Consider the following 72089-nt stretch of genomic DNA (forward strand, 5'->3'; position numbering starts at 1 on the left):
CTAATGCAGAACTGGTCCTCAGCTCGAAAGGCCTGCACTAGGTCAAATATCTACGGGACTTAGCACGACAAATAGATGACAGCGGCTTTACATCTCGCCCACAGAGGTAGTCTTCCTTCTTGTCTTCAAAAGGACCTACCTCCCAGGCCTCTATTTCTTCCTCTACTGCTCCTGGTATGCAGTTTATCTGTCCCAAACCACTCCTGGGCGTTCCTCTAGGCATTCGGCTTCTGGACATTCGTCTCACCATGTCCTGGTCACACTTGCCAGCCTGCCTTCTCCCTAGACGACGCAACGGACTACTTCTTCGGAAGATTTCATGGACTTCTTCCAGGAGTTTAAGGACTTTGTGCACAGTGAAGCAGGATAGGAAAAGAAGAGATCCTCGTCGATCTCTTTTATCTGTTTCTTCGTAGACTGGCACTCGAGGATCTGGTATTTCCCCTCATTCGGAGTCTCTTCTTTGACCACCTCAGCCAATGGGGTTGGTTTTCCAGAATCAGCCCCCTCCTGCTTGTCCTCCTGTCAGTCCTTAGCTTGCTCAATGTGTAACAATTGGCTTGGTCTTCGACTGGGTTGATGTCCCTTCCTCATAGCCTGTCATATACTGCAAAGGCAAACCTCGTGATGCAGACGAAACCTGGGTCCAGCCACGATTAAGGCAAGATGAGGTTTTCAAGTACCGTTGGGTCCCCCTTACTAAGAGGGACTCGCTCCTCATTTTCAATCGTCTCTACTAATCTTGTATTGGATGATATGAACACGCTATCGGCGGCTCCTTTTTTTTACTTCTCGTCTACTCCTCGTCTTCTGCAGTTGTTGCTACGGTGCCCATCGACAAGAAGATGGTCACAATGCATGGTCAGAGATTTGTTAATTAAAAGAAACTTAATTTGGACCCCAAGATCTTGTGGTACAATGCCGTGGCACGAGTGGATTCTCGCTCTTCACCCTTTCTTCTCCAACACTGATTCTCTGGACCCAAGGATTCCTGCCTTTATTCTTGCATTTTTCTCCCTCCTCTTCTTATTCATTGGCATAGAATGTTAATGTAATTTACAATGTCGAAGGTGCGTGATGACACGCAAGGCAATGGCGTACTTACCCGGGGTCCTCAAGATGAAATGCTTGTCAGCTTGTTCCATTCTTGGAGATGAGTCTTCGACGACCGACTGGGTTGAGAAGTGATGGCGAAGTGACGCTTATCCGTCAGCATTTAACTCATATTGACCCCATTCCCCCATCCCCTCTTTTCCCATCTAGCTTATTACTGCTTTCAGATGTTATAACAACTCGCTCAGCTGCCAGCCGGATAAAAGGTAGGCATACAATGTGGCATTTTACGAAATATTACGTAAGCCATACGAGTAATTTTTTTTGTCATAATATAGATATTGATGCTTTTTGAAGGTGGCGTGAATAATACGCATTGCACTTTTTGATGTATACCAACTCAGTAGAAGGCAAAAGAACATGCAATAAATGCCACACACAGGGGAGTTCAACCCCTGAAGTCAATAATTTAATGTGCTAATTTTCATATGTGGATAAGTTTGCATAAAATGATGTAAGACTGCGGGATTGTATTTGGGATGAAAGTTATAGCTATCGTAATAGCCTATGGTCTGACTTTGAAAATTAAGATAAACAGTAATCCACTGACCCATGGTCTTCGACCCACTCAATGTATTTAGAATGAAAACGCATGGCTTCGCCTGTTTTCTGGCAAGATCTATTAGGTCTGTCACACGACGTTGGTCATGACAGCCTAAAAAATAAACTCGATCGCCCAAGATGCCTGCTAGACCGGCTTGTATTTCACATGCATTCATAACGGCTTATGCGCGTACAATGCAGCGAACGTGACGATAATGATCAATTTCTATGACGCCAGTAGTATCGGCGAAAAACATGATGACGCGGTTGTGATTACGTCAATTAGAAAAAGACAGATTAATTCTTAGATTTCCTGATTTATCCAGAGGGATGGCATTGTGCACGTCCTCCGTCACAAAGTTAAAGAAGCTTGTCCAATCCTAGTGATTCAAGATTCGTGTAAAATAATTTCGATGTGTGATGCGGGAAAGAGCTACGAACGAAAAGAGCTACGAAAATATATACCATTCTTATCAATTACGCCTTGTAAGCTGTCCATATCAACTATTGCCATGGTCAAATTTTGAAGTATGATTTGCGCGAAAGGTAATTCGGCAATCAAAAACGTTTGATTGGCGCCTAACACATACGTCTTATTGAGTGTCCTATTGAAAGAGTATTGCATTGGATTTAGAGTCAAGGAGATATTTAACGATTCTAAGGCGAGGTGACGTGACGAGGTCAACCCATAACTTAGCCATCTCGAGCTTAAATTTGAAACTGCTGGCGTCCTGGTGTGAATTAAGAATCCATGTTTTGTTAGCCAATTCTAATCGAATTCTCACATCGACAGAGTCAAGTAGGTAAGCGTCCAGACTTGATATATCCGAAAACAAAGGCGCAGTCATCGAAAGGCCGTGCGTTCGACAATCATTTATCATTTGTTTCTCGTCTTTATTCCCACCCGTGAAACAGTCTTCATCAAATTTATTGATTATGCCTTTTGATCCATCATAATCGCGGTGGTAGAAGGCGACGCGACCGATAGAATAGATTTTATCCTGAGGGATTGTTGTAATCATTTTAATGAAGGCGTGATAGCTAAACAAAGAGGATTACTCCACAAGCTGTTCGCGGAAGATTTGTATTATTCAAGCCATTACTACAGACGACATGATCGTCCTCATCTAGTGGCGAGTCATCCGCCTTCGCCACACTAACTCACAATTCTAGAGACAGCGTTGATAGATCCAAAAATTGTCCTGGATTGCCAGGCAATGTAAGGGTCGTTAATCCTCGCATGATTATTAGCATTAGCGTCTAAATTAACGGGTAATACGTCCAACTTTCGCCTTTCAATGTAAGGGTCGTTAATTCCCACATGATTATTAGCATTAGCGTCTAAATTAACGGGTAATACATCCAACTTTCGCCTCGCAGCGACTGACGATTCGATGGTATGCAGGCGATTCACCCGCAGGGAATTCTCAGTCACAGCCGTCAGCTCAAGAAGGTGGAGGTCGCTCCCCCCTGTACATCCGGTCTGTAATGAGTCATCTTCGCGACTTAGCTAAATATTGAAGATATCTGCTTTTTAGCAAGTCTTTCTTTTCAGTTGCCTGGTTGGCTGTTTTCTCTTTTTTTTGTTCTGACTCCAACTTTCCTCTTTTTCATTACTCGTCCACCTCAAACTATCCTTTCGCCCACACCATTCACGGCGCGACGCCTCTATTTCTTAATGATTCGCGAAGTCGTTTCTCTTCTAAAACATCTGATAATAAACCTTTTCCCATTTGGAGCGCTTCGGGTACCACAGTGCGCATGAGAAAGGGAATTGCTCTTTTAGCAAAGCCGCTCAACACGGAAAATAGACCGCCACCTCTTCTTGAATGAGGTGGAATAAAAACCCGGATGTCGTCTAACCCTTTGCCTTTGCTTTGCGTAAAAAGCAAGTCATATTCCTCTCGAGTGGGAGGTGTGAACGCTCTCGTCATGATGACCACCACGTCACGAATAAGACACCGAGCATAATCACCGGCTATTTATTTATGTCTGATATGCAGTAAGAATGTAATTGATTTACCCCTCTCAAAGTGAATGGCCCGGCCAACTTGATCCGCGAGTTGAATCGCAATCGAATCGATAATAGTTTTACTGAGCGGTTTATATGGTCTGATAAAAATCTTTACTGCCAGCGGATTCCGTGCTAATGACTTCTAATAAGTTGACATGCTGACCGCCATATATCGTCGGTGACACAGAGTCCACGTAAAATAGTGCGAAATATATTCCCCCATCAATTCGAGGCGGGAAAGGGGCGGGAATAAAGGTCGAGTCGTTTTCGGCGTATGAACTGTATAAATTATACTTGGCGTGATAATCAAACCCCAAGACTTGAGCCATCCTTAATCCAAATTTCGCAGTCAAATAGCAGAAATGGCCATTGTTGTCGCATTGCAGGGCATTCCGAAGGATGCGTTCCACCCTTCGCGTTTTTTCATTATAGTTAAAAAACTGATCACCCTCAAAATACCGATCATAGTCTTCATATTGCTTTTTAATTCTTCGGCCAATTCGATATTAATGATGTCAACCATATACTTAGTATCGCCCACCTCCATGCTCGTTCGAGGTGTGTATGTATGGAGTTTATACATGCGTGTTTCATCGACGTGAGCTATGGCCCAAATCTCAATCCTGCAAGCATAATCACCCGCCACTAGACCCAAGAACTGTTTTGGATAAAAGCAGCTTATCAGACCTACTTCATATTCCTTATTTGGATCAAGATGGATGGGGGTGAGTGATTCTATTTTCAAAGCGATGGGGCTGGTTATGGGGGTGGATGTTGGTGTTGCCCAGACTCGTCAAATACAGATAATGCTCCACTCCCGCCATGATCAAAATAAATAATAACGGCCATCCCAGTTAAGGAATACATTTATACTCGTTTCGTCATACACATCAAATTTACTTTAAAATATCACGTGATATAGTTTATTCAGGCTTCCTCACCAGAATAGTTTCAACTCCAAAAGTTGAAGTCACATCGCCAACCCTTCCACCATAGGCAGGTAATTATTCGCCCATTCATCCTGGCAGCGATATCTGCACCCCATTCCTTCCGGGATGATAATCTGCTCCACTTCATTGTTCGCCATGGCTAGCAGGGCAATTCTGTCGCAATTACCAGTTGTGCCTTCTCATTACCCTCGACAGCCTTGCCCCAACCACACCAACCAACCACCACCGCCAATCAGTTTACTTTGTTGAGCCGTATTTCTGATGGCGTCGGCGGGGAGTTGTGCCAAACGAAGTAGCAGTGATAATAATGGATGCTTATTGGCTGAAAGTCTTTTCGCGTCTCCTTTTCCGTCGCCGAGTACTCGTATGAGATCAAACACACTTACTTCGATCATCCCATGAAATCCCAGGTTTACCCTTCAATAATTTTTCAAGACGCGCGCGTGACGGCGGAGCCGAGGTGGAGGCGGCGGTGGTGAGGGTGGCCAGCGGCGGAAGTGATTTTTTTTTCTTGACTTGTTTTGACGCGAATCGGTGCGGAGTTGCGACGTCGGCCGGTTTAAACTTACACCTCTTGGCAACTGAGACGGGAACTAAACAATATTCTTTCATCTCCGTAGTAAACTTGTTATTGCCGACACGGCCATCGGGAGTAACGCGGCCAATATGCTACCACCTCGTTTGGAGATGAGAATGGCTTTTTTTTCTTGTACATGGGCGTCTTCTTCAAGGCTACGGTGCGAATATCACTCTTGAATTTTTTCTGGCGCTTAATGATGGTATCGTCGTCCGTCAGGCGTTTCTTCAAAAATTTGGCGAATATTTCCGAGATGGAATTGACTTTGCGCTTATTCAAAACTCTGCAAGACCTACTTCTGCAATTTAGGGGAGACGTGAGAGAGGAAAACCAAATCCTTGTACCTTGTATCAATGTTTTTTCCTCATCCATATCTTACTAATTCCTCCGCATCTATCCAGCTGTCAAATTTATCTGGATATCCACGCCAGTGGACGAAATACTTTTTCTTACCTCGTTCGACCTTCGATCTTAATATTTCGACCTGGTAATGTGCCAGAAGAGAGGACTTGATTAATTCTTCCTTGTAGAATGCACCAGTCACTTCCTCACCCGCCAAATTCCTTATGTAATAAATAGGGATTTTATGTGAGTAATTCACATGACTTATCATAAAAAGCTCCTCGGTATTGTTGACTGTATAACCCTTATTGAATTTAAATTACGTTCGGGAAGCACGTCTAATTTATGACTAACGACTTTCTTTCTTCTTGGGTGATCTAAATATATTAGTTTAAATTGCCTCCTGACTTGTGGCAGGTCGCGGAGGCGGTGAACCTGGGCCGGTGTTTGGTTATCACCCAAACTGCGGTGTGGGATGTGATTGTACGTGTTTATTAGGATGGACAAGACATTAATATACGTCAGTGTATTGTTGAGCATGAGATATTTATATATTTTCGCCTTTATGGTTCGGATGACCCTTTCTGCTAAACTCGCCTTTGTTTCGCGCGAGTAATTGCAATACAAGGTAATACCTTTCAAAGTTAGATATTTTTTCACTGCTTGATTATAAGATTCGGATCCCTGAGCGGTAAAATGACGCGACACGCCTGTAAAACTTCCCGACTCTAATGTTTTTTTTTTTTTTTTCAGCGCTTGCAGGCTACAGCGACTGGATTTACTTGTCAAGTACCTTCAGAAAACGTCCAGGCAAAACATGGTGTATCGAACGCCTCCATTGTGCCTGTGCAGCTTCGTAAAATCTGCCAAGTCGCAAGTTAAAATGACGAACGGTTTAGGAGCGAAAATTTTTCGCCGCGGGAAACGTTTCAGAGTTGGCTTGTGAAGCGTATAAGTGCGGACGCTCTGCAGAAATGCCCTCAAATCGCTGTGTGTTAGATTCTTATCCCTTTTCTTTCCCTCTCTGTAGAGTGCTTACACACCTCCTAAAGCTGCAGAATTCGTTACATCCCGGTAAAGTTCGTCCAAAACGGCGTTCATAGCAGATAGACTTTCTCACAGGGCGGCTCATTCACAATAATCGTGCGTAGTTGAATTTCTTTGGGTGTGTTCAGGGATAAAATGCACAACAAATAACCGTGATCTCGTCTAAGCACGACATTTTTATAGATTTCCACAAAGTGTTTGGCGCGCTCCTTTCCATAAAGTTACCTGCCTAGACATTCGACTCAATAAATATCTGTTTTTCATAAGAATGTAATGCGAGGCATTTAACGTTATCGTTCTAGCATACTTTCCGGGTAAATGGACATTTTGCGCTATCATTATAACTGGCAAATTTTTATGTCTCTCTTTGGTAAAGGCCTCTGCTATCGTTTGAGAATTGCCAGCCGTGAGGAAATTATCATCTAATATCAAGAGAGTGTGCGCTTGTGGATCAGGATATGGATTGTCATCCATCACGGAATCAACAAATTTCTCATGCACTTCGACTTTATCTTGAAATGCAGAATTTTCTGCTGCAGCGAATGCGATGAGACACCACAAATAATAATTATGTTAAATCCATGCTGATATTTCTCTATAATCTTATTGCAGAGGTGTGTTTTGCAAGAATTGGTATAACCTGCGATAATTATGCGAGCAGGATATCTGAAGAGTTTCAGCATCTCTTCGTTAAATGTCTTGTCCATGTTAAGTTCAGAGGGGCACTAAACACACTACGATATGTTTACAGTATTTATTGCTTAACCTTTATTTACATAGTCATGTAGGTAACAGCATAACTAGCCTACCAGCTGCATCCTCATCCCTGCTCTCTGATTATGACGTGGATCTCTCCCGACTCACGCCTCTTCCTCAACCTCCTCTTCCTTCTCCTTAGCCTAAGTACAAATGTTCTTACATTACCTCCTCCTCCTCTTCTTCTTCCTCCTCCTCCTCCTCCTCCTCCTCCTTAACCCACGTGGACAGTACAAATGTTCTTACATTACATGAACAATCCCTCTCATCCTCCTCCTTAACCCACGTGGTCAGTACAAATGTTCTTACATTACATGTACAACAACGCTAGCAGCTACAACCTCTCTATCCTCTAGTTATGATGTGAATAATGTCATGGAAAGTCCCGATCACGTCACAACCCACTCATTAACCCATCCTCCCTCTCCTCCTTCTTGTCCTCCCCTTCATTAGTCTACGTAGTCAGTACAAATGTTCTTATATTATATGAACAGCACCAAGGTACACCTCGGGCGTGAAGACCTGAATGAGGCCAAACACTGAATAATGCAGGATGAATGGGACTCAAAATTTCATTCCCACCTCGCACGCCTCTAGGATATGCAACATAATCTCCTATGCCACTGCACGCGGCATGCAAGCAATAGTTGATGAAAAAATTCTATACTCTTGAAGTGATAAAACCAGATCCTTCAGTCTCGCATGTAAGGCTTTCCAAACGACCGTTCAGCTGATGGATCCATAAATCAACAAGATCAGGCAGATCAGAACTCCCTGTATTCAGTAAGTAAACCGAGTGGATCTCTGCTTACATTTTCGGGTATGTCATATTGATGTCTGGTGAAGCTTCTCATAAAATTTTCCCTCGAATCAATTAAGCGCATGACCCTAAATGGATGACTGCTAGGTTGAAATATTATATAGGGCGTAAGAGAAGTATATATAAAAGATTAAGGGCAGGTGAAGAAGTTTTAAGGTCACAATATAATGAACTAGTTAGAACAGTCAGGAAAGCTAAGGGCAATTATGAATTAAAGGTAGCCAGCCAGGAGAAGACGGACCGCAAGGGATTTATTTTATCAGGTATACAGGACGAAGAATAAGGATACTATAGGTCCATTAAAGGCGGCAGATGGGGAGCTGGTTAGTTCTGGGGAGGAGATTAGTAAACTTCTGAATGAGTATTTTTTAACTGTCTTCACTCAGGAAAACATGCAGGATATGCCAGATAGTGAACAGGTGTTTAGAACAGATGAAAATGAGAAGCTGACAGATATTTCCATAATTAGGGAGATAGTGGAACAGGAGATAGATAGGCTAAAAAAGTTTAAAACACCAGGACCAGATGAAATAATATCCCAGAGTACTTAAGGAATGCAAAGAGATTATTAGTGAGCCGTTAGTTTCTGTCTTTAGGAAATCACTTGAGTCGGGTGAGGTACCAGTAATGTGGAGGCAGTCTAATGTAGTACCCATCTTTAAGAAAGGAGATAAAAGTTTAGCGTCTAACTATAGGCCTGTCAGCTTAACTTCAGTTGTAAGTAAAATATTGGAGTCAATAATAGTGAGGAACATTAGGGAACATTTAGACAAACATAACTTGATAAATCAGTCACAGCATGGCTTCACCTGACAAACTTGCTTCTTGCCTTGCCTTGCAAACAAAGTTTGCTTCAAACTTAACAAGTTTGTCAGGCTTCTTGCCTGACAAACTTGTTAAGTTTTTACAGTAAAGTGTACGAGGCAGTAGATAATGGTTATGATATCTTATATCTGGACTTTAGTAAAGCATTTGACAAGGTACCCCATCAAAGGATCCTGAGAAAGGTTAGGGCACACGGGATAGATGGGAAGGTGTTAGGCTGGATAGGGTCATGGCTTAGCGACAGGCGACAAAGAGTTGTCGAAAATCGAGTCGGGTTATGTAATTACTGAGATGCCACAGGGATCAGTATTAGGACCATTGTTATTTCTAAAATATATCAATGACTTGGATAGTGGAAGTAGTAGTGACGTTAGTAAATTTACGGGTAGATTAATTAGGTCAGAAGAGGATGCCATCGCCTTGCAGAAAGATTTAGATAGGGTGAATAAATGGACGAACAGATGGCAAATGCAATTTAATATCAATAAATGCAAAGTACTTAGCGTAGGTAGAGGAAACCCACACAGTAGGTACACATTAAACAACCAAACTCTGGTAAGTACTGGTTTTTTTTTTTTATGTAGGAAGGACACTGACCAAGGGCAACAAAAATCCAATAAAAAAAAAAAAAGGGTCCAAAGCGGTAGTCAAAAATTGAAGGATAAGTGTCTTGAAACCTCCCTCTTGAAGGAGTTCAAGTCATAGGGAGGTGGAAATACGGAAGCAGGCAGGGAGTTCCAGAGTTTACCAGAGAAAGGGATGAATGATTGAGAATACTGGTTAACTCTTGCGTTAGAGAGGTGGACAGAATAGGGGTGAGAGAAAGAAGAGTCTTGTGCAGCGAGGCCGCGGGAGGAGGGGAGACATGCAGTTAGCAAGATCAGAAGAGCAATTAGCATGAAAATAGCGGTAGAAGACAGCTACAGATGCAACATTGCGGCGATGAGAGAGAGGTTGAAGAAAGTCAGTTAGAGGAGAGGAGTTGATGAGACGAAAAGCTTTTGATTCCACCCTTTCTAGAAGAGCAGTATGAGTGGAACCCCCCCCAGACATGTGAAGCATACTCCATACATGGACGGATAAGGCCCTTGTACAGAGTTAGCAGCTGGGGGTTGAGAAAAACTGGCGGAGACGTCTCAGAACACCTAACTTCATAGAAGCTGTTTTAGCTAGAGATGAGATGTGAAGTTTCCAGTTCAGATTATAAGTAAAGGACAGACCGAGGATGTTCAATGTAGAAGAGGGGGACAGTTGAGTGTCATTGAAGAAGAGGGGATAGCTGTCTGGAAGGTTGTGTCGAGTTGATAGATGGAGGAATTGAGTTTTTGAGGCATTGAACAATACCAAGTTTGCTCTGCCCCAATCAGAAATTTTAGAAAGATCAGAAATCAAGCATTCTGTGGCTTCCCTGCTTGCTATGTTTACCTCCTGAAGGGTTGGACGTCTATGAAAAGACGTGGAAAAGTGCAGGGTGGTATCAACCCGGGTAGGAGTGGATAGGGCAAGATGTTTGGTTTAGATCATTAATGAATAATAAGAAGAGAGTGGGTGACAGGACAGAACCCTGAGGAACACCACTGTTAATAGATTTAGAAGAACAGTGACCGTCTACCACAGCATCAATAGAACGGTCAGAAAGGAAACTTTACATGAAGTTACAGAGGGAAAGATAGAAACCATACGAGGGTAGTTTGGAAATCAAAGCTTTGTGCCAAACTCTATCAAAAGCTTTTGATATGTCCAAGGAAACCGCAAAAATCCCTAAAAGAGGATGACCAAGACTCAGTAAGGAAAGCCAGAAGATCACCAGTAGAGCGGCCTTGACGGAACCCATACTGGCGATCTGATAGAAGGTTGTGAAGTGATAGATGTTTAAGAATCTTCCTGTTGAGGATAGATTCAAAAACTTTAAATAGGCAGGAAATTAAAGCAATAGGACAGTGTTTGAGGGATTAGAACGGTCACCCTTCTTAGGAACAGGTTGAATGTAGGCAAACTTCTAACAAGAAGCAAAGGTAGATGTTGACAGACAGAGCTGAAAGAGTTTGACTAGGCAAGGTGCAAGCACGAAGGCACAGTTTCGGAGAACAATAGGAGGGACCCCTTCAGGTCCATAAGCCTTCCGAGGGTTTAGGCCAGCAAGGGCATGACAAACATCATTGCGAAGAATTTTAATAGGTAGGGTAGCATGAAGTAGTCAGAGGGTGGAGGAGAGGGAGGAACGAGCCCAGAATCGTCCAAGGTAGATTTTGGGCAAAGGTTTGAGCGAAGAGTTCAGCTTTAGAAATAGATGTGATAGCAGTGGTGCCATCTGCTTGAAATAAAGGAGGGAAAGAAGAAGCAAAGTTATTGGAGATATTTTTGGCTAGATGCCAGAAGTCACGAGGGGAGTTAGATCTTGAAAGGCTTTGATACTTTCTGTTAATGAAAGAGTTTTTGGCTAGTTGGAGAACTGACTTGTCATGGTTCCTGGTAGAAATATAAAGTGCATGAGATTCTGGTGATGGAAGGGTTAAATACCTTTTGTGGGCCACCTCTCTATCATGTATAGCACGAGAACAAGCTGTGTTAAACCAAGGTTTGGAAGGTTTAGGTCGAGAAAAAGAGTGAGGAATGTACGTCTCCATGCCAGACATTATCACCTCTGTTATGCGCTCAGCACACAAAAGCATGGAAGCAGTATTCATTCCCAGGATAATCAGCAAAATACCTCTTCAGGTCCGTCCCCCCAACTAGCAGAGGCAAAACGCCAGAGGCACCTTCGCTTAGGGGGATCCTGAGGAGGGATTGGAGCGATAGGACAATATACAGACATGAGATTGTGATCGGAGGAGCCTAACGGAGAAGAAAGGGTGACAGCATAAACAGAAGGACTAGAGGTCAGGAAAAGGTCAAGAATGTTGGGTGTATCTTCAAGACGGTCAGGAATACGAGTAGGGTGTTGCACCAATTCCTCTAGGTCGTGGAGGATAGCAAAGTTGTAGGCTAGTTCACCAGGATGGTTAGTAAAGGGAGATGAAAGTCAAAGCTGGTGGTGAACATTGAAGTCTCCAAGAATGAAGATCTCTGCAAAAGGGAAGAGAGTCAGAATGTGCTCCACTTTGGAAGTTAAGTAGTCAAAGAATTTCTTATAGTCAGAGGAGTTAGGTGAGAGGTATACAGCACAGATAAATTTGCTTTAAGAGTGACTCTGTAGTCGTAGCCAGATGGTGGAAAACTCGGAAGATTCAGGATAGTGGGCACAAGAGCAGGTTAAGTCATTGCGCACATAAACGCAACATCCAGCTTTGGATTGAAAATGAGGATAGAGAAAGTAGGAGGAAACAGAAAAGGGGCTACTGTCAGTTGCCTCAGACACCTGAGTTTCAGTGAGGAAAAGAAGATGAAATTTAAAAGATGAGAGGTGATGTTCTACAGATTGAAAATTTGATTTTTGACCACGAATGTTGCAGAAGTTAATGAAGAAAAAGTTGAGGGGGGGTGTCAAGACACTTAGGGTCGTCGACAGAAAGGCAGTCTGACCTGGAGACATTTATGGTCCCCTCCCCAGATGGGGACTCCGAGGCTGGTGTAGGAGTCGCCATAATAATTTTGAATTTTTTGAGTGAAGGGTGTGTGTGTTATTAGGTGCTTGTAGTTTTGTGTGGAGGAAGAGAGTTGTCTTTAGAGGGCAGGCTGTGACTGCCCCCTTGTGTTGTGAGACACAAAGGGAAACGTTCAGTGAGGTCAGAGATGGGTTTAATGATAAGTTCACAGCACCTCCTGAACCGTGCTTTAGACCTCACTGGGAGTAATTATCGTTTCGGCAGGTGTCTACTGCCTCCTCCTGTACGAGAAAGGTACGAGAAAGATTAAGGAGTTATAGTTTAATACTAGTTAATATATTAGTTATAGTTAATATATTAGACGTCATACCACTCTCCGGTGACAGCATTAGTAAAGGTTTCGAATCCAATTACGTATAAACCACTGTCCATATCAACTATACAGAGTATGGCCATCAAAATTACCAATCAAAGAGGCAAACCTATTCAGTTTGAAGATGGGGAAAACAGTGTTACTTGTGTATTACATGTAAGACCACGTTAACTTTTCCGTCTCAGACGTAAAGTTTTGAAGAGAATCGATGAAGGCAGGATAAGGGTAGGGGCGGAGATAATGAAACAAGTTGGTGTTGCCTACTTCCGAGTCTAGCCACGTGCCTCGCGGACATTTAAGGATGGGGTACCCTGGTGGCATTTTCCCTATCAATTGTACTAGCTCCCTAAATAACAATTTTGAAGCATTCTGCAAAAAACCTATGTTTAGGGAGACTAGTGAAGCTAGTTTCATGAGTCCCACCGAGGTATGTGCCTTACCTCCTATCTCCTATCTCCTATCTCTGGCTCCTGCGCAAGTGTGCAAACACTTAATGCAAAGTGGTGAGAAGGCCAAAGCAGACATAACATACATAAAAGGAATAAGAAGAATGTCACCACGAGTGAGGGGAACTGGGCAGAGAGGAAGAGGTCAGCTGACGCAGTACCAAACAGAAACAAGCGCAGCATCGAAGGGATATTTGTGCGAAAGAGAGGATAAGCGAGGTGAGTCGTGGGAACTTGAACATCCCTACATCACACCCCTGTACATCTTACCTCACACTCTGCACTTATACTCCAAACTCTGCCTTGTTACCGTGATTGAGTAAAGTTAAATACACTGCCACGCCTGTGGGTGGGTTATTTCAATGAATTATATTAATGTGTGTGTGTTTGTGTGTGTGTGTGTGTGTGTGTGTGTGTGTGTGTGTGTGTGTGTGTGTGTGTGTGTGTGTGTGTGTGTGTGTGAATTTATGAGAATTTTGACCACAACATGGAGAATATATATATATATATATATATATATATATATATATATATATATATATATATATATATATATATATATATATATATATATATATATATATATATATATATATATATGTAAAAAAAATGTAACATGAACTAGGATTCATCGGGTCATGTAACTGGGGAATACATCAGTAGCAGCAGAGAGTAGAGAGAAACCAAAGATACTAGTGGATCGGTCTGAGGGATACCACAAACTTGATGGATGGCATCACATAAAGTAAGTGGAACTTGCAAGTTGTAGTGGTCTTAAAATTAATTAGCACATGATCAGGTAGGAGGTGGGACAATGATAGGATGGTTAGTGTTATTATTGTGATACATGCACATTTTGTTTATGTTTTGCACTGAATGGAGTTGTGTGTGCTTTTCCTACTGAATTTTGATTGAATAAATGTGACTGATATCACACGTGTTTTTCTGAGTGAATATTCATTGTGTAAAGTGCAGTGACACGACATTATGTACGAGTATGTTTACTAACTGGATTGGAACTTCGTAAATCGCCGGAGCGCAGACTTTATGCATGTTTTCGTGTAGGAATATAAAAAAAAAAGATAATTGATTACTGAAATTACGTTGTGTATTTTGTGTACGAAGATCACAGTAATTCTTGAATACTGACGATTGTTATTTTGCTGGCGATACATACCGGTCACGATAATGTAAATAGGAAGAAAATTCCAGAGTTCATCAAAGAAAAAAAAAATAGATAAATAAATAAATCTAGTTAACTTGTAGTTTGGTAAGATAATACATGGAAATGTAACTGTGGCAAGGCTGCGAGAAGGCGGAAGGCATGCAGTTATCAGTTTCATAGGAGCAGTAACCATGGAAATGACGTTAGAAGATTGTAAACGATGCAACATTGCGGCGGTGAGATTAAAGATAGTTTATCAAAGGAGAGTCGATAAGACTTTTGACTTCACTTTTGACTTTGGGAGCAGTACTCCATACATGAACGGATCTGGTTCTTGTGTCAAATTATAAGTTGGAAAGAAAAGAAGATGAAGAAAAAAAAGAAAACTTTTGGTGGTGGCTGTAAACACCCAACTTCATAGAAGTTGTTTTAGCAGGAGAAATTTCAGGCAGATTTTTTATATTTTTGTTTATTTATTTATCTATTTTTTTATTATTTTATCTATCTATTTATTTATTTATTTATTTTTTGTAGACTGTCGAAGCATGGCCAGATTTTTTGAACTATTTTGAAGATAAAATTGAAGATCCTTTGGCGATTCCCGACATCTTACCACACGCTACGATCTGTGAGTGTGTCTTCCACTGGGCATTGTGGAGGAAAGTTCAAGAATTAGGCCTTCAGATGTGATGTTGGGACTCACAAGATTTTAAGGCAGTTATTATTATTACCATGCATTTCACTTGAAGCTATTGAATTATATGAAAAAAAAAAAACACCTAGATTAATTCTATTATCTGACCTTCACACAGATGGTGCATTTTCTGAAGAAGCACTCAACAAAAAAATGATGTCATGAGATGGCACAGTAAAATCTATTAAAAGGCAAGGAGAGAAAAATTAAATTCTTATTTGGTTACTCAGCTACTAACCGATGAAGCGAAGATGGTGAATTTACAGATGTGTTTGATGTTTGATGGAAAGGTGTTAAGAAAATAATAGAAGAAATACACAAATCATCACGGAGCAATAGCTTTTTCAGAACAGTGGGATGAGTTTAATAGTGAAAAAAAAAAGATCACCAAAACAATTATGAAAGGTAGCTGTCCATTATACTGCTGTATATGCATGGTAATTACGTGTAAATATATATGATTTTTAGGATTTTGTAGCAATATATATATATATATATATATATATATATATATATATATATATATATATATATATATATATATATATATATATATATATATATATATATATATATATATATATATATATATATATATATATATATATATATATATATATATATATATATATATATATATATATATATATATATATATATATATATATATATATATATATTGTTATGACAACAAATACCTTCCCTTCCCACAGTTTCCTCAAATGGCCTAGCTTTCCCTTAGCCACCATCAACGTGACTGAATGTGGGGCTTAATAAGGGTTACAGGGTCCTCATTTGACTCTTGCACCCTTACTAGACTGTCATAACACCAGGTTATTCACACATGAGGTCACCAGTCGGTTTCTCTCACCAACAAACAAGGAAATAGTTCACCAACTATCAACTCCAAGAGCTGGGAAAGAATCTCCAGTCACGTTCTAGGGAGAGCCAGTTTCAGCAAGTGACAGACACCTGTAAGGATTATGGTGTTCTACAAATACTGCCCTCACAAACAATAAGACAAAGTCCTTCCACTTCTGTAGAACACTATCTCCTCTTCCTGCAATGCAATATTTTATCCAACTCTAATGCAAAGCAGCGTATACCCTCTACATGCCAGCTGTATAACAGAGCCAGGCATTGCAAAATACACACTGACAAATAGCCCCCAAAACATACAAGAGGGTAATTCACTTCTCACTGCAACGCCAAGTACTCGCCTCACACTGAGATGAGGAGTTACGTTGTAATTTATATCCAGTGCCTTGTAAAGTGCACTCACAGGCAGGCTGATGGAGACACCTAACTTCTGAATATACATGCAGAGGCGTACTGCAATTACCTGAGTCAAATACCCTCTTATAGCATCTAGTTCGGCTAACTGTGTCCGGCCCAGTCTCCTCAAAAGCGTTGCGTATCACAATACTTCTATCTCGTGGAAGCTACCAACGGTGACTGACTGGAAAGCGTGGGAACACAAGGCAAAACGCTCTACTCGTATGTGAATGGTGACACACATACACACATACGCCCGCCCAATCGCTGCCTCATCTCACTCAGCGCTGGGTTACAGGAATAAAACACTTGCCTTTAGAAAATAATTATGACTGAACTATAGGGCTGGATGAATACTGATTATGCCTCAGTCAAGGATAATTATTCTGCTACTGCTGAGTGAGACTCAATCTGAAAGGACAACTAAAAGTCGGATAAATAAAGTGGGGAATACAAACAACTTTGCACGGGTGAAAATTATACTAAGTTGCTGCGGACAGGCTATGCGTTGGGGACTTGTCAACTCTCGTCCCCCAGCCTGTCTTTCTTCTTATCTCTCTCTCCTCTCTTTCCTTCATTTGTTTTTATTTCTTGCCTTTGTTTTACATCGTTGCACGCAACAGAAGCTTATATACAGAAGCTTGAGAAATTTTTTCGAAAATACAAAATTCAAACTCGGCACAAATACTTGGAACAAATTACATCAAATTCAAAACAGGGCCGTGCAGAAATCACAAATTAAAGGCTAGTACAATACTAAAACAAAATTAGCATATCATCAGGAAACAACAGGACTACAATTGGGTCTTCCATATTCAAACTGCTCAAAATGCCGTGTTTTCCTTATCCTCCTCCTACTAGATCAATCTCTGGTTCTCTGCCACGTGGTCTCCACGGCTACATCGGTGTGCAAGTGTACTTCTGTAGGGTATCTCATTTAGATCTCTCTTCAAGCATTTACAGTTGTGCCAACTTTTACTGTGACTCTGGACACTTCTCCGTCTCTGTTGTCTTCCTTATCCTCTGCCTTCGCCAATTCACCTACTCTCATCTCTTCTCCGCTCTCTACTACACAGACTGCTCCAAATGTATTTTCTCCTCCACACTGTACACACATTAGAGTCACCATGCAGCAACATCCCTACATTTCTCCAACACTTAATGCACCCACCAGGAGCCCTAACCTCCTGGTGTATCTTCATGGCACTCCCAGGCATTACTCTTTTTCTATTAAGAGTCTAGCTAGCCGGGCCCCTCAAATCCCCTTACTGGAGAACACGCCGCTCTCACACCCGGACCTTCACTGCCCACGGCCTCACTCCTGCTTACCTGCTCCGGGCTCCATTGAGCTCCCGTGTTACACCCACAAAACTGACAAAACAAAAATGCCACTTCCTTGATAAAACTAAGAAGTGCTATCTGGCCGTTCTTAATAAAGCAAAATTCTACTTCTTGGGTGGTAAACGACCAATCTTGTGTCTCACAGTCAGGTACAGCAACACTATCATTCTGCATTCCTCCTGCCGACTACCAATGACACAGGTATAACAGTAACAAGCTAATGGATGCTCCTTTCCAGGACACAGCATACCTATTTCCGCACACGGACTCAAACTCCCGCTCTTGGTCATCACAAAACAACAAACCCCGGTTCAACATGAACCTCACCAACGTGCCCCTGGCCCAGCCCCACTTATCCCTATAACTACTTCCATATCCATTTATTTCTTAACATACCCGATACCTTGTTGCTTCAAAGATGACAGAATCCATCACCACACATTACCAATCTCAGGCCCAGCACTGGACAGTCAGCAACAGCAACTCGGCCAAAAGAATCCCCAAAAGCAACAATGAGGGTGCTTCCAGAGGGGTAAGCAACAAATCATCACAGGCAGCCTCACTCAGCGCTGCGTCCCAACGTTGCGCGCCAACTACATCATCATTACTACTCCCACAGGAAGGAGGAATTAGGCTGGCAACATCACAAATTATCCCCACACTAGGAGAAACAACCATAATACGATGGAAACAAGCCCCAGACAAGAGGTCATCAGGCTTGCCATCCTGACTAATGTGGTTACATCCAACAAACGTGGCTATTCCTGAGCACGAAAACCATGCCAACGGCTGCTGAGTCAACCCGACACCAAAACAACCAAACACCAGGCCACTACGTGTTATCTACACCCGTGCCTCCTTAATTGCGAATGGTATGACAAATTGGAGCATCAAACCTCCGTCCTCTTCTCTCCGCAGGCTAGACAAGTTCCGCCATCAGGGGGTAGCTAGAACTACTGCCTTAATCAACAGGAAGTTTGCTTGCCCAGGATTACATGAGGATGTAAAAAAGTATGTGGTTGGGTGTAAGACATGTGCCACGGCAAAAGAGGAGGACCCCATGGCAAAGACTCGCTTGGGAAGGATTGAGGCTAGTCGACCCTGAGAAATCTTGGCCATGGATTTTACAGCGCTTGAGCCTGCTAGAGACGGGAAGGAGAATATATATATACTGGTAATAACAGATGTGTTTAGCAAGTTTGCTTTAGCTTTTCCTACCAAGAATCAGAAGGCAACCACCGTAGGTAAAATCTTAGTAGACGAAAATTTTAACCGGTTTCGGTGCCCAGAGCAAATTCATAGTGATCAAGGCAGGAATTTTGAAGGGCAGCTAGTGCAAGAGCTGTGCAAGCACTATCAAGTGAAAAAGCTCCTGGCTTCCCCATACCATCCTCAGGGTAATGGGGTATGTGAGCGGTTCAATCGTACCATGCACGGCATGTTGGCTACTTTGTGTAAAGAGTAAAGGGAGCAGTGGCCTAGGTATTTATCTAGCCTGACTGCCATCTACAACAGCACACCACATGCTGTGACTGGGTTCTCACCACCACTATCTGGTGTTTGGGGTGGAGCCTTATCCACCTATGGAGCAGTTCACAGTGGTACGGACGAGGCTGCTATTAACCACCACCAGTGGGTTAGGAAGCTCAGGGAGACCCAACAGAAAGCCTGGAAGGCAGCTAAAAACATAAAAAAAAGTATAATGACGTTAATAGGAGGAGACGGCAAGAGCAGGCAGTAGGATAATCTTTGCAGGAGGGTCGACGGGTTTTGCTGAGAGATCATTTAGTGGTTGGGAGGAATGTGATACACCCTAAATTTGCAGAAGAGGTCTGGGTAATTGTGAAAGTGCTGGATAAGGTTAGTGGGGTATATTAGGTGAGACCAGAGGATGAACAATGTTATGAGAAAGTGCTACATAGGAGTAATCTGAGACCCTTGAGAGCAGGGTATTGTGAAGGTTCAACAGAACAGCAACAACAGGACAAGGGGCCTCATCATGTAGAGGACGGGCAGATTTCAAAGGAAGATGAAGAGGGAAAGCAAGTGGAAGAGGAAGAAGTAAAGATGCTTGATATGACCGAGGTGTTGCGACGGTTTGGGTTTGATGATGGGTCCCCATCCAGGGTGGAGGAAGACAGGAATGATTTGACCACAATAACAGTGCGAGGAGATAGAAGAAGAAGCAGGTCAGGAGAGGGAGGAGGATCAAGTGATTAGGCCGGAGTGTGAACAGGATAGAGAGGAAGCAAGTCAGAAAAATAGTGGGGTCAGAAAGAAGAGAGCCTGTGAAGTTGAGGCGGTCTCGTAGGCTTGCGGAGCATGAAAGAAAAGATGGAAATAGGTGTCTTGTGCGCAATGGATGTGCGCAAGGGCATGCACAAAGTATGAGGAGCCGAGTGTGAGAAGTCAGGTGGAGCTAGACGCATAGCGATGTTCAGCCGCATATCGTGGGGGTCTGATGGAAATTGTTTGTTTTGGAACGGAAGGGATTTTGGCGCGGAACACGAACACTTGAGGCGTTGGTTTAGAGGTCTGGATTGTGTGGCTTTGTCAGCATAGCAGGTATGTGATAGTGTATTTCAGTGTGAAGATATTGTTGGGGAAAGTGTTGGGGAAAGTGTTGAAATGTAGGAAGCGGGAGAGAGGGTGATTAGAGTGCACCATCGGTGTGTTGCAGGAGTTTCACGGTGATGCTTAATGACCGTAGCCGCAGCCGTCTTGACCAGTGTGTGCCTGTCTACTGGAGGAGTGGTGTAGTGTGTGGCCCCCCTGAGGCCTATCAGTTTGTGGTGACAAGAGAGAGACGCCTATCATCACTGTTAGCAAGGGACCAGAAGCGCTTGTATGAACGAGGGTTACCCGTCGTGTCCCTCAGCTGGAAGTTTTGAAGTGTTTTTTTTCTTTTTTTTTTCTTTTTATGTAGGAAGGATACTGGCCAAGGACAACAAAAATCTAATAAAAAAAATGCCCACTGAAATACCAGTCCCATAAAAGGGTCAAAGCAGTGATCAAAAATTGGTGGATAAGTGTCTTGAAACCTCCCTCTTGAAGGAAGCCCCCCCTGAGGCCTATCAGTTTGTGGTGACAAGAGAGAGATGCCTATCATCACTGTTAGCAAGGGACCAGAAGCGCTTGTATGAACGAGGGTTACCCGTCGTGTCCCTCAGCTGGAAGTTTTGAAGTGTTTTTTTTCTTTTTTTTTTTCTTTTTATGTAGGAAGGATACTGGCCAAGGACAACAAAAATCTAATAAAAAAAATGCCCACTGAAATACCAGTCCCATAAAAGGGTCAAAGCAGTGATCAAAAATTGGTGGATAAGTGTCTTGAAACCTCCCTCTTGAAGGAATTCAAGTCATAGGAAGGTGGAAATACAGAAGCAGGCAGGGAGTTCCAGAGTTTATCAGAGAAAGGGATGAATGATTGAGAATACTGGTTAACTCTTGCGTTAGAGAGGTGGACAGAATAGGGGTGAGAGAATAAGAAGAAAGTCTTGTGCAGCGAGGCCGCGGAAGGAGGGGAGGCATGCAGTTAGCAAGATCAAAAGAGCAGTTAGCATGAAAATAGTGGTAGAAGACAGCTAGATATGCAACATTGCGGCGGTGAGAGAGAGGCTGAAGACAGTCAGTTAGAGGAGAGGAGTTGATGAGACGAAAAGCTTTTCATTCCACCCTGTCTAGAGGAGCAGTATGAGTGGAATCCCCCCAGACATGTGAAGCATACTCCATACATGGACGGATAAGGCCCTTGTACAGAGTTAGCAGCTGGGGGGGTGAGAAAAACTGGCGGAGACGTCTCAGAACACCTAACTTCATAGAAGCTGTTTTAGCTAGAGATGAGATGTGAAGTTTCCAGTTCAGATTATAAGTAAAGGACAGATCGAGGATGTTCATTGTAAAAGAGGGTGACAGTTGAGTGTCATTGAAGAAGAGGGGATAGTTGTCTGGAAGGTTGTGTCGAGTTGATAGATGGAGGAATTGAGTTTTTGAGGCATTGAACAATACCAAGTTTGCTCTGCCCCAATCAGAAATTTTAGAAAGATCAGAAGTCAGGCGTTCTGTGGCTTCCCTGCGTGATATGTTTACCTCCTGAAGGGTTGGACGTCTATGAAAAGACGTGGAAAAGTGCAGGGTGGTATCATCAGCGTAGGAGTGGATAGGACAAGAAGTTTGGTTTAGAAGATCATTAATGAATAATAAGAAGAGAGTGGGTGACAGGACAGAACCCTGAGGAAGACCACTGTTAATAGATTTAGAAGAACATTGACCGTCTACCATAGCAGCAATAGACTCTATCAAAGGCTTTTGATATATCCAAGGCAACAGCAAAAGTTTCACCAAAATCTCTAAAAGAGGATGACCAAGACTCAGTAAGGAAAGCCAGAAGATCACCAGTAGAGCGGCCTTGACGGAACCCATACTGGCGATCAGATAGAAAGAAGGTTGTGAAGTGATAGATGTTTAAGAATCTTCCTGTTGAGGATAGATTCAAAGACTTTAGATAAGCAGGAAATTAAAGCAATAGGACGGTAGTTTGAGGGATTAGAGCGGTCACCCTTTTTAGGAACAGGTTGAATGTAGGCAAACTTCCAGCAAGAAGGAAAGGTAGATGTTGACAGACAGAGCTGAAAGAGTTTGACTAGGCAAGGTGCAAGCACGGAGGCACAGTTTCGGAGAACAATAGGAGGGACCCCATCAGGTCCATAAGCCTTCCGAGGGTTTAGGCCAGCAACGGCATGGAAAACATCATTGCGAAGAATTTTAATAGGTGGCATGAAGTAGTCAGAGGGTGGAGGAGAGGGTGAAACAAGCCCAGAATCGTCCAAGGTAGAGTTTTTAGCAAAGGTTTGAGCAAAGAGTTCAGCTTTAGAAATAGATGTGATAGCAGTGGTGCCATCTGGTTGAAGTAGAGGAGGGAAAGAAGAAGAAGCAAAGTTATTGGAGATATTTTTGGCTAGATGCCAGAAATCACGAGGGGAGTTAGATCTTGAAAGGTTTTGACATTTTCTGTTAATGAAAGAGTTTTTGGCTAGTTGGAGAACAGACTTGGCATGGTTCCGGGCAGAAATATAAAGTGCATGAGATTCTGGTGATGGAAGGCTTAAGTACCTTTTGTGGGCCACCTCTCTATCATGTATAGCACGAGAACAAGCTGTGTTAAACCAAGTTTTAGAAGGTTTAGGACGAGAGAAAGAGTGAGGAATGTACGCCTCCATGCCAAACACTATCACCTCTGTTATGCGCTCAGCACACAAAGACGGGTCTCTGACACGGAAGCAGTAGTCATTCCAAGGAAAATCAGCAAAATACATCCTCAGGTCCCCCCAACTAGCAGAGGCAAAACGCCAGAGGCACCTTCGCTTAGGGGGATCCTGAGGAGGGATTGGAGTGATAGGACAAGATAAAGATATGAGATTGTGATCGGGGGAGTCCAACGGAGAGGAAAGGGTGACAGCATAAGCAGAAGGATTAGAGGTCAGGAAAAGGTCAAGAATGTTGGGCGTATCTCCAAGACGGTCAGGAATACGAGTAGGGTGTTGCACCAATTGCTCTAGGTCATGGAGGATAGCAAAGTTGTAGGCTAGTTCACCAGGATGGTCAGTGAAGGGAGAGGAAAGCCAAAGCTGGTGGTGAACATTGAAGTCTCCAAGAATGGAGATCTCTGCAAAAGGGAAGAGGGTCAGAATGTGCTCCACTTTGGAAGTTAAGTAATCAAAGAATTTCTTATAGTCAGAGGAGTTAGGAGAGAGGTATACAGCACAGATAAATTTAGTATGAGAATGACTCTGTAGTCGTAGCCAGATAGTGGAAAACTCGGAAGATTCAAGAGCGTGGGCACGAGAGCAGGTTAAGTCATTGCGCACATAAACGCAGCATCCAGCTTTGGATCGAAAATGAGGATAAAGAAAGTAGGAGGGAACAGAAAAGGGGCTACTGTCAGTTGTCTCAGACATCTGAGTTTCAGTGAGGAAAAGAAGATGAGGTTTAGAAGAGGAGAGGTGGTGTTCTACAGATTAAAAATTAGATCTTAGACCGCGAATGTTGCAGAAGTTAATGAAGAAAAGGTTGAGGGGGGTGTCAAGACACTTAGGGTCGTCGACAGAAAGGCAGTCCGACCTGGGGACATTTATGGTCCCCTCCCCAGATGGGGACTCCGAGGCTGGTGTAGGAGTCGCCATGATTTTAAAATTTTTGAGTGAAGGGTGTGTGTGTTATTAGGTGCTTGTAGTTTTGTGTGGAGGAAGAGAGTTGTCTTTAGAGGGCAGGCTGTGACTGCCCCCTTGTGTTGTGAGACACAAAGGGAAACGTTCAGTGAGGTCACAGCTGGGTTTAATGATAAGTTCACAGCACCCCCGTGAACAGTGCTTTAGACCTCACTGGGAGTAATTATCGTTTCGGCAGGTGTCTACTGCCTCCTCCTCTGAAAGTTTTATTTAGTTATTTCTTCTTGTTGTGAGTTTACACGAGTTATCTATTGATTTATTTTGATATCCATTAAAGTGTTATTTGTATGTTTCATGTTTGTTTACCCTGGCAGGAGATTTGTTTTTAGTTTTCACTTCAGTGGTGAAGTTAAGGTGAGCGCAGTCTGGCGCTCAAGTTGGCAGCTGGTACTTCATTATATATATATATATATATATATATATATATATATATATATATATATATATATATATATATATATATATATATATATATATATATATATATATATATATATATATATATATATATATATATATATATATATATATATATATATATATATATATATATATATATATATATATATATATATATATATATATATATATATATATATATATATATATATATATATATATATATATATATATATATATATATATATATATATATATATATATATATATATATATATATATATATATATATATATATATATATATATATATATATATATATATTGAAATTTTATATAGAAGATATGGCAATCGTTGCACGCAGGGAGCTGGAAAAATACTATTATAAAGTAGACAATAAAATTAGATATAAATGTAAGATTTACAATATTATACCTAAATTTCTTCACTTTGAAGTACAAGTATACAACCCTAACATCAGAAACTCAAAAACCGATTGGTTTTGCCAATCTAAATTACTCAACTTCAAAATTAATAATGTAAACATTCTTCTAAAAGAAGAAACTACTGAACTTGATCAAGCTTACCTTAATTTTAAAAACACAGTCTCATATCTAGATTTCAATTCCCTTTATGCCCACTAAAACGTTGTAATGACTCAGAAAGGCATGATAAAATCAATCAGAATAAAAAAAATAAAAAAAAATAGAGGCTCTGGGCATCCTGGTCAATCAACAAAAATATAATAGAAATAGCACTTACTATCTCATATATATATATATATATATATATATATATATATATATATATATATATATATATATATATATATATATATATATATATAACTACCATAACTGCAATAGAACGGTCAGGAAGAAAACATGAGATGAAGTTACAAAGAGGACAGAAGCCATAGGAGGCTTCATATGTCTAAGGCAACAGCAAGTGTTTCACCAAAATCTCTAAGAGGATGACCAAGACTCAGTGAAGAAAGCCAAATCACCAGTACAGCGGCCTTGACGGAACCCATAACGGCTATCAGATAGAAGGTTGTCAAGCGATAAATGTTTAAGAATCTTCCTGTTGAGGATAAATTATAAAAACCTTAGATAGGCAGGAAATTAAAGCAATAGAACGGTAGTTTGAGGGGTTAGAACGGTCACCCTTCTTAGGAGTACCTGAATGTAGGCAAACTTCCAGTAAGAAGGAATGGTAGATGTTGATAGGCATAGGTTTGACTAGTCAAGGTGCATGCACGGAGGCACAGTTTCGGAAAACAATAGGACAGACACCATCAGATCCATAAGCATTCCGAGGGTTTAGGCCAGCGGGAATATAAAACAAGATCCCTGCGAAGGATTTTAATGTGTATCATGAAGTAGTCGGAGGGTGTAGGAGAAGGAGGAAGAAACCCTGAATCATCCAAGGTTGAATTTTTAGTAAAGGTTTGAGCAAAAATTCAGCTTTAGAAATAGATGAGAAGACAGTGGCGCCATCAAGTTGAAAATTACGAAGTTATTGGAGATGTTTTTTGGTTAGGTGCCAGAATTCACGAGGGGAGTTAGATCTTGAAAGATTTTGACACTTTCTATTAATGAAAGAGTTTTTTTGGTATTTGGACAGACTTGGCATGATTACGGGCAGAAATATAAAGCTTATAAGATTCAGGTGATGGAAGTTTTAAGTACCCTTTGTGGGGCACCTCTACGAGTATATCATGTATAGCACAAGAATGGGCTGTGTTAAACTAAGGTTTGGAAGGTTTAGGTCGAGAAAACTTGTAAGGAGTGGACGCCTCCATGCCAGACACTATCACTTCTGTTATGTGCTCAGCACACAGAGATGGGTCTCTGACATGGAAGCAGTAGTCATTTCAAGCTCCCTCCATTTAGCAGAAGGTCCATTTAGCAACGGAGAAGAGTGAGGAAGATCTATTGCTTTCTTCAAAAACAACTTTGGTGCCAGTGAGATCACCTACCAGTAAGCACAGACAAATTTTATTCTTATCTGTGGGGTTGGACCCATACGACCTCATATGTATGTTAGTAGCGCCCAACAATCCGGAGTCCAAGACGTTCGACGAGCTGGTAAAGGTGGTGCATGAGCACGTTAGACCACCCCTGAACAAAATTGTCACAAGATTAAAGTTTTATACTTTCTGAAGAACGGAGGGGTAATTTATTTCAAGTTCTGTGGCGAAACTATGCCAAGCTGCTCAAAACTGTAAATGAAGAGCCATAATGAACACTTGCGAGATAGGTTCATTGTTTCTGTCAACGAAAAGAAAATCCAAACAATGTTGCTGACCATGTCTGATAATGTGACCTGAGGCCCTGAAAATGGCCCCGGTAATGAAGTCGGTTGCAATGAATGCGTAGGACATCTTGGCTGCAGCAGTGTCTCTCCAATCCCATCCCAGTGCAGTTTCCTTTGTTTCTGATCACCCCAGTGCTCCTCCAGGTCCTTTGTTTATCTTAGGTGATGATCATTACCGCCACCATTCCAAACTCAAAAATGCTGTATGCCATGCTTGTGGAAGCAACTGGCACATTAGCAATGTGTCCCTCTATGGCCCGGGAAGGATTAGGCACGGGAGCTGCTGGAGTAGGAAAGACTGCTTCAGACAAGAGGGTGGGCGCTCGTTCTGCAACCAAAGTGTATAATCGAGAAAATACCGAGGAAAGAGATGGCAGTGACAGTAGTGAGGAGTGTTACATTATTACATTATAGGCAGTGTAGGGGAACTGGACAAGTTTGCCATTAAAGTGCCTTTACAAATTCGGTGTATTACTATGTAGTTGAATACACATGCGGCTGTACCTCTAATTTCAAAGTCTACTTACCGGAAGTATTTTCACGACCTACCTGTGAATCAGTTTAAGAAGAGTAAATATTGCTACTTACACAGGAAAGGCTACCAGGGTTCTGGGACGTGGAATACAGTGATCAGCGAACTAAACTCCCTTTAGTGGTAGTGGATTGTGATGGACCTTTTCTTCTGGGACGTAACTGGCTCAAACGCATTCGTCTGGACCGGCTCAGAAATTTAAGCACGTCTTGGCCAAATTTTCTGAAGTTTTCCGATGCGGCTTGAAAGAGTGCACCGGGCCTCCAGTGAAGCTTCACATTGACCCTACTGCTCGTCCTCCTTTCTTCAAGGCCAGAACTGTACCTTATGCTATTAATATTAAGCATAAATTGTAAGAAACCATCGATGACAATGTGCGTTAAGGCTTGTGGGAACCAACAGAGCATTCTGATTGGGCAACTTCTATAGTACCGATTGTGAAGCGTGATGGTTCGGGTAAACAAGGTGTCAAGTGGATCCATACTCGCTACCTAAGATTGAAAATATTTTCGTTGAACTACAAGGTGGCCAGAAGTTTACCAAGATAGATCTAAACAGCGTATTTTCAGGTTCTTATGCACAATGAGCCTAAATTATCTGGCAATTAACACAAATCTGAGCCTGTTTAAGGTGAAATGTCTGCCGTTCGGTGTGAATGCTGCTGTTGGCATTTTTCAGGGCATTATGAGCGATGTGCTGAATGTCTTGGATGGTGTGTGTGTGTGTGTGTGTGTGTGTGTGTGTGTGTGTGTGTGTGTGTGTGTGTGTGTGTGTGTGTGTGTGTGTGTGTGTGTGTATGTGTATCTGGATGACATTTTTATAACTGGACGGAATGTGGCGGAACATCTACATTATGTCCAGCTGGTTCTGGAACGTCTTAAATGAGCTGGATTAACCGTCAGCGACACGTGTTCCTTCCTCAAGTCAGCTGTCGAGTATTTGGGTCATCAAATTAATGCTGACAGATTGCATTCTATTACTGAAAAGGTGCAAGCTGTAATAAAAGCCCCCACACCAATCTGTAAATCGGAACTAAAGTCGTTTCTGGGTCTCCCTAACTATTATGGCAAGTTTCTGCCAAATCCATCATTTACCCTCTCGCCTCTTTATCGTCTGATAAAGAAAGACGACCTGGACGTGGGACAAGGAAGCCAGAACTGTCTTCAGTATGGCGAAAGATTTGTTCAGTAGGTCACAAGTGTTGGTTCACTACTACTCTGATAAGCCACTGTTCCTGGGGTGTGATGCGAGTTGTCGCGGTATAGGCGCTGTGCTCTCTCATCAGTAACCAGATGGCGCATATCGACCATCACGATTGGGAGAGAGTTGGGTTATGAAGATGTCTCCCTCCAGTCTTTCGTCTCTGAGGAACAAACATGCCAGCGAGGTGAACGAGAGCGAGAACGAAGAGAAAGGAGAGAAAGAAGAACGTGAACGAGCGAGAGCGACAAGAAAGGCTAGAGAAACAAGAACAAGAAGAAAGAAAAAAAGAAAGAGAACAAGCACGTGCTGTCGAGCAGCTTGAACTGCAAAATACAGGTAATGTTGTTACATATCCTGGTGTCGTCTCTGCAAGTCATCCTGGCGTCGACTCTGCAGCTCATCCTGGCGTCCACCCTGCAGCTCGTCCATCGCGCGAGAGAGAACATTGCTACCTACCTGCCTAAAGACACCCATTCTAAAGCACTTTCACAGAACAAGTGATGTCAACCGCAGTGGATTTTGCTCCGTCAAGATTAGTGGCAGGGAAACCTTACAGTTATGCTCTACACTTCTCGGCCGCCATTTTGACCACAGGCTCGATTCCAGCGAGCATATTTTCTCTGATTTAAAATCTTTTATGATCCTTGATCAACTCATGGCCTCTGTTTGGACAGAATTACATATGTTTCTAAAGGAGAACGATGTTTGAACCTTGGACGAAGCAGCCACAAACGCTGACATCTGGGCTTCAGCACACCATCGGACGACCGACCGCAGCAGCGCCGGCGTCTGGGTTTCAGCACACCACTTTTACCTCAACTATCATCCGATGACAGAGTTTCCTACGAAACCATTCTCCTCGAAGGGTTTTCCACTCACACCACGTAAGCCATCATCCACATATCCCCCATTGTCATAATTGGCCAAACTGTCCTCAGAATCCTTCCTTATTTAAACAAAAACATAACCAACACACGATGTAAACATACAAGATTCAAATTTCTTTCTAAACCGCCCCGTCAACAGTACAGCTGGCACCATCAAAAGCTACAGTGTCCATCATCGTCAGAATACCGGGTGTACCAGCGTGTTAGTCTCGGAGGAGGCAATGCCAGATGTGGACGTTTCGCAGTGCAAGGCAGTCCGCTGTGCTGACTATCTGGGCCAAGCAGACACCTTTCCTGCGGTAAAATATTTCCTTCGTTGTCCTTACTTTGGAGGTTGGGTTGATGCTGTGCCCCACTGAAGTTCTGCAGTGTTTCGGTGGGTAATGTCGAGGAAGTGCGACCACCTGATGACCCAGCCCATATAGATAGATAGATAGATATATAATTTATTGACCACAGCTTACAATGTTTTATCATACATAGATAGCGTATACCAAAATGCCCACAAAGTTATTTGTTTACAAATATTCTTTATCAAACAACTATAGTCCACACAATAATAATATATAAAAGAACACAGACGAAACATCAAACTAGAGGGCTGATTGCTTTATTGTTGAGGGCAACTCTTCTATTAAATACTAGGTAAGATTCAAATTAAATTGAAAAGGAGAAGTAAGGCAATTTATGTGGGGAACATGTGTAATTGAGCAGATAAATATGTTAGGAGTTTCAGGCTGAGTACGTATGCGACCAGGACACTTCTAAGTCTTATCTCCAACCTGTCTCTCTTCTTATCTCTCACTCTCTCTCGTTTATTATTCTTTTCTCATTCATTCATACTATTTTATTTTTTCATTCTATATTGTGTTATCTCGCTGCACATAACACGCTCTCATAAATCAAAATTTTCGGAGGTATACACAACATACGAAAATTTTAGGAACACTCAACAAATTCAAAATTAACACACTAGTCGGGAACATCATCAGACTCAAACAAGCGGCGTATACTCAGCACAAAACATCAAAGGCTACTATAGCTCTGACATGAATAATTAATACACAACATAATAGGGCCCCTACTATGTCTTCTATCTCAGACTGATGTTTATTCTTCCTCCTCCTCCTACTCCTCCCAGACCCATCTCTGGTACTACTCCAGGACGTGTGGTCTTCACGGTTCCATGTGTGTGCAAGCTTTCTGTAATATTATGAACTGTAAGGTATAGTATTTGTGAATAACTTTTGGGACAACTGATGTTAATGGGTAGTTAGTAGTGGTTATTAGGGTTGCCACGTAGGCAGGAGTGATACCAGGAACATGGGCGGCAGCGAGTGACTGACTGGAGGGAGGCGAGGTGGTCCGCCTGGAGATAAGGACACGTCAGACACCTCGCCACCACCACACCTGCTTCCTGTTCGCTGTCCGCTGCCAGTAGTCGTCCATACCTGTGTCGTGGCCCGTGTATTCCTTCTCTACGTATCTTGTTAAGTAATGAGAAAAAGCAAGATTTGTTTCCCTGCTGGTGTCGATGATGTAACGGGAGGTGCGTTCGCCGTGTACCTACAGCTAGCCGAGTCGGACAGGAAAAAGACTGAAAAGATGAAGGAGGCGCTGATGGCAGCATTTGCCGTGGACTCTTACGTGGTCTATGAAATTGCGCAGTGGGGAGTCACCAGATGTGTATTTGTCTGAACTTCGGCGCCTGGCGTCCCTGTTTGCCGGAATAAGTGATAAAGCCCTTGCCTGCGCCTTCGTGACCGGACTGCCGGAGGACGTTCGCCAGCTGCTCCGAGCTGGGTCACATATGGAGGCTCTCGATTTGAGCCCGGTTCTGGCGCGGGCAAGGGCGGTCATCAGGGACGACAGCCCCCTTGGATCATTGTCATCGGAGGCGTACCTTGGCGCCACAGCAGGCTATGGCACCGCGCCTCGTGTAGCTGCCGTAAGTCCATGGCTTTATATATGTGATGGCCATAATCATCTCGCCAAGGACTGTTTTAACTCGTCAATAAGCTCATGGCCGCACACGGAGTCGAGTGAGGTGCTATCAATGTCGTGGTTTAGACAACATTGCTTCCGGTTGTTCGGGAAACGGGCACGGTGAGGGAGCATCAGCGCCAGCCTCGTCATAGCGGGCAGTGAGTGAGCCGCTACCAAGTGCTATGGTGAGTGTGGAGGGTGTCCGTCGTCGTGTGTTGGTGGACACCGGGTGTACTCGAAGTATCGTCCATGTGTGGCTGGTAACACCGTGATGGGAGTGGACAAACCTGATTTTAGTGCTACTTATGACCCTTTGTCCAAATGTTGGACGGCAGCCTTTAAGTGGTCCGAGGGTAAGAACATAAGAACATAAGAACATAAGAAATAAGGGAAGCTGCAAGAAGCGACCAGGCTTACACGTGGCAGTCCCTGTATGAAACACTCCTACCTATTTCCACCTATCATCCCCATCCATAAACTTGTCTAATCTTCTCTTAAAGCTCTCTAGTGTCCTAGCACTAACTACATGATTACTGAGTCCGTTCCACTCATCTACCACTCTATTCGAGAACCAATTTTTTCCTATCTCCTTCCTAAACCTAAATTTTTCAAGCTTGAACCCGTTATTTCTTGTTCTACCCTGGTTGCTGATCCTAAGAATTTTGCTTACATCTCCCTTGTTATAACCCTTATACCACTTAAAGACCTCTATCAGGTCCCCTCTTAACCTACGTCTCTCTAGAGAATGTAAATTTAACCGCTTCAGCCTCGCTTCGTAAGGAATACTCCTCATCCCCTGTATCCTTTTAGTCATTCTCCTCTGTACTGATTCTAATAGACCTATATCTTTCCTGTAATGTGGGGACCAGAACTGCACAGCGTAGTCTAGATGAGGTCTGACCAGCGCCAAGTATAACTTTAATATTACCTCCGGCCTTCTACTTTTAACACTCCTAAAAATGAATCCTAGTACCCTATTTGCCTTGTTTCTGGCTTCTATGCATTGTTTCCCTAGACGGAGTTCAGAGCTAACTATAACTCCTAAATCTTTCTCGTACCCTGTACCTACCAGAGTTTGGGTGTTTAATGTGTACCTATTGTGTGGGTTTCCTCTACCTACGCTAAGCACTTTGCATTTATTGATATTAAATTGCATTTGCCATCTATCCGTCCATTCATTCATTCTATCTAAGTCTGTCTGCAAGGCGATGGCATCCGCTTCTGACCTAATTAATCTACCTATCTTTGTGTCATCCGCAAATTTACTAACATCGCTATTAATTCCACTATCCAAGTCATTGATATATATTAGAAATAATAATGGCCCTAATACTGATCCCTGTGGCACCCCACTAATGACATGACCCCACTCGGATTTCGAGCCGTTTATTAGCACTCTCTGTCGCCTGTTACCAAGCCATGACCCTATCCAACCTAACACCTTCCCATCTATCCCGTGCGCCCTAACCTTTCTCAGGAGCCTTTGATGGGGCACCTTGTCGAATGCTTTACTAAAGTCCAGATATAAGATATCATAACTATCTCCATTATCTACTGCCTCGTACACCTTACTGTAAAAACTTAACAAGTTTGTCAGGCAAGACTTCCCCTTCGTGAAGCCATGCTGTGACTGATTTATCAAGTTATGTTTGTCTAAATGTTCCCTAATGTTCCTGGCTATTATTGACTCTAACATTTTACCTACAACTGAAGTTAAGCTGACCGGTCTATAATTAGACGCTAAAGTTTTATCCCCTTTCTTAAAGATGGGTACTACATTAGCCTGCCTCCACATTTCTGGTACCTCACCCGACTCCAGTGATTTCCTAAAGACAGAAACTAACGGCTCACTAATAATTTTTTTTTTTTTTTTTTTTTTTTTTTTTTTTTTTTTTACATAAGGAGCCTGGTGTCCTGTGGAATACGATAGGGGCATACTCTGTGCCTCCTCCTGTATGAAGAGGAGCTCCAGAAGTGGATAAAGGATGGATGGTTACTTCCGTACGACTAACATAAATATGGACCGGCTAAGGGCCTGATTCCTCTGATGGCTGTTGTACAACGCAACAAGAAGAAAGCCTGTAATGGACTTCAGAGAGCTCAACGCACACATCGACGCGTTCACGCAGACTCTGACGTGTGCTCTGACAGACTGTGGGAATGGCGGAGGCAAGGGGAGAATGTTTGTGTGATTGACCTTGCTAAGGCTTATCTCCAGATTAGAATTCACTACTCCCTGTGACCGTATCAGACAGTGAGTTTTAAGGGCCAGAGGTATTGCTTAACGCGACTGGGATTCAGCCTAAACGTTGCCCCGTTAGTTATGAAAGCAGTGCTCAACAGTGTTCTCTCACAAGATCCAATTGTTAGAAAAAGGAACGTCAGCTTACATCGATGACATTCTTGTTAATGAAAACATTGTTGAGGCTAGTCGTGTAAAAGAAAATCCCGAGAAATTTGGGCCATGCGAACGGCTTACTGATGGAACACGAGTGTTGGGTCTGAGAATCTTGGGGAGAGCAGGGAGGCCTTGTGTAGAAGAGAGACGTCAAGGTGGACAACGTAACAAATGAACTGACGAAGCGGGCGGTGTTTTCATTCTGCGGCAAACTGGTGGGCCACTATCCTGTGTGTGGTTGGCTGCGAGTGTCAACAGCTTTCATCAAAAGGAAGGCCAATTGCCTCTCTGAGAGATGGGATGAATTAATCGCCGATGAGGAAATAAGGACGTTTCTGGATGAGGTCGTGGTCGAAGTTAGGAAGAATGATCCTGTGAGAGGACCTTGGAGCGCCAGAGGTGACGAGGTCAGAGTGTGGGTAGATGCCAGTTCCTTGGCGCTTGGTGTTGCAGTAGAGATCGACGGCAGCATCGTCGAAGACGCCAGCTGTCACATCAGCATGGCCGAGTTGGATGCAGTAATCAAAGGATTAAATCTCGTCTGGAAGGTCAGAACGGTGGAATTGATGACAGACTCTTCTACGGTGCATCGATGGATCTATGATGGCCTCTCCGGCAGAAGCAGGCTCAAGACCAAGGCTGTGAGCGAGATGCTCATTCGGAGGAAAGTTGGCATAATAATGTCGCTGGTCGAGGAGTGCGCCCTCAAGTTGTCATGTCTTCAATCAACAACAAGGATGACAGTTTGACACGCATGCCGCAGCGCTGGCTGAAAGTCTCCGATGCCTACACCATAGCCATGCAATCAGTGTGTTCTGCCGTCATCACTGTACCACATGACAAGATTGGAGAGATACATCATGCACCAGGTCATCCGGATGTGAAACGCACACTTTATTTTGTAAGAAGAGACCCAGCAGTCACCAGGCGGCAGGTACAAGCTGTCGTTGCGAATTGTAAGGCGTGCCAATCCATCGACCCAGCATTTGTAAAGTGACGGAAGGGGAGCCTGGACGTGGAGAGAGTCTGGCAGACAGTTGGTATGGCTATCACTCACTGAGGTGGGCGGCCGTACCAAACTCTTATCGACTGTGGGCCATCACGATTTTCTATTTGGCGTCAACTGAGACTTCAAACCAGCGACAACATCATCAGTCAGTTAGAGGCAAAGTTTTGTGAACGTGGAGCCCCGGAAGAGTTGTTAACGGACAATGACACCGCTTCCTGCAGTAGACTGTTTGCAGACTTCGCTAAGAGATGGGATACGCATCTACGTTTCAGATGTGCACATGTTCCATCAGGAAATGGCATAGTTGAACGATGTCATATAACTATGAAGATTATTACTGCGAGGAAAGGATGCTTTATAGCGGAGGCGATATATTTGTACGACTTAAGGCCCTGCGATGACCACGAACCTTCATCTGCTCCTGCTAACATGCTCTACCAGTATCCTGTCATATCCTGTCGGAGTCCGAGGACTGGATCCCTGTAAAGAAAGCAAGTTAGAAGCAGACGGCCCCTACCAAATTGATGATGAAGTGTGTATAAGATCATCTAATGTTCATTGTGATGGACAGCATAAGAGAGGTAGAGTCACAAAAGTGTTATCCCACCAGGATGTTGAAGTCGACGGAATCCCCCGCCACATTAAGGATTTTCGTCACTGCACTTCTCAGACACCTCAGGAGAATGTTGCAACCACGGACGGTGAGAACGATGCGCTTCTCATTCAGCTTTCTACCCAGGCTGATGAGGAGGAAGAAAACGACGATGCTACAGCTGAAGATGAGTTGGATCGAGAGGTTCCAAGGCGTTCATAGAAGATTAGAAGGCCCCGAGTGTGTAATCTGTGTGAATATAATATTCAGGGGAATGTAATATTATGAACTGTAAAGTATCGTATCTGTGAATAACTTTTGGGACAACTGATGTTAATTGGTGGTTGGTGCCTACTGCCTAAGAGGAGGCAATAGACACCTGCCGAAACGATAATTACTCCCAGTGAGGTCTAAAGCACTGTTCAGGGGGTGCTGTGAACTTATCATTAAACCCAGCTGTGACTTCACTGAACGTTTCCCTTTGTGTCTCAACACAAGGGGGCAGTCACAGCCTGCCCTCTAAAGACAACTCTCTTCCTCCTCACAAAACTACAAGCACCTAATAACACACACACCCTTCACCCCAAAATTTTAAAATCATCATGGCGACTCCTACACCAGCCTCGGAGTCCCCATCTGGGGAGGGGACCATAAATGTCCCCAGGTCGGACTGCCTTTCTGTTGATGACCCTAAGTGTCTTGACACCCCCCTTCAACTTTTTCTTCATTAACTTCTGCAACATTCGCGGTCTAAGATCTAATTTTCAATCTGTAGAACACCACCTCTCCTCTTCTAAACCTCATCTTCTTTTCCTCACTAAAACTTAGGTGTCTGAGGCAACTGACAGTAGCCCCTTTTCTATTCTCTCCTACTTTCTCTATCCTCATTTTCGATCCAAAGCTGGATGCTGCGTTTATGTACGCAATGACTTAACCTGCTCTCGTGCCAACGCTCTTGAATCTTCCGAGTTTTCCAACATCTGGCTACGACTACAGAGTCACTCTCATACTAAATTTATCTGTGCTGTATACCTCTCTCCTAACTCCTCTGACTATAAGAAATTCTTTGACTACTTAACTTCCAAAGTGGAGCACATTCTGACTCTCTTCCCTTTTGCAGAGATCTCCATTTTTGGAGACTTCAATGTTCACCACCAGCTTTGGCTTTCCTCTCCCTTCACTGACCATCCTGGTGAACTAGCTATCCTCCATGACCTAGAGCAACAACTTTGCTATCCTCCATGACCTAGAGCAACTGGTGCAACACCCTACTCGTATTCCTGACCGTCTTGGAGATACGCCCAACATTCTTGACCTTTTCCTGACCTCTAATCCTTCTGCTTATGCTGCCACCCTTTCTTCTCCGTTGGGCTCCTCCGATCACAATCCCATATCTTTATCTTGTCCTATCACTCCAATCCCTCCTCAGGATCCCCCTAAGCGAAGGTGCCTCTGGCGTTTTGCCTCTGCTAGTTGGGGGGACCTGAGGAGGTATTTTGCTGATTTTCCTTGGAATGACTACTGCTTCCGTGTCAGAGACCCGTCTTTGTGTGCTGAACGCATAACAGAGGTGATAGTGTCTGGCATGGAGGGGTACATTCTTCACTCTTTTTCTCGTCCTAAACCTTCTAAACCTTGGTTTAACACAGCTTGTTCTCGTGCTATACATGATAGAGAGGTGGCCCACTAAAGGTACTTAAGCCTTCCATCACCAGAATCTCATGCACTTTATATTTCTGCCCGGAACCATGCCAAGTCTGTTCTCCAACTAGCCAAAAACTCCTTCATTAACAGAAAATGTCAAAACCTTTCCAGATCTAACTCCCCTCGTGATTTCTGGCATCTAGCCAAAAATATCTCCAATAACTTTGCTTCTTCTTCTTTCCCTCCTCTACTTCAACCAGATGGCACCACTGCTATCACATCTATTTCTAAAGCTGAACTCTTTGCTCAAACCTTTGCTAAAAACTCTACCTTGGACGATTCTGGGCTTGTTCCTCCCTCTCCTCGACCCTCTGACTACTTCATGCCACCTATTAAAATTCTTCGCAATGATGTTTTCCATGCCGTTGCTGGCCTAAACCCTCGGAAGGCTTATGGACCTGATGGGGTCCCTCCTATTGTTCTCCGAAACTGTGCCTCCGTGCTTGCACCTTGCCTAGTCAAACTCTTTCAGCTCTGTCTGTCAACATCTACCTTTCCTTCTTGCTGGAAGTTTGCCTACATTCAACCTGTTCCTAAAAAGGGTGACCGCTCTAATCCCTCAAACTACCGTCCTATTGCTTTAATTTCCTGCTTATCTAAAGTTTTTGAATCTATCCTCAACAGGAAGATTCTTAAACATCTATCACTTCACAACCTTCTATCTGATCGCCAGTATGGGTTCCGTCAAGGCCGCTCTACTGGTGATCTTCTGGCTTTCCTTACTGAGTCTTGGTCATCCTTTTCTAGAGATATTGGTGAAACTTTTGCTGTTGCCTTGGACATATCAAAAGCCTTTGATAGAGTCTGGCACAAAGCTTTGATTTCCAAACTACCCTCGTACGGTTTCTATCCTTCTCTCTGTTACTTAATCTCAAGTTTCCTTTCTGACCGTTCTATTGCTACTGTGGTAGACGGTCAATGTTCTTCTCCTAAATCTATTAACAGTGGTGTTCCTCAGGGTTCTGTCCTGTCACCCACTCTCTTATTATTATTCATTAATGATCTTCTAAACCAAACTTCTTGTCCTATCCACTCCTACGCTGATGATACCACCCTGCACTTTTCCACGTCTTTTCATAGACGTCCAACCCTTCAGGAGGTAAACATATCACGCAGGGAAGCCACAGAACGCCTAACTTCTGATCTTTCTAAAATTTCTGATTGGGGCAGAGCAAACTTGGTATTGTTCAATGCCTCAAAAACTCAATTCTTCCATCTATCAACTCGACACAACCTTCCAGACAACTATCCCCTCTTCTTCAATGACACTCAACTGTCTCCCTCTTCTACATTGAACATCCTCGGTCTGTCCTTTACTTATAATCTGAACTGGAAACTTCACATCTCATCTCTAGCAAAAACAGCTTCTATGAAGTTAGGTGTTCTGAGACGTCTCCGCCAGTTTTTCTCACCCCCCAAGCTGCTAACTCTGTACAAGGGCCTTATCCGTCCATGTATGGAGTATGCTTCACATGTCTGGGGGGGTTCCACTCATACTGCTCTTCTAGACAGGATGGAATCAAAAGCTTTTCGTCTCATCAACTCCTCTTCTCTAACTGACTGTCTTCAGCCTCTCTCTCACCGCCGCAATGTTGCATATCTAGCTGTTTTCTACCGCTATTTTCATGCTAACTGCTCTTCTGATCTTGCTAACTGCATGCCTCCCCTCCTTCCGCGGCCTCGCTTCACAAGACATTCTTCTTTCTCTCACCCCTATTCTGTCTACCTCTCTAACGCAAGAGTTAACCAGTATTCTCAATCATTCATCCCTTTTTCTGATAAACTCAGGAACTCCCTGCCTGCTTCTGTATTTCCACCTTCCTACGACTTGAATTCCTTCAAGAGGGAGGTTTCAAGACATTTATCCACCAATTTTTGACTACTGCTTTGACCCTTTTATGGGACTGGCATTTCAGTGGGCATTTTTTTTATTAGATTTTTGTTGCCCTTGGCCAGTATCCTTCCTACATAAAAAAAGAAAAAAAAATTACGATTGCAACGTAGGCAGGAGTGACGTCAGCAACAGGGGCGAGTGACTGGAGCAAGGCAAGGTGGTCCGCCTAGAGACGAGAACACCTCAGATACCTAGCCACCACCGCACCTGCCACCTGCTCGCTGCCCCTCTGCCAGTACTCGTTCATAGCTGTGCTGTGACCCTTGTATTCCTTCTCTACGTATCTTGTTAAGTAAAGAGAAAAGCAAGATTTGTTTCCCTGCTGCCTCACTTTCTTCTGCAAGGCATCATATTGGAATCTCCTTTCCAGCAGCCATATATGAGCCAACTCTGTCTGTGATTCGGGTCTCTCTTCCTCCGTCTCCGTCGTCTCCGTCTCCGTCCTCTGCCTTTTCTGTTTCTTCATCTACTCTCACCTCTCCTCCTACGCTCTTCACTACACTCCTTGCCCCATTTGTATCTTCTCCATACGGTACAAGCATCAGTATCACCATGCAACAATGACATCCCTGCTTTCTTGCACCACGTATTAAGTCCATCAAAGACAGTAGCCTCCTGGTGCATCATCATCACGACTGGGCCGGGCAAAATACTTCACGGCCACACAAAACTCTACCTCAGGCCTTTACTACCCACGCCATTACTCCTGCTTGCCCGCTTCTGGTTCCGTGGAGCTCCATGCCACACCCATAAAATTGATAAAATAAAACTGTCACTTCCTTGACAAAACTAAGAGGCGCCCTTGGGCCACTCTCAATAAAATAAAATACTTTTTCCCGAGTGTGACACCACCAAGCCTGCGTCTCACTGTCAGGTACAACACTAAATGACTCAGCAATTCTCCCGCTGGCCCCTTGATGACACAAGTATCGCCACATCGAGCTAACAGCTACTCCTTTCCATGACGCAGCACACCCATCCTTGCACACGGAGTCAAACAAACATGTGGCTGTCACAAAACAACAGCCAATCTCTAACATGAACCCGGCCAACGTGCCACTGGGTCAGTCCCACTGGTCTCAGCAACTGCTCCCGTGTGCAAGCCTCTCCCATCAGACCCGATACCCTCTCGCCTCAAGGAAGCCGACATTCACCAACACAGACTAAACTTCTCGAGCCCAGCACCTGACAATCATCAACAACAACTCGGTCAAACAACACAGAGTGCTTCATAAGTGGCAAGGAACACACTATCACCAGCAGCCTTACACAGCGTTGCCTCTCGACGCGGCAGCGTAACACTTACGTCAAATACATCATAACAACTTGTCCAGGAAAGAGGAATTAGGCGAGTAACATTACTAACAATCCCCACACCAGGGGAAACAATACTAACTATAGCACAACGGAAAGAAGCCCCAGACAAGTGGTCATCAGGCTTGCCAGCCTGACTCGCACGGTTACGCCCAACAAACGTGGCCACACCTGACCAACAAAACCGCGCTAAACGCTCACGAGTCATCCCGACATCCCGACTCCAAAACGACCAAGCACCAAGCCGCTACGTGCTTCTAGCACCAGGGTCTCCTTAATCAAACCTCAGTTCTCCTCTCTCCGCTGGCTATTCACAATATCGTTGTTCTCAACACACATTGCCCGACCCTCTGCTTCCTTACCATTCACTCCTACCTTGACAAGTAGTGGGCCAGCACTGGAGGGGCAGAACCCTCCTGAACTACACTGACAGTTGTTGCAGCAGTTGCCAGCACGGGTGACTCACCACGTGAGTAAACACTCACCATGTCTGGTCCCGGTAGGAGAGTGGTCTGCTCCGCGTCTCTCGTGCACCCCGCAGGGGAGGAAACTTCCTCCTCCCCAGCAGTCAGGAGTCTTCCCGCCCTCGACAGCTATCCCTGATACTCCAGACACAACTAGCTGGGGCCCAGACTAAGTTCAGGCGCCCACAGCCTCAACACCAGGTAACAACTCCCCCTGAATGCCACCTCCGAGAGGCTGCACAGGGTGAGGCAAGCCATCAAACGCACAACCCAAACTCATCACTCCAGCGTCACCCTGGGCAACACTCTCCATAAAGTCAGGTACTTTCTGTGGTGGCTCTGCGCTTCCACGTTCAGCCCCAGCACACTGACTCAAAGACAAGTCTAACTCTGCCTCGTCAAAATCCTTACTAGCAGCGGGATAGGCATCTGGGCACTTTGCCAAAACTGCGGCAAACACTGCGCTCACTTTGTGGTAGCCCTGCCTTATTGCAGTCGACCCCCAGAGTCATAGATCCCGCGGGCACCCGACGCCGGGATACTCGCCTCCCCTTAGGATTCCAAACGCGCCTCCGCGGTCAGTAGCGAGCATGACAGTCTAATCTGCGCCGTAGCGAAGCTCTCCGCAGCGCCAGTCCCCCGGCACCACACAAGCTGATCAGAGGCAACTTGCCTCGCAGTCACCTTCCTGCACAGCGACTGCTGTGCTGCTGTCTCTCAAAAATGTAATGGGGTACGTAACCCCATCAATCTCAACAGTGCCTTTGCATAAATATGGACCCCACCAGTCTAATTCAGACCTCACAGTGTTCCTAAAAAGGGTGACCGCTCTAATCCCTCAAACTACCGTCCTATTGCTTTAATTTCCTACCTATCTAAAGTTTTTGAATCTATCCTTAACAGGAAGATTCTTAAACATCTATCACTTCACAACTGATCGCCAGTATGGGTTCCGTAAAGGCCGCTCTACTGGTGATCTGGCTTTCCTTACTGAGTCTTGGTCATCCTCTTTTAGAGATTTTAGTGAAACTTTTGCTGTTGCCTTGGACATATCAAAAGCTTTTGATAGAGTCTGGCACAGAGCTTTGATTTCCAAACTACCCTCCTACGGCTTCTCTCATTCTCTCTGTAACTTCATCTCAAGTTTCCATACTGACCGTTCTATTGCTGCTGTGCTAGATGGTCACTGTTCTTCTCCTGAATCCATTAACAGTGGTGTTCCTCAGGGTTCTGTCCTGTCACCCACCCTCTTCTTATTATTCATTAATGATTTCTAAACCAAACTTCTTGTCCTATCCACTCCTACGCTGATGATACCACCCTGCACTTTTCCACGTCTTTTCATAGACGTCCAACCCTTTAGGAAGTAAACATTTCACGCAGGGAAGCCACAGAACGCTTGACTTCTGATCTTTCTAAAACTTCTGATTGGGGCAGAGCAAACTTGGTATTGTTCAATGTCTCAAAAACTCAATTCCTCCATCTATCAACTCGACACACCCTTCCAGACAACTATCCCCTCTTCTTCAATGACACTCAACTGTTCCCCCTCTTCTACACTGAACATCCTCGGTCTGTCATTTACTTATAATCTGAACTGGAAACTTCACATCTTATCTCTAGCTAAAACAGCTTATATGAAGCTGAGACGTCTCCGCCAGTTTTTTTTCAACCCCCCAGCTGCTAACTCTGTACAAGGGCCTTATCCGTCCATGTATGGAGTATGCTTCACATGTCTGGGAGGGGGGAGGGGCAACTCATACTGCTCTTCTAGACAGGGTAGAATCAAAAGCTTTTCGTCTCATCAACTCCTCTTCTCTAACTGACTGTCTTCAGTCTCTCTCTCACCGCCGCAATGTTACATCTCTAGCTGTCTTCTACCGCTATTTTCATGCTAACTGCTCTTCTGATCTTGCTAACTGCATGCCTCCCCTCCTCCCGCGGCCTCGCTGCACAAGACTTTCTTCTTTCTCTCATCCCTATTTTGTCCACCTCTCTAACGCAACAGTTAACCAGTACTCTCAGTCATTCACCCCTTTCTCTGGTAAACTCTGGAACTCCCTGCCTGCTTCTGTATTTCCACCTTCCTATGACTTGAATTCCTTCAAGAGGGAGGTTTCAAGACACTTATTCATCAATTTTTGACCACTACTTTGACCTTTTTATGGGACTGGCATTTCAGTGTGCATTTTTTTATTGGATTTTTGTTGCCCTTGGCCAGTGTCCTTCCTACAAAAAAAAAAAAAAAAAAAAGAGATGAGGGGGCAGTCATATTGGCCTTTCCACCCTCACAATTAAACACACCCCGGACTTCACTCTCTTGGTCTTGACCCTGGGACAGAATTAAGGCTACCGGCTTCTGGGGCGTCTTGGAAGCATTGGCGGACACTAACTTAGGGCAAATGTACTTGAAATGCCCAGTGTTCTTGCAATAATGACATAAGCACACTCAAATGTGTGCTTATGGCGCTGTTCGACGGCTGCCCCGGCGCTGGAGCTTCCGACTTTTTACCTCTTTTTTTTCAACATTTTTGGCAAGTCTGCACTCTTGGGGCTGTTCTACGGTAACCATGAATGCCTCTAGAGCAACTCTGAAACTGCGTAACCGGAAAATACACGTGCTGTGTGGTGTAATTCTGTGTGTTATGATGGTGACTGCAGCCACGAACGTAAACATGCAGTACGACAGTGCTTCCCTGCTCGACTTGCGACCCAACCTGGACTCACCTCTACCTGCTGAGTTCATTAATGACGTAAGAAGACTACAAGAACTACAGGCAAGTCACAATGAGAAGAAATACTCTGAAAATGCAACGACAGGAAAGCACCGCAAGGGGAGAAGAGGGCGGCGCAGCGGTGTGCGAGTGAGAATGAGGAGACGTGGTATGAGAACCCCACTACCAGCTATCACCTTTGGTAATATACGCTAAATTAGAAATAAAATGGATGAGCTGTGCACCAACTGTAGGTTTATCCGAGAATATAAAGACAGTGCAGTAATCGCCCTCACGGAAACCTGGTTACAGGATTGGGATGCGGATAGCACAGTGACTATTGATGAGTTTGTGTTGGTGCGGTCTGACAGGAGAGGTGTTGATAAGAACCGAGGGGGTGGCGTTGCTGCTTATGTAAATGACAGATGGTGTTCACAAATTAAAATTAAGGAAAGCTACTGTGACAACAACATCGAGTATTTAGCGCTTACCTGTCGACCCTTTTACCTATCACGTGAACTTAGCAAGATAAATGTAGTACTTGTATATACCCCCGGATGCGGATGAATCTATAGCTGGTGATACACTAGAAAACTGTGTTACAAACCGTGAAAACGAAAGCCCGAACAGCGCAATTATTGTTTTAGGTGATTTTAATCATTGCGATTTTCAAGGAAAAGTTCCAAACAGTGCATTATTTCACAAGAGGCAACGTTACACCAGATAAGATGTATTGTAACATTAAGGATGGATACAAAGTTTTTAAACGACCTAACATTGGAAATGGAGACCATAACATGCTCTATTGTGTTCCTACATATAAACAGCTACTGAGAAGAGTTAAACCGAAAGAAACTGAAATTAGAAAATGAGATGATAATAACAGGCAACTACAAGCGTGTTTTGAGTGTACAAACTGGTCTGTCCTGATAGAAAACGGAATTGACATCAACACCAACTTAGATATTTTCGATGGTTATTTCCACTTCTTCTTTGATATGATCGTACCTACCAAGAAAATAACGATATACCCAAACAATAAACCATGGATTAATACAGAGCTAAAATCTATGCTAAATGAAAAACACAGACTCGAGCGTAATAGAAGTGATGCTGAAAGAAGAATATTGCAAAGAAACATAGATAAAAAAATATCTGATTCTAAAAGAATACACAAAGAAAAAGTTTAAGGCTTGTTTAAGACAAATAGAGTGAAAGACGCTTGGAAGGAACTTAAAACCCTGTGTGGGCACAAGAAGAAACAGAGTGTGCCTGAACTAGAAAATATCAACACATATGTAAACGAAATGAACGCGTTCTTTGCGAGATTTTGAAAGCCATGATTTCAGTGATGCGTGTAATGAAGTAATGACAGAAATTCAATCTCATAATGATGAAAGAATAATAATTAGGCGTGCAGAAGTCCCTGTAGAATATACGGGCAGGTAAAGCTACAGGGCCAGACGGAATGCCTGCTATGGTACTTAAACATTGTGCAAAACAACTGACACCCGTACTGACAACATTATTTCAAGATTCAGTAGATCAGGGAGTGGTACCTTATAAATGGAAAGAATCTGAAGTAAAACCTATTGCAAAAATTAACTGTCCAAAAGATCCCAAAGATTTTAGACCTGTAGTATTAACATCTAATATTATGAAATGTTTAGAAAGTGTATTGAAAAATTACATCTGTGAAAAAAAAAAATAATAATATAAAAGACCCTATGCAGTTTGCTTATTTTAATAATAGGAGTGTACAGGATGCGACAATTACATTATTGAATGTTGTTAACAAACATTTACATAAGCCCAAATCACAAATTAGAGCACTGTTTATTGATTTTAGTTCAGCATTTAATACAATGCAACCTCATATTCTGTTCAATAAAATGCTAGAAATGGGTGTAAATAGAAATATCTTAAAAAGGATCTTTAGCTTTTTTACCCCAGAGATCCCAGTATACCAATGTAAACAATGTTAAGTCTGATGTGATATTAACTAACACAGGAGCCCCACAAGGTTGTGTGTTGTCCCCTGTTCTTTTCACCTTGTACACATATGATTGTAGAGGTGGAATTGATGACTGTACTATTGTGAAATATGCTGATGATACAGTTATCTCAGGAAAATTTGTAAATGATAATTATGAAAGCTATTTAACTCAGGTTAAAAAAAATTGTTGATTGGAGTAAACAATTTTTTTTTGGAGCTCAATGTAAAGAAAACTAAGGAGATGATATTTGATTTCAGAACTAAAAATAAACATGTACCAGACCTATTAACAATTAGGGAAGAAAACGTAGAAAGAGTAAACCAGTATAAGTATCTTGGCTTTATGATCGATGACCAGTTGAAGGGCAGTGTCAATACAGGTATGGTGTCAAGGAAATGTAACCAAAGACTACACTTTGTACGTATTTTGCGTAACTTACATGTAGATAAAGTGATCATTAGCCTATTCTACAAATCACTGTTGGAACCAGTCCTAAACTTTTCGATCACTGCCTGGTATTAAAAGCTTACCTGTAAAGATAAAAATAAGCTGGGAAGGATTAAGAAGGCAGGAAAATTAGGACCATATCATTAGATAAGCTCTATCAGGCAGGTACAATGAAACAAGTGGACAGGATAATGAAAGATATCACTCATCCGCTACATAACTGTTACACAAATCTAAAATCTGGTAGAAGGTTAGCTCTGCCCATGCAGCGTACTGACAGATATAGGAAGTCATTTGTACCTAAAAGCATTCTCCTTTCCAATCATCTATCATCACTATAATTTTTAGATTCAAGTATTCATGGTTACTGTATGTGATGGTTCATGATGAGGGCAAAAATAGCTCGATATTGCATGTATACGATAGCCCATGTAATGACTCTTTTCTTAATGTTTTATTGTTTTATTGTTTTACTGATTTCATGTTTTATTGTTTTACTGATTTTATTTACTTTTTAATGTTATGTATAAGCAACTACTAGGGAGCTCTTAAGCCAAAATGAATTTCATTTGTATTACATTTTGTATTACAACTTGACGAATGAATTATCTTATCTTATCTTATCAAGATTTGAGTCACTGGGCCTTTTCTTCCCTCCGAAGAACTGCATCCGCTATACCTCCGGCCGCAGCTCATAAGCACTCAGGATGTCAGTCTTAAACTCCTCATAATCCTCTAAATCCTCAACCGACATCCTATCACAGATTCCCAAGTCCCTACCTTTCAACATATTAGCCACCAGGGCAACCCACCTCTCCTGTGGCCAATCAAATTCTGAAGCTTTCTTCTCAAGTCTCCTAAACCATTCGGTAACCTTTTTCTCATCAAACTCTGGTATCACTTTCAAACACCTCACCCTCTGACGTTCTACTGTATCCTCCTTAACTCCTCATCCTTCTCTCCTCAAGCCATGAAGTGAATTAACTTCAATCCTAGTCTTCACCAACTCAAATATTATATTCTTCTCAGCTTCTTCCTTTTCTCTTTTTAGCCTAAGGGATCTTCATTTCCTTTTCATACATACTCGCGTCTTTCTCCGCCTCAAGTAATCTCATTTCCTTCTTCTAGGCCTCAAGCCTCTTAGCTTCCCTCTCGGCTTCAAGCCTCCTGGCTTCTCTAGCCTTCTCAGTCTTCAGTCTCCTTTCCTCAGTTTCTGCTTCCAACTCCATTCTCCTCATCTCCAGTTTGAATCTCAATTCCCCAGACATGCCTTCGGTCTGGGAGAAGCCACCAACGCTGCGGGCAGGGCTACTACGTCCGTGGACACTATGTGTGGGATTAAGTCTCCTCACACCGAAATGGGCTAATTATACAGTGCCACTCCCATCAGAGGCAGAGGACTCAGGTCGTGAGTCACCCCTGCTAACAGTCCTGCCCTCCAACAGTCCTGCCCTACACTAAATGTGGGCACAAGACAATTAAACAAACAACAAACTTTTTTTCCACGTGGCGACGAAGCTCCCAGCTATCCTGGAGACGTCGCCAGTTTCTGTTACGACCACAAATCATTGCCCCTTCACAAAGGAGCCACACCTGGACTAACATCCTTGAGCCACCTTCTGCGTGGACTCAGTGCAGAGCTCAAATATGGATGTACAATGTCCATTGTGACTCCTGCACCCTTTTCACCACAGTCGTAACTCTGGGTCATACTAAGTTGAGGTCACCAAAAGGAAAATACTCAAAACACCCACAGCTGCGAAAGAATCGACAACCACGTACAAGAAAAAAAAACAAAAAAAAAGTTATAACATACAATAACACGTATATGGTCGAGATATAATATCTCATTGAACATTCACCCTCTGGGACGATTCTTCTCACTCCCCAACTGAGTGTTATAGCCTTAAGCCGAGTAATGTCGTTTACTGATCCCTGGATGGCAGGCCTTGTCGGAACCTGAGGAGAGAGTAAAGTTCACTAGGCAGGTAATTACTCAAGTCCTCTGCGGTTAAACTGCATCAGCCAGCAGTAGCATTTAAGACAAAACAAACTCACTATAAGAGACACGAGAAACTACTGCAAAAGAATGCCCATAAACACACAGGAGGGTCAGTCATCGCTCACTGTGTGAGCTCGGCTTTCACACATACGCAGCCAAGGAGTCACTTCCCTGTGTATAGTGTGTGACATAACTACCCTTTCTGGCAAACTACTATGGAGACTCCCATTCTATATAAGCAGGCCGGTAATAACTCACTTATCCCTTTGAAGCAACTGACCCGACTAACATAACTGTTATCCCATCCTACTCTCCGTCTAATATTAGAACACGTCACAGTGCATCTGGTCCGTCCAAATGCTGGGTAGTGACTGAATGAGAAAGTGCGCCACTCTCCCACCCCACTCTGTTGCTAAGGGGAGGGGGCACAAGAAGCAAAAAAAAAGCGTGGGGGCGGCACACACACACACACACACACACACACACACACACACACACACACACACACTGCTCCCCGCGCGTGAACAAAACACTTTACTTCTCAAAATTCTAATGATCAACTAGGGAGGCTAGGTGAATACTGATTACTTTATTGTTAAGAGCAGCTCTTCTAATAAATACTAGGTGAGATTCAAATTGAATGGAAAAGGGAAAGTAAGGAAATTTATGTGGGGAACATGACTAATTGCGAGGATAAATATCTTAGGAGTTTCAAGCTAAGTACGTACGTGAGCCAGCAGGACGGGTGTAAGTCTCGATAACAACCTGTCTCTCTTCTTATCATTGTATCTCTCTCATTTATTATTCTTTTCTCATTCATTCTTACTACTTTCATTTTATATTGCGTTATATCGCAATATAAAATGGGATAATGGTTCCTGTTTTTTGACAGCCATCTAAAGAAAAGCAGCCTTTACAAAAATTAATCATAGAATCATAGTAATCAGCACAATTTGATTTGCTATAATTACTCCACTGTTATATAAATCATCTTCCTATTACTTTTTCTCTTGACAGTATGCATTAGTTATAATGTTTTATTTGTTAACTAAGTGAACAGATACCTTACCTGCAGCACGTATAACTACATCACAGACTAGCCGCCTCTTGGCATCACAATGGGCCCTGCAGCGTGTGAGTTTCTCTTAAGGTATACTGAGAGCATGGAGCCATTGACGCCATCACTGAGCAGTCGCCCCTTCGCATAACAGTGGTCCCTGCAGCGTGTAAGTTCCTCTCAAGGGATACTGAGAGCATGAAGCCATGACTGTATCACTCAGCAGCAGTCCTTGGCATCACAGTGGACCTGCATTTATACTGAGACCATGGAGCCATGTCACACACCTGCAACAAAATGGTAATTTAGACACATGACTCATAAATGATAAGAAAGGCAAGCTGAAGAGGCTTAAAATTTCCAGGAAACTAATATAATAGTTTGCTGTTTCTTTTTTATCAATATGGAGTTACATCATCTAACAAATACAAATTGCTACATCGGTTTTGCAAAAAAAAACGAATGTAACAAATGAGTTTGTATGTTTTTTTAAATTCTTTTTTATTCTACTAATTATTGGAAATTTATTATTTTTTGTTTGTTTTCATTCCATATAGTAATTAATTTTGCACTCAACCAAGAGGTAATCAGGAAAACTACACAAGACAAGATGATAGAATAGAATAATAATCTTCAAGACATTACACTCGCACGATAGTATGCCTGACAGCAGTGCCACGCATGCCAGAAGGAACTGTGGCCTCTTCTCACACCAAGAGATGGTTACTGTCAATATTAACTTGTTTAATATTTTCAAAGACCCAAACAAAGTCTATCTAGCACATCCGACCTCCTTAATGGCCTGCAAATGTGCCAACAAACTACTCAAGCCAGACCAGCATAACGTTCAGTATTAAATTTTACAGTCTCCACAGCTATCTGCATAACCTCTATCTATCGCTTACGACCAATGAATAAAACCTACAGCATTTGGTAACAATCACAATTTACTAAAAATAGAAAGAAGTCATCGGATGTGACAGGATTCCCTTTATTTACACTGTTTGTTATTTGAATTTGGCCAATATTACTTCGGTCTACGTCATCAAACTTTCACACATACCTTTAGACATCAGTGGGCAATACATGGAATCTCATCACCTGTAGATTCATTTATTTATTTTATTTATTTATTTATTTATTTTAAGCAGCGACTTTTGCCTGCACAAGAAGCTATTTTTGAATCCGGATATTATGGGTAACGCTCGTTCCTCTTCCGCCCAGGCAACATTCAGCTGATGGTGACCAGCGCCCAAATTGTTACTATCGAAACTCACTAGCCGATTTCTCCGGCCCTCCCATTGAGGCCGTATCCTCTGATGTAGAATCCTTGATCCAGCGTGAGAGTATTTCCCTTTCTCAGCTTTCAAGCCAGTAGGCCAGATTGAGTTGTATTGGTCTGATGTGAGCCCAGAGAGCTGGTGACGGACATATATATCAAGGTACATATGGGATGGGATTTACTTTTTTGTAAGTCAACACAAGTAAATAATTTGTTGGCTAATTAACTGCCTGGTGTCACCGCACTCTAACCTCCTGAGTCTGCAGAGTGTCTGCCTACTCGGTCCGTGCATTTTCGTGGGTATTTGTCCTTAGTCTGTGTTTTAGCGTTTTGAGTCGAGTTGACTAGTTTTGTCTTGTGTTCCTTTTATTTAAATGCTGCTGGTCCTCTGTTTTATACGTTATCGTGACCAAAGGATATTCTTTCTTTCCTTATTCATTTATTATTATTATTATTATTATCATTATTATTATTATTATTATTTACTTATTATTTATTTATTTTTTTTTTGTGTGTGTGTGTTTCGTGTTCAGTTGTCTGTTTTCTCTTGAGACTCATCAGTTTTAAAGTGATAGAGTCTATCTTCCGAGAGATCAGAGGCAACCTGAACCCAGACATGAATGCTGTAATATTCTGGAGGGCGTAGGTGGTTGCTCTCAGAATATTAAAGCCTCATTGTGTTGCGTCAGTCTTACCTGTTCTCCCCTTAGTACGTGGATGATTGTGTATTTCCAGCTGTAGATAAATTTAGAGTTAATATTTTCTCTTACATTGTGAGACGAGTAGAGTTAATATATATATATATATATATATATATATATATATATATATATATATATATATATATATATATATATATATATATATATATATATATATATATATATTGTTATGTGAGGCATAAGTAGCGAAGAGAGGAATTGAGAAGGAAGAAAGAAAAGTAGGAGGAAATGGAGGAACGTAAGAAGGTAGCAGGAATGAAGCATGGAGACGCCAGATGCACGATGAATGTTTAACCAGTCGCCCGCACATAGTCACCCTCTTCATTTAAATTTCATATTTCCAGTTATCTTTTCATTTTGAGTTCCACATATTATTTAGTTGAAGAGTTCTCCTTGCATATAGACTAATCAGTATGCATTCAACCATTGTAGTTTGATCATGATTATTTTCGAAAGACAGCCGCTTTACTTGTGTCATTTAGCAGTGCGACATGAGCGGGCGAAAGGGGGTGGTTGCACCCTCGTTCCTATTCCTCGCCTCGTGCATGAGTCACCTCCTGCGACAAGTGTGGGATTCATGTTCCCACGTCTCAATCCGTGCCCATACCTCAAGGGTGACAGATAATGCAGAAAGACACAGTGCTAGCTGGTGGAGACTATTGGGTAATACAACTAGAGGGCTTTGTTACGACCACAATTCCCAGCCCCTTCACCAAGCTGCCGCACCAGGACTAGCCACCTCCTACGTAGACTCAGTGAAGGGCTGACTTGTGACTCCTGCACCCTTTTCATGACAGTTGTAACTTCAGATCACACTAAGTTGAGGTCGCCAGACTGTTTTACCGACCCACAGACAAGGAGGATACTCCAAACAGCATTTAACACCCCCAGCTGCAGAAGAATTGACAACCACTTTAGGAAAAACAGTTAACACACAATAACACACATTGATAGACCTGTGCCAGCAGTACTTGCCCCCCAAGCCGCTGCCTCTCATGGGACGGAGCACCCATCTCTCTATACTGTCGACACCCACACACACCACTTCGACCCCCCAGTCAGCTGTCACCAGGACCCACCGCTCCAGCCATGAGGAAGTTTGGGCAGTGGGTGACACAACACCCGTGGATCGAGGTGCTGGATGTGGAGGACGTCCACTCAAAATGGCACAATTACGTGGCCACCACCACAGAAGCCTTCCACCGCTACTTCACAGCCATGAGCGTCACAGTGCACCCGACTGATGCCCCCTGGATGACGCCCCGCATTAAAAGACTCATGCGTCAGCAGACCAGGGCGTTCCACTCCTGCCCGGTCCTATACAGGAAACTAAGAAACAGTGATCAGGGAGATTAAGGCTGCTAAGGCAAGCTATTACCCGGACAAGATACACCACCTCAAGCCTACAAACAACAGACAGTGTTACGCTAAGATCAAAGGTTTGTGTGGCCTACAAAAGTACCCTTCATCTCTTCCTTGCACCTCACACCTTCCTGCTTATCTCGCGGCTCAAGAGATTAACGATCACTTTGCCGCTATCTGTCAGACCTTTCCTCCCCTCCACACCCACTGACCTTTCTATAAAAATTTACAAGGAGTTTGCTGCAGAGTTAGCAACACCGCTATGCTCCATAATAAACGCCTCTCTCTCCCAACACTCTTGTCCGGCGGACTGGAAGACATCTTACGTCACCCCCATCCCCAAAACTTCCAGTCCATAGTCACTCGGTGACCTCAGGCCAGTCTTTATCACCCCCATCCCTACAGTTTGGAAATATTAAAGTCACCTCCACTTCCCATTACCTGACCAGCTTCCTTGAATTCATCCACAGCCACCTGGACAAGCGAAACACCTCTCTAGCTGTTGCTTTTGTGGACTTCAAAAAAAACTTTGATCTTGTTGATCACACTGTTGTCATCAGCAAGGCAATAAGTCTGGGTCTCCCTCCTAACCTGGTAGCGTGGCTAGCCGACTTCCTCAAAGGGAGGTGTCGGGCCATTCGCTATCAGGGCTCTGTCTCTAATTTCCAACAGCTGACACGTGGGGTCCACTATGCTTCCTCCTCCTGAGTAACGACGCCCTCCCTGACACTCCCCATCACTGGAAGTATGTGGACGACTGCACCGTGGGCATCCCAGTCTCCAACAGGAACCCGGACTACTCGCCAATGCAAGTCATTTTGGAGCGACTACAGACGTGGACGGAGGAGAGCAGGATGACCATTAACCACAGCAAAACTGTGGTGATGCATTTTTGTACTCCCTCTGTACCAGTGCCCCCTTCCCAGCTCAGAGTGGGCCCTTACCCCTTCCAGGTGGTCCGATGTGCCAAGCTTCTCGGAGTCATGGTGGACGACCAGCTGACCTGGAAGCAGCATGTCGCCAGAACCATAAGATCCCCTACCTACAGGCTGTACATGCTGCGCAGACTCAGGTCGCTGGGGACGCCGACAGACAAGTTAAGGGGGGTGTACCTCACCTTCATCCTCCCCAAACTCATGTATGCCTCCCCAGCATGGTCCTCCTGCCTCACACACACTCAACAGCTCCAGCTGGAGACTGTGCAGAAAAGGGCGTGCAGGGTCATCCTTGCCCCTGCTTACACTACCTATGATGAGGCCCTGACCACTGTCCAGGCACCGAGAGGCTCTGGAGAAGTCTGGCTTCTGCATCATCTACGTCTCAGACACATGCTGCCGCCTGACGCGCCCGGTCCATGCCACAAGACACCACAACAAGATAACGCCCCTAAAGTCACCGCGCACGGACTGGTACAGACTCAGCGCGATTCCCACCATGGTGCGAGCCATCAATCAATAGTATTTCGCTTCTAGATTAGACTTAGCTTTAGGATTAATGTTAAGTATTTCCCCACCCCCTTTATACATTTTTAGTTTGTAAACTGCCTGAATAGTAAACCGTTTATTATTATTATTATTATTATTATTATTATTATTATTATTATTATTATTATTATTATTACTATTGTTATTATTATTATTATTATTATTATTATTATTATTATTATTATTATTATTATATGAACAAAGTATAATACCCCGTTGGACTTCCAGCCACCGTGACAGTCCTCGCACTGGCTAACAGAGGTATAACTTCAAGCCAAGTAGTATCGTTTACTGCCTCCTGGGCGACAGGCCTTGTCAGGACCTGGGGAGGGACTAAAGTTTACTACATGGTTAATTAAGTCCTCTGCGGTTGAACTACCGCAGCTCTCAGTAGCATTTAAAGCAAACACTAACAAAAGACACCAGAAACAATCACAAAACAGAAGAGTGCCCAGGAACACACAGGAGGGTCAGTCACCGCTTACTGTGCACAAAACTCAACTTGTACACTTATACAGCCAAGGAGTCGTTTCCCTGGGTGTAGTGTGTAATTCACTACTACACTTACTGGCAGACTACTATGGAGACTCCTCTATATATATAAATGAGCTAGGGTATATAGACGATAATGACTCACTCATTCCCCTTAAGACAACTGACCCGGCTACCTAGAATCCCGCCTTAGTCTCCGGTAAATACTAGAGGACGTCTCTGTACGTCTGCTTGTTCCAGCAACAGGATAGAGTCTGAGCGTGAGAAAGTACTCCAACCGTCTTCCCGCGCTGTTGCAAAGGGGGAGAGGGTGGATGTGACACACACACGCACATACAGACACGCGCCCACACCTGCTCCTCGCAGGCGCCTTGAATAAAGCACTTTAACTTTTAAAAATTCTCATTAGCAAATTCATGGTCAAGGGCAGCTCTCCTCGTGTGAACTGTGTGAGACTCAAACTGACAGATCAAAGGGAAATAAGGTAAATTAATCAGGGAAGGAGAGTGTCTGGACGTAGAAATTCTTATAGTAAGTTACTGTCAGCGAGCGACCACTCAGCATCGTAGATCTGGTTTCTGTGCCCCTAGCTTTCTCTCTCTCACTCTCTTCTTCTTTTATCATTCTTACTTTGAAGTCTTCATTGCGCCATCTCGATGTACATTACAGCTTGCTGATATTAACTATTAATTAAGTAAATTACTACAGTACACCCTTGCTGATACTTGATAGGAGTCTCCAGCCTGCCTTTGAGTGTGGTTCTTTATGACGTACTCAATCTATCAAGCAGTGACTCCTTGACTGTGTGAGTTGAGTATGTGATATGTCGGAGAGCGGCCAATGGATCCTCCCTTCGATGTGTAGGCTGTTTGTTCTTGTCCTTGTCGCATTTGTTGTATTGTTAAATCTTACTGGATTCCAGTGTCCTTTTACTGATTCTGGGCCCAGAGAATTACTGTTTCGCTACTGTTTAGCAAAGTATACCTCTTGCCCAGACCAAGTCGTTCCTGGTGGAGGGAGCAGGGCCTGTCTTCTGGGAAGCTGAATATAATATTGCACAGCAGAGGGAAATCTTCTATGGATGTGGGTGAACTTTTGTCATGTTGTTTGTGTGGGCAGTATTTCCTAGATTGTTATAGTCCTTATACGTGTTTGTCGGTTGTCATAGCTGTAACTCTTAGTACATGGCTTGCGATTCTTTCTCAGCAGTTGGAGTGGTTTGGCAATTGTGGTACGTCCCAGAGGACGTACAAATACCACCTGGTAAAACTCGGGGAGAGAGCAGATACCTGTCACCCAGTAGAGTGCCACGATATCCTCTGGTTTCAAAACTTTCAAAAGCATCTCTGAAACCAGTAGCATTTAACAAAACAAAACACTGACAAGACAGGTACACAGCATCAACAACCCTGCGATGGCAAAAAAAAAAAAAAAAAAAAAACTTGATATCGCCAAGTTCCTGTGGAAGTCTCTCCTATCTACAATGACAGGGGCCTTACTGTCTCTACACTTGGTAATTACTATTATAAGAATCCCTTCTAACATATGTAATCCTCCCCAGGACTTCTGCAGGCTCGAAATCTTTGTTGCGCGACCACACGTCTAGCTGTTCGTGGGAAAATTACTCTCCCTCCTGTCCCAAGCGGCAGGCAGTGACATGCTGTTGGGGAAGGGCGGAGAAAGCGGGGAGAGCGAGGAGAGGGGATGATGCGGCTAGCTGGGCGAACTAAGTACCGGCGCCCACAGTCTCCAAACCAAGTGACGACTTAGCTCGAGCACCCAGCACCCCAGCCCCACCCTCGGCAACACCCGCAAACAGTGCATGTAATTCCTGTGGTAGCTCTGCTCTATTGCAGTCAACCCCAGTACAATGACTCACAGACGAGCCCAACTCTGGTTCGCCCAGACCCTCACTAGCAGCGGGACAGACCTCTGTGCACTCTATCCCCACTACGGCATCAACACTAACTGTGCATCGTTCTTACGGTGGCACTACCTTATTGCAATCAAACCCAGGAGTTTAAGAATGCACAGGCGCTTGACCCTTTGACGCTCGCCTCGCCTTGGAACGAATAAGGAGGAATAAGGAGGAAGAAAACTCATACTGTAGTCAGTATAAGTTTTCTTCCTCCTTATCTGCTTCGAGTAACCTCATCTCCTCCTTCTCTACCTCAAGCAACTTCGCTTTCTCCTCGTCCTAAAGCCACCTTGCCTGCCTCTCGGTTTCATACAAATTCGGTTTCTCCTCGGCCTCAAGCGTCCAGCTTTCTTTAGCTTTCGCTGTCTTCAATCTCCTTTCCTCTGCTTCAGCTTCCAACTCAAGCTTTCTCATCTCTCTAGTCTCTTCATCTCCATTCTCTTTATCTGCAATTTAAATCTCATCTCCTCAGACATTCCTTCTATCTAGGAAAATCCATCAATACTGTGGGTAGGGATAACACGGCCAGATATAATATCGGTGAGACTGGCTGTCAGCACACCGAACTGGGCCAAATCTACACCGCCATTCCCAGTACAGACAAGGGACTGCGAATTAGCCCAGCTACCAACCTCCCACAGCGCCGGCTGAATATGGGCACACAAAAGACAAACATCACCTGAATCTCATGCGCTTTATATTTCTGCCTGGAATCATGTCATGTCTGTTCTGTAATTAGCCAAAACTCCTTAATTAATAGAAAGTATCAAAATCTTTCAAGATCTAACTCCCCTCGAGATTTCTGGTGCCTAGCCAAAAACATATTCAATAAATTTATTTATTTATCTTTTCCTCCTTTATTTCAACCTGATGGAGCTACTGCCATCTCATCTATATCTAAAGCTAAACTTTTTGCTCACACCTTTGTTAAAAAAAACTCTACCTGATTTAGGGACCGCTCATCCCTCTCCTCCACCTTCCGATTATTTTATCCTTCGCAATGATGTTTTCCATGCCCTCCCTGGCCTTAACCCTTGGAAGGCTTATAAACCTAGTGATGTCTCTCATATTGTTCTCCGAAACTGCCTCCGTGCTTGCACCTTGCCTAGACAAACTCTTCCAACTCTATCAACCTTCTTGCTGAAGGTTTGCCTACATTTTACTTGTTCCTAAAAAGGGTGACCGTTCTAATCCCTCAAACTACTGTCCTATTGCTTTAATTTCCTGTGTCTCCAAAGTTTTGGAATCTATCCTTAACAGGAAGATTCTTAAACATCTATCACTTCACAACCTTCCATCTGATCGCAAGTATGATTTCCGTCAAGGCCGCTTAACTGGTGATCTGGTTTTCCTTACTAAGTCTTAGTCATCCTCTTTTGGGGATTTTGGTGAATCTTTGCTGTTGCCTTAGACATATCAAAAGCTTTTGATAGAGTCTGACACAAAGCTTTGATTTCCAAACTGTTCTTTTACAGCTTTTATGTCTCCGACTTAGCTTGACTCTCTGAAACTTCATCTCAAGTTTCTTTTCTGACCGTTCTATTGCTGTTGTGGTAGACAGTCACTGTTCTAAATCTTCTAACAGTGGTTCTGTCTTGTTACGCACCTTTTTCCTATTATTCATCAATGATCTAAGCCAAGCTTCTTGTCCTATCCACTCCTACGCTGATGATAACCCGCCCCTCAGCCTTGCACTTTTCCACGCCTTTTCGTAGACGTCCAATCCTTCAGGAAGTAAACAGTTGACGCAGGAAGCCACATATCGCTTGACTTCTGATCTCTCAAAAATTTATGATTGGGACAGAACAAACTTAGTATTGTTCAGTGCCTCAAAAACTCAAAAACTCAAAAATTTCTCCATCTATCAACTTGACACAACCTTTTTTTGAAAATTATCCCCCTCTTCTTGAATGACACTCATCTGTCCCTATCTGCTACACTGAACATCCTCGGTCTGTCCTTTACTTATTATCTTAACTGGAAACTTCACATTTCATCTCTAGCTAAACAGCTTTTTATGAACTAGGCGCTCCGAGTCGTCTCCGTCAGTTTTTTCTCATCCCCCCAGCTGCTAACTTTGTACAGGGTTCTTATCCGTCTATGTATGGAGTATGCTTCATATGAATGGGTGGTGGGGGGTGTCACTCATACCGCTATTTTAGAGAGGATGGAATCAAAAGTTTTTAGCCTTATCAACCACTCTCCTCTAAATAACTCCTCTAAATAACTTCTCATCGTTTTCTCTGTGCAAAAAAAAATAAAATAAAATAAATAAATAAATAAATAAATAAAAATTTCTCTGTGCAAAAAAAAAAAAAAAAAATGCCCACAAAATATTTGACACACTTAATGATTACCTATTTAGTTCTAGTCTATCTGTAGATGACTACAGTGTCCTACTCAGTTCTGATGAATTGATGGAAATTTCATTAATTTTATTGAAACATTTATGCAACACACATTTCTTTAAAATAACTAAAGTTATTACTAACAAAAGATTATCTAAACCGTGTTTACGGAATTACCGTGTTTATGGAATAGTAAACTCGTTGTAATACAAAAGTAAGCTAATGGAGGTGCATGAATTAAGGATCGTTAATCATAACACCATATAAATTATACCGTATCCTTCTTACAAATTTAATTAGGGTAAGTAACTCTAACCCCATTTGTATTTTTCTAGTAACTTTAGAAAATTCTAAGAAAATGTATTTGACTGTCAATGAATTAACAGGTAATCTACCATGAGAGACAACGAAATCCTTTGTTACTCCTAAAGATGTTCTGATTGACAATCCAGAGGGAAGTGCGAAGCTCTTGCTTTTACCGGGATAAGGTAACTATCGTTTTGTGAAAGAATCCCGAAAATTAAATTGTACAGTGTTTTAGTTACTTTTTGTTACTTTTTGTTTTTATGATAATTTATGGTCTGCGTTGGGCATGTTGCTTTTTTTGTCAGCCACTTTAAGTGGCGCCAATAGCAGGCAGCCATGTAGGACAGTTGTTTGTGATGGCTGCCCCCTGCTCAGGTGTGTGGTGCGATGGTAGTGTGATGTGGCCCATGCCGGTTCCCTGTTGTTCTTTGGTATGTATTGAATTTACAAGGTGTAGGTTGTTGATTAAAGGTGCAGTTTACATAGTGTAACTCGTGTGTATCTTGGTTGTGTACTACTTCGTTCCGTAAGGCGTATTTCTCGCGCCGTACATTGGGTACTAGATTTATTTATTTATTTATTTATTTATTTTATTTTATTTATTTTTTTTTTTACAGCTATGGGTGGTCTGCTTCGTGTGTGTGTTTGTGTAACACACTGGGGCAGGCATTGTGCTATACGGGGAAGCTGTCTGACAGTCCTTTATGATGTTTGTTATTGATTAAATATGTTTCTGTGAACGTGCAAATTTGATGAAATATGTGATCTGTTTGACAACACAAAAAAGTTGAATAATGGGTTTCTTAAATTACTCGATAAGGGCTCGCAGAGTGAACCCTTGTGCTACATCACTGACGTACAAAGAACCAAATGTGATGCTACTCGGTCCAAATTGATAAAAGTTAGAAATAAGACTAGAAAAGATAGGCCAGGTGGTGGTGGTTGTAACATTTTAATAAAGAAAGTAGAGAGTTTCCCACATTTGTAAAGGACTACACTAGATTTATGATTTCTCGGCATGGAAAGAGTCCACTCATACAATGAATGTCACTGCAAGGAAAAGCTAAGGAAGCTATAGGAAGGAATGTCACTGCAAGGAAAAGCTAAGGAAGCTATAGGAAGATTCGATGACTTTGATCAAATAGAGGACAGGCTACATGAGCGCTTTGGATCTTCAGCTAAAATAATAGATGCAGTGTTAGGAGAAATTTTGCACTTTGAAACCAGTGCCTGGGGGAAATAAGTCAAGACTTTTGAAGTTGATTAGTGAAGTGGAACAAGCATGATTAGACTAAATTGGTAAACTAAATAAAATTACTAATTCATCCAGTTTAATAAAGGTGGATAGGCTGCTTCCAACCGACCTAAAAGAGTGAACTCATAGGGCCATAGGGTTGGATGAAAAAAAAAAAAAAAAAGATAAATTTATTCAATTCTTAAATGGAGAGCCCCAAGCTATTGAGTATATGGAGGATGAGAAAAGGCTTACGAAGGCAGAAGCCAAGGCGTCAGTTCATCTCGCTTCTGCTGATAGTGAAATGGAGGCATCGACCCTCACACAAATAAATGGTAAGCTAGCACAAACTCAGGAAACTATACAGAAACAAATTCTTCGTTCTTTCAACAACATGATACAATCTGTAATGAATGTGCATGGCCAGAATCAAAATCGTAGTAATATTGGATTATGTCCGTTGCATACAGTGGTGTTAATTTCTAGGTTGACTGACCAGTTTCTAGTGTGTGAAGCAAATCCTTTACAGAAAACAGTGAAGTTGTTACCCTGCCATTGATAGCATCCACCATGTTGCGAATTATCGCTTCATTAATGGAGAGAACTGAACCCGAGGAAGTTTCAAATACATGCAAAGCTTGATCTATTACCACAATGTGATTTATCACATCTAAACTATGTAATGTATTATCAAACACAGTTGCTAAATCATTTGAGTACTGCAATATCTCATTGAGGTTGGACTCTAGTTTATTATGATGCAGGTTCAGGACCTTCTTATTAGTAGCTGGAACCGTTATTAGCTGATCATAATCTTTTCTTAAATCCTGTACATCCTCGTCCAAGGCGATGTCAAAGAGACAGTTGTCCCAACCCATTTATCAGTCCTCTTTTGGTACGAGTGTGCACTGGATGAAGGTTATAATCATGCTGAGATTGGTTCAATTTGCCATGCAAAAATTCTACCCTTGCTGTTAACGCTTTGATTATGGTTTGAGAAAAAAAAAAAAAAACTTGCGTCTATCTATGCGTTTCATCAGCAAGTAAAGATTCCAGTTCCTGTAAGAAGTTATACAAAGTTTTTGAGACTGTGTCGAGGTCCGAAGGTACGGAAAATAAGGTAGAAAAAGGATATCGAACCAGAAGAACATCTTCTATTAAGGTTACTTCCCCAAGATGTGTGGTGAGAGCCCCCGGTTTGACATGCAACGCAGTGGACGCATGTAGCACTTGCAGCATGCTCAAGTAGGTAACCAGGAAGCCCAGTGCCATCTGTAAGTAATGCAGGCAATTAGCTGCTTGAGCGTAGGTTATACCTATGTGTCTTTGTAGTGTTAATAGAATTATGGTTTGTAACCTGATCAATAGTACTCTCTGTTGATGACTCATTCAGAGCATTAGTCTTCACAAGCTGATCAATATGTACTATCTCAATAGTGTTAAAAAGAGGGTCATGCACCTCAAATTTGTTACCATGTAACTGGCGGACAACCGAGCATGGACTAAATTTTGGGGAAAGTTTGGAGATCCTGTCTGGATGACGAACTTTAACTGTCTCCAACCTGTATCGTGACAGGGGTCGCACGCTTGTGTTGCCGAGCCATCCTTTCTTGCCTAGAAGCTTGTAGCCTACTTCGGACTTTAGCATGAATCTCTTTGAAGACATGCATATGTTGTTTAACACAGTCATCTACGTTGTAGTCTGGAGTTTGTGGACTTCCCAGTAAATCATAAAGAAGATTTTTATCTTCACCATACAATATATAGTGTGGGGGGATTTTCCAGTACTTTCACACATTGAACTGTTAATGCAGGCACCAACATGTGGTAAACAGTCCTCCCAGTCATCATGCAGACTGTTTACAACTGAACGAAGAACCTTCAGGATTTTCCTGTTTGCTCTTTCTACCAGTCCGTTTGAAGAAGGATAGTAAGCGACAGTATAGGTGTGTTTGATGTTGTACTGTGTACATATACCTTGTAGGATTTCATTGCGAAATTCAGTTCCATTATCACTTAATAACACTCGTGGTGTTGAGTATGGACAAAACAATATAGTTACTAGCGCATGCGCTACATATTTAGCAGATCTTTCCTTTAAAGGTGAGAGAAACACGAACCTTGAAAAATGGTCTACACACACAAGTAGGTACTGTGAGCCATTTTGACTTTTGGGTAATTGAAGAACATCAATGGAGACAATGTCCCAAGGTCACTCAGGTAGTGGATATTCCAGTATTGGGGCTTGTCCTTTTACCGCACGCTTGTCCTTTGCACATGATATACGCTTAGCAACATAATTTTCCATGTCAGTGCGCATGGTAAGCGCTGCTTGTAGAGTTTGCTCTCTTCCTGGATGTCCCTGACTTGGCATGTCGTGCACTAAGATAAGTATGACATGAACTAAACTCTCAGGAATGTGCTACTTACTAGAATCTCCCATTTTGGGATTATGTCGACACAGAACATTGTCTGGTGACATAAAGAATTGAGAGAATGGTATATGCAGACATGGAAGATTATCTTCTTCGCCTGACTCCAGAACATGTATGACCTTAGACCATATTTTATGGTCTCACTGTGCTTTACCTAATTCCTTCAAGGTGAAGTTAATTACAGGGATCGAGTCACTAACAGCTCCCACAGGCACATTTCGTGAAAGTGCGTCGGCTACTACATTAGTACGACCTGGCAAGTACTTGACTACTGGAGCAAATTCCTGCATGGTACAGTAACATCTTCCTACTCGTCCGGTTAAATTTTTCCCTTTGAACAGTTCAATTAGGGGTGCATGATCCATGTAGATTGTAATTGGATATCCAAGGATAATGTCCTTAAAATGTTTTAAGGCCCAAATTGCGGCAAGTGTTTCTTGATGAATGACGGAGTAATTAGACTCCGCTGAATTAAGCATATGCTATTACATAGTTTTTGCCTCTGGCATGTCTGCATTAGTACTGCTCCTAATCCGTGCAAATAATGAACAACTCTGAATGCTCTGGGAAAGCAAGTACAGGTGCATTTGTTAGTAGTGATTTTAATTAATTGAAACTTTGTTCATGAGCAGCCTCCCAATGGAAAGCAACATCCTTTTTAAGGAGTTTAGTAAGTTGGGATGCAATTGCCGCAAAGTTCTTGATGAAAGGACGGTAATATCCTGCAAGGCCTAGGAAAGATCTGCCATTCTCCACCGATTTAGGTTGAGGAAACTTGTGACCTTTTTATCCACTGTGTGGATTCCTTCACCATCGACTACATGGCCAAGAAATTTTATTCTGGCTTTTAGAAACTCACATTTAAAAAACTTTCCTTTAAGTCCAGCTTCCTCAAGCTTCTGAAGGACTAATTTTAAACTCTCCAGATGGGACTCTTGACCCTTACTAGCGATGATTATATCATCAAGGTATGCAAATACGGTTTTCCCAAGTAAACTCGTGAAAATACTGTGAATCATTCTCTGGAATGTTAAGGGAGCGGATTTTAATCCAAAAGGCATGCGTAACCATTCGTAATGGCTACTAGAAGTACTGAACGCCGTTATTTCCCGTGATGTGGATATTAAGGGAACCTGCCAGTATCCTGACAACAGATCTAGAGAAAATTTTGTTTCCACGACCTAAAGACATTAGAAGGTCGCTCAGGACAGGTAATGGATAATGATCATCCACAGTGACATCATTGACCCGCCGGAAGTCGATTACCGGCCTGAAAGATTTATCTTTCTAGGAAACTAAAAAGATTGGTGAATTCCAAGGAGTACAATTCTTGAATCACTCCCTTGTCAATCATGTCATGAATCATGTCATCTACAGTCGCCCTCTGACTATGAGGAAGACGATAAGCTGGTATATACACTGGCTTAGTGTTTGGTTTTAACCTAATGTGGTGTTCCGCTCGATCGGTCACACCTAATGGTTCTCCAGGTAGTGCCAGGACATTGCAATACTTTCCCAATAAGTCCAAGATCGCGGCCTCATTTCGAGGCAGTCCACAACACTGATAAATGAACATAGGTTTGGCGCCTGCCCCAGCTCGGTGTCAACAGCAGACTGACTTACCGAAGAGACGCAGGACCCAGGCAGAATACTGGGTTCTGGTATCACTTTCTTGTCATAAAACAGGCACTTTCCAAGGAAAAGACCTTGTTTGATCCTTATAGAGCCTCCAGTAGTGTTTACCACCAAGGCATCAGTGACGTGACCCTTTCTAACTGTGGAAAGAGTCGATTCAACAGCCAATCGCCTGACATTACCTATACCTTCAAGACAGATGTCACTGCCTACAGGAGCTTCTGGAACACGAATTGTAATCTGTTTTGCCACACGAGCAGGAATGTCATAATCGGCATTGACAATTGTTTTGGTTTCCCTCTATGCTTCTGTTATATCCTTATTTCTCATAGGAGACTGGACAGATGGAATTATTTGAGGCTCCCCATTGGATCTTTGTCCCTTGATGTTGTCCAAAGTTCATTCCTGTATTTTGTTTTGGATAGATTACTATCTGGTGATACTTCATGGCTCTTAGCCCTAACAAGCCGTAAGAAGGAAGTTTAAAGTTACTGACTGCGTAGAAATCAGTTTGAATAGGCTGATTATTCTTAGATAGACTTATTGGTAAGGAAATTTTTCTTAAGACTTTCAAGGCTGACCCGGTAACACCAGAAAGATTCTAATCACTTGGACTGAGCATCCATTTACCACTGCGTGAATTCTGTTTCAGAATCTTGTAAGATTTTTCAGAGAACACGTTTACCGTGGCTCCAGTGCTTATCTTATCTGGTTCTTCTCATGCCTTATATGCATCTACTACACTTAAGGTACTTCCTAAGATAAGCGATGCTTAACTATCCTAGTTGGTAATGCCATTATGTCTATTTGGTTGTTGGCAGCATTTATAATTAAATACACTGACATGTCAGAAGAATTTGCTGCCTCAGCGTCTTGCGCATTTAGATGTTTTAGTCGGGTTTATTTACTACTGTGCGCTGGTCTTCCCCCGAATGCCTTGTACTATTCAGGTTAGCTCTGGCCTGTTTTTCAGTTCTCATATTGATTATATTTTTACATTGCTCTGATGAGTGTTAACACTGGCCATGTATGAGGCAGCATTGTTTAGCGACGTCCCTGTAGGATCTTTTCCTACCTGTATTCATGTGGGGCGATGCACCTGTTTTTGGTCTAACAAAGAGATTACCCCCTTTTTCTTTGTTCTCCGAGTCGGATTTATTTCCTTCCAGTTTTTGGTCCTTTTGTTTCTTATAACATCTTATTTTTCAATATGACCTATTTTATAACAGTATGAACAGCCATTTCCAAGCTTTGCTATGGATGCCGCACAAGGTTGGGATTGGTCAACATCTACGAGTAGAGCAGTGAGGTTTGAGTTTCCGGAGACGTACCAGGAAGCCCCTTTTTCTCTCTAATCAGCACTGCAAGGTCAGCTACTGTGTCTCCCGGTTTAAAACAGAAATAACTTGCATTTTTCCTCACTTCCCCGTTCACCAATACCGTGTAAAAGATGAATTCCAGAAATCTTCTGAAATTTGTTTCTGTCATACTGTTTCCTTGGAACCAGTTGTTAAGCCGTAAGACATCCATGTAGTATGTCACGAACTGGTGTGTAGGGATTAAGCCCTTCATTTCGTGAAGAGAGTTAACTTCAGCTGCTAATCTAACACCCACCTTGGATGCTAATATCATGAGGTCAGTTTGGCTCTTACCCCCAAAAATGTTCAAGAAATTTTTTTTGAAATTTGCATAACTAGTCCCTATTTCAAGCGGACTAAAAGCGCTGGTATCTATCATGCTTGCTGCTTCTCCAGCCAATTTAGACCTGAAGAAAGAGATCTTGTCTTCAACGGTGATAGTATTTGATCTTGTCATAACATCCTCACATGTACGGATGAAATCATGAGCCCTTTCTTGCGGGTTTGCTCCGCGAAATGCTGATATCGTTTCAGGAATAGGAGGTACCTTAAGTGTAGTAGATGCATATAAGGCATGAGAAGAATCAACAGAGGCTGAAGAAGAAGCATTAGCGTTAGAGACGGCTGCTGCTGATAATGATGGGTATTTATTCCCTGATCTTGTAATCAACAAGTTTTCATCCTTATAAGGCACGGTATTTACCACTGTAGTGATTTTTAGTTCCGTTGATAATGCTTCTGATGATCTAGTATCATTATTTTCCGCTTGGGAATGGCACTCCAGTTCATAAATTTTAGCTAACTTCTCAGCTTTAACCATAAATGTGGTATTATTAACTTTCCTTACATTACGTTTCCATCGTGCAAAGGCGCCTCCACCCTTAAAGAAAGAATGGTTAGTATTGTTATGTGTGAAAATTTTAACAGAGTTGAAGGTTGAGGGACAGAAATAGAGTTATCTCTAGGGTAATGAAAAATGGCCTGATCCTCATGAAACTTTTATCGAGAGATGTTGATTGTAAGATGAGGCTGTAACAACATGAAGACGGTATCTGTTATAGATTTTTTTTTTTTTTTTCATAACTAAATCCTATATCTCCACATTATCCAGTGTAACTTTAAATGCAAACTGCTACACTCCATGAAATTCAGTCTTTCCATAGTGTGATATGTTGTTTACAATGTCATCAAAACGATTTTTCCATTTCAGCATTGTGCGAGTAAAAAAAAACAAAAAGGAAAATAAATAAATAAATAAATAGATAAATAATTAAAGAACGATGTTTCTTTTTGACAAAATTTGAAGTTTTAAGACATTAATATTTTAACACAATTCAGGCAAAAAGAAAAAAAAAACCGTATTGATGATAATGTAGCAAATACACTGGAAATTACTGTAAAAATACATGAAGATGATTGGTCAAGAAATGGTGGATATATAATGGCTTGAAGTCGAAAAAAACTTACTTTAGAGAAAACGCCGCTCAAAGTTACTGGCTCCCGGGGAGCAGATGTCCCTCTAGAAGCGCCTGTTTCTCATTTTCTTGGTTCTTGGTTTGTCCATTCTCTTGTCCTTTCTTGTTAGATGGTCATGAAGGATTTGAGTGTACTTTACACCCAAACGCTGGTGTAGATTACTGGTGACGTAGCCCACATTGTAGTCTGCAGTCGCTAGGGATGCCGCGAAGTTCAACTTTCTCTTCGTAGCGTTGAAATGCTTCGGGCAGTACATCCAGATGCGGCTGTGAAAGGACTGATTCGGATTTTGTGTATGTCCTTACAAGCACCTTTTCATCATTTCATCAGGTGTGAGGCAGATGTACACATTTTTTACCAATTCCAGTTGTTCAGGTGGTAAGAGAAGGCGATTCTCATTTCACTGTGGTTTGGTGGTGTTCCTCCTTTTGACACTGCATCCTGGTAAAAACACCACGAGTCTTCACGCTTAGAAGAGAGAGCACGGTGATGGTGGTGAGGTAGCGAAGTATGCTGGTTACCAGGTGATAGGCTCGTCAGCTGAGAAGCTTGCGGCAGTGATGCCACGCGCAACTGCTCGGTGTTTTTTTTTTTTTTTTTTTTTGTCTGCCCCGAGCTGATCTTACCTTGAGAAGACTCTCCTTCCTTTTCTGACGAAGCTTGGATGACCTTGTCATGATGAATAAGGAGCAGAAGTGAGTATCAATAACAGGAAGGAGTGTGCTCGATGGATGCTACATAACAACTCACCTTTCTAATGACGCCTCAAGGATGACTGAAGTTTGACGCCCTGACTGAGGTCCTAGGCTCTCCTCTGGTAGTGTAGCTGCCATGCCTCGCCAGTTAGCAAAACTTTGAATGATCTTTTTTTTATTGAAAAAAAAAAAAAATCATCCAGGGCTATGTAGGAAGCACGTGACTCATCGCGGCCCGGTCATTTAAATCACCTCTGAGCACATGGGACCTTTAAATGCCATTTAAAATTTTTAAATGAACCTTAGAGCTCAGAAACATTTACACGATGTTGCCGGAACATTGCTTGATTTCCTGAAGCGGGAAACTCCAAAACACATTTTGGCTCGAAAACATCGTTTTTTTCCCTGGGTTCCCCTTAAGAGAAAACGGGAGAGAGCGCTCCGTCCAACAGAGAGAGAAAAAAAAAACGGTGTTTAAGAGGCAAACAAAATTATTTTAATTTGTACATAAGTAACGTCGTAACAATGTGAAATAGGTAAGTTGTACATGAACCCTAACAGTATTTGCGCTACCACAGGTGTTTTATTTAATAATGGTGTGGTGTACCACTGTCTGTACTCACGACTGCAGCCGGAGAAATTAAAGCGTAATATATATATATATATATATATATATATATATATATATATATATATATATATATATATATATATATATATATATATATATATATATATATATATATATATATATATATATATATATATTGTAACTTCACCACCCCGTGGGCCGTCACACTTACACTTTTAGGGTCCGGTGCTTCCTGCATACGTGACGGTGAACTTACCCTGCGGCGCTCCGTGTTCTCCCCTGGCTCCCCTCAGAAGGCGAGTAGTAAAACACACTTGTGGCTTCTGGCCCTCTATTCTCCGTTGCTCACACTACACAGTAGTCCTATGCTGTAGCTCGGCACCCCGGGCCTCTTGTCGACCCTCGGAAGGCTTCTTGACGCCTCGCTCCAGCTCACAAAGGAACATACAAGTACCGAAGGCAGTGTCGGCGACGCGCGGGCTTTCTTCCCTCACCAGTGTTCTCCCGCCACTCTGTCTCCCAAACTGTTCCGCCACCAATCCCAGGGCTGCTACACGTCACGTGATACTCCCGAGCCCCAGGGTAGGCGGCCGGCGAGGTGACGTAGTGTGACGTCATCCTCCACTTCAGCTGGGACTCAGTCTGGGTATCTTCATGATCTTGCCCTCTCGTGACAATATATATATATATATCCTCTTCTTAGGAAGACTCCTTCCGTCTTGAGAAGCTCCTCTTAGGATAATAGTGTCCTTGTAAGATCCTGCAGCATTCCTGCAAGTGGGAGATGTGTTGGTCTGCGCCGATGACTTCTTCGCCGAGAATCTACGACGAATAATTAGACCGAGGAGAAACCAAATAATTGTTAGGTTTCGCCCTGAGTTTTAAATTTTAAGTCTCCTCTTTTATAACAAGAAGTAATTCTTGGGAGTGGCAGGCTGGGTGAGTAAAGCGAGACCGTTAGGTGAGTCGCTCTTGGCTGGATGCGAGTGTTTTGGTGTGTCAGCGTAAGTTCTGTAAACAATGCCGCCTCGCTCCTCTGCAGCAGAGGCTCTACTCTCCTCACTACCCTATCACTGTTTGCCGTTTTCTCCGTTCACCACTTCACTTTCACCCACTGTTTATTGTTACACTTGGCACTGGGGTTAGTTATTTTTATCTCATTAAGCTGCCACCAAATGTTCCAGTGTGGTTTTGAATTATCAGTTACCGCTGGACACTGTTCATTAGTTTCTCACGTTTATGTAGTAGGTAAAGTCACTCGTGGTGAGTTTCTGTGGTTTTCAGGTGAATGTCAAAGGTGAACGTATAAAAAAAAAAATATAAATATATATATATATATATATATATATATATATATATATATATATATATATATATATATATATATATATATATATATATATATATATATATATATATATATATATATATATATATATATATATATATATATATATATATATATATATATATATATATATATATATATATATATATATATATATACAGAGTTCTGGAGAAGGGTGTGACTTGTATGGGACAACGGATATCCTCTGCGTGGTACAGCGTTACACCCTGACAAGAGACTGCCGGAGCCTGGACAAAGGACGCTTAGCGCTTCAAAAAGTGCTGACAGTAGAAATATGGGCGGGTTGACCGCACTCACAGTACATGAATATATTCATAATTATAACTCTGTAATTACATAAATAAGGCAAAGAAAAAGCTACTTATAGCTACGAATAATACATGCCAAAATACAATAGGGAGAGATTAACTATGGGGAATACTTATATACTGTAATGTAGGTGCTACCAATTACTGATCGATGGCAGGAGGAGGAGGCAGTAGACACCTGCCGAAACGATAATTACTCCCAGTGAGGTCTAAAGCACTGTTCAGGGGGTGCTGTGAACTTATCATTAAACCAGGCTGTGACCTCACTGAACGTTTCCCTTTGTATCTCACAACACAAGGGGACAGTCACAGCCTGCCCTCTAAAGACAACTCTCTTCCTCCACACAAAACTACAAGCACCTAATAACACACACACCATTCACTCAAAAATTTTAAAATCATCATGGCCACTCCTACACCAGCCTCGGAGTCCCCATATGGGGAGGGGACCATAAATGTCCCCAGGTCGGACTGCCTTTCTGTCGACGACCCTAAGTGTCTTGACACCTCCCTCAACTTTTTCTTCATTAACGTCTGCAACATTCGCGGTCTAAGATCTAATTTTCAATCTGTAGAACACCACCTCTCCTCTTGTAAACCTCATCTTCTTTTCCTCACTGAAACTCAGGTGTTTGAGGCAACTGACAGTAGCTCCTTTTCTGTTCCCTCCTACTTCCTCTATCCTCATTTTCGATCCAAAGCTGGATGCTACGTTTATGTGCGCAATGACTTAACCTGCTCTCGTGCCCACGCTCTTGAATCTTCCGAGTTTTCCACCATCTGGTTACGACTATAGAGTCACTCCCATACTAAATTTATCTGTGCTGTATACCTCTCTCCTAACTCCTCTGACTATAAGAAATTCTTTGACTACTTAACTTCCAAAGTGGAGCACATTCTGACCCTCTTCCCTTTTGCAGAGATCTCTATTCTTGGAGACTTCAATGTTCACAACCAGCTTTGGCTTTCCTCTCCTTTCACTGACCATCCTGGTGAACTAGCCTACAACTTTGCTATCCTCCATGACCTAGAGCAATTGGTGCAACACCCTACTCGTATTCCTGACCGTCTTGGAGATACGCCCAACATTCTTGACCTTTTCCTGACCTCTAATCCTTCTGCTTATGCTGTCACCCGTTCTTCTCCGTTGGGCTCCTCCGATCACAATCTCATACGAGTATCTTCATCTTGTCCTATCACTCCAATCCCTCCTCAGGATCCCCCTAAGCGAAGGTGCCTCTGGCGTTTTGCCTCTGCTAGTTGGGGGGACCTGAGGAGGTATTTTGCTGATTTTCCTTGGAATGACTACTGCTTCCGTGTCAGAGACCCGTCTTTGTGTGCTGAGCGCATAACAGAGGTGATAGTGTCTGGCATGGAGGCGTACATTCCTCTCTTTTTCTCGTCCTAAACCTTCTAAACCTTGGTTTAACACAGCTTGTTCTCGTGCTATACATGATAGAGAGGTGGCCCACAAAAGGTACTTAATTCTTCCATCACCAGAATCTCATGCACTTTATATTTCTGGCCGGAACCATGCCAAGTCTGTTCTCCAACTAGCCAAAAACCCCTTCATTAACAGAAAATGTCAAATCCTTTCAAGATCTAACTCCCTTCGTGATTTCTGGCATCTAGCCAAAAATATTTCCAATAGCTTTGCTTCTTCTTCTTTTCCTCCTCTACTTCAACCAAATGGCACCACTGCTATCACATCTATTTCTAAAAACTCCACCTTGGACGATTCTGGGCTTGTTCCTCCCTCTCTTCCACCCTCTGACTACTTCATGCCACCTATTAAAAATTCTTAGCAATGATGTTTTCCATGCCGTTGCTGGCCTAAACCCTCGAAAGGCTTATGGACCTGATGGGGTCCTTCCTATTGTTCTCCAAAACTGTGCCTCCGTGCTCGCACCTTGCCTAGTCAAACTCTTTCAGCTCTGTCTGTCAACATCTACCTTTCCTTCTTGCTGGAAGTTTGCCTACATTCAACCTGTTCCTAAAAGGATGACCGTTCTAATCCCCCAAACTACCGTCCTATTGCTTTAGTTTCCTGTCCATCTAAAGCTTTTGAATCTATCCTCAACAGGAAGATTCTTAAACATCTATCA

General features: G+C 42.7%; 1 pseudogene; it reads left to right on the plus strand.

The window, feature by feature from the left end:
* The first annotated feature begins 30887 nt into the window (after positions 1-30887).
* Positions 30888-40140, plus strand: LOC135091539 (uncharacterized; annotated as a pseudogene).
* The last annotated feature ends 31949 nt before the right edge of the window (positions 40141-72089 follow it).

Source organism: Scylla paramamosain, chromosome 37 (genome assembly GCF_035594125.1).
Source record: "Scylla paramamosain isolate STU-SP2022 chromosome 37, ASM3559412v1, whole genome shotgun sequence".
NCBI lineage: Eukaryota > Metazoa > Arthropoda > Malacostraca > Decapoda > Portunidae > Scylla > Scylla paramamosain.